General features: G+C 40.4%; 2 protein-coding genes across 2 annotated transcripts in view; both read left to right on the top strand.

The window, feature by feature from the left end:
* The window catches only part of LOC140236837 (FGGY carbohydrate kinase domain-containing protein-like), a 52,752-nt gene extending 50,900 nt beyond the window's left edge, over positions 1 to 1,852 (top strand). Inside the window, exon 13 of the mRNA XM_072316773.1 lies at positions 1,380 to 1,852. The gene's annotated coding sequence lies outside the window, so the exon portion shown is untranslated. The remainder of the gene's footprint in view (positions 1 to 1,379) is intronic.
* Positions 1,853 to 27,169: 25,317 nt separating this feature from the next.
* Positions 27,170 to 39,634, top strand: LOC140237228 (glycine dehydrogenase (decarboxylating), mitochondrial-like). The gene is made up of 15 exons (XM_072317171.1): positions 27,170 to 27,698; positions 30,174 to 30,252; positions 30,686 to 30,821; positions 31,078 to 31,242; positions 31,579 to 31,656; positions 33,145 to 33,292; positions 33,555 to 33,751; positions 34,087 to 34,183; positions 34,532 to 34,861; positions 35,028 to 35,258; positions 35,648 to 36,255; positions 36,526 to 36,776; positions 37,014 to 37,214; positions 37,518 to 37,663; positions 38,001 to 39,634. The coding sequence occupies exons 1-15, from the start codon at positions 27,408 to 27,410 to the stop codon at positions 38,145 to 38,147; spliced, it is 3,105 nt and encodes a 1,034-aa protein (XP_072173272.1). The 5' UTR covers positions 27,170 to 27,407; the 3' UTR covers positions 38,148 to 39,634.
* Positions 39,635 to 50,469: the final 10,835 nt, after the last annotated feature.

Raw genomic sequence — 50,469 nt, 5'->3', positions numbered from 1 at the left:
TTCAGGCAAAGTCTGTCATTGCTTTCAGAGTATACATAGGATATGTCTGGGTGCTGAGCAAACCTCACAGGGTTTTTTTTATGTTTTTTTGCTCTATAGACAGCATATTCCATTGCCTTTGTTTTAATCCCAAGCAATCCTGAAGCAATGTCTGATCTGACCTGCTTGACTGCATTACAATTGTGGTAACATTAACTTGGGTCACATGGTTGCAAACACAATTCTTTTGTCTGTTTGTTTGTGTATTTCAGGGGCAGTTTTATTTCAGGATTATGAGAAAAACATTCATTTCCTGTCAAACCTTAAGAATGTTAGGTGACACAGGGTTATAGTTTTACTTTGCCTTGAGTAAATGTAGAACAAAATAAAGTAAGCAGAACTGAAACATTCTAGTTGATGTCTGTCTGGGTGGTTTTTTTTTTCTTTCTTTTGTCTCTGGGTGAGTTTATCATCTTTCCCTTGTTTGAAACATCTTTTAATACACAATATCAAAATGCTTTTACATTTCTTGAGTTGTAGTATATTATCTCTATCGCGAGTCAAGAGGACAGCTCCATTGCGCTGTTAGACCCAAGGAACAGAAATCATGTATTTGGTGTGGGTAGGTCTGATCTCAGTATTAACACATTTCAAACAACTTTGCATTTATCATTCCTTCAGAAATGCATTCCTGTAACAATACATTTCAGCTCGCACTTCATTGGCATTGGAGAAAGGAATATCCTAACCTCTTCATCAAAACAGATTTGCATTTATCATAATCTCCCTGAAATCATTAATTCTACACGAGAAGTGAGTTGGTAAACGCACCCTTTGTCTTTCCTCACACGGTGTCTTCTTTTGTGTGTGTGTGTGTAGAAAAGTTACCGTCATTGCTGGCAAGCACCTTTGTTACATCTGTACCTCAATAGGTGCGGTCAGACTGGCAAAAGATCGAGAAGTTTAAGATCACGATCTTTAAGATCTCGAAGTTTTGCCAGTGTGACCGCAAACTTATCGCGAAACTTCCCACTCCAACTAGGGATGTTTCCCCCACCCCCGTCAAACTTCTTGATCTGTTTGCGGACGGTGTCTCCAAAGCGCGAGGCCATTGTCATGAACAGATGTGCATTGTTATGTCACAATCACTAGCCATCGGACGGCGCACTCTTTCTTCTTTCTTGCGTGTGCATACCAATGGCCCAAACTTCGCGATCTTCAACTTCTCGATTTTTTGCCAGTCTGACTGCACCTAATCTGTTTATTAATCTCCAATTGTAAAAAATCTTTTTTTTTCATAGTTGGCAAGAGCTGTGTCTTGTAGTGATAAGGGCCTATGTACCTATATACTTCACAAATTTGTTTCTATTCTCTCTTGTGCTATTTTTTTCTCCTCACAGGCTATTCAAGGAAGACAAATCATTGCTGATCACACCATCTGAGAAAGGATCTATGGCAAGTGAGGATACCAAGATATGTACAAATCATGTGCGAATTTATGCATTCATCGGCGCAGCATTGTGGGCATCAGCAACAGACCGATTCGGTTTGGGTTCTGTCTTTTATGGTAATTTCTACCTGTTGGGTTTCACAAATGCCTAACAAAAGATAACTTATGCACTGACATAGCAACGCACCTAGCTCATTGCATAACCCATTGAAAGTGCTTTTGTTCTTCTTTGGAAGCCCCTCCCCCAGTTATAGTCGCAGTAAGTTACAGTGCTCTGAAGTTGGATTCATCTATACTGTCAATATCAGTGAATCGCAACGTATAATAGGATATGACGCTTATCACACCCTTTGTGCCACTCAATGAGATCAGCAGCCGCCTCTTGCGTGACGCACTGCCAACGAGAATATAATAGAAAGATATGTGTTATGATATATGATTTTTGTTGTTGCTCAGTGAACTTCTGACCTGCTCCCCCCCCCCCCTCTATCTCTTGCGTGATGATAGAAATGGTTTAATAGAAATTGAAGAAATGTTTTTTTCTTTTGTGTGATGCTGTTCTATGTGGTTAACCACATACGTAGGTGAAGGAAAAGGAAGTGTAAAAAGGAAATCCACAACCCCTCCCCTGCCCCAAACAACAATAACAACTGGATTTCATTGCAACTGATTAATGAATTACCCTAAATCGACATAAATAAGCACTGAATTGATCAGTGTTTTAGAAGTAGCCATGATAAAAAAAAAAATCATTGAACTGGATTTCATCGTAAGTGAAGAATATTTGTATCTGTTACCAGTATACTGTTGCATATTGGCTTTTGAAACGTGTATAATTATTATGCACTGCTATACAAATGATGCACAGGATAGAGTGTGTTAGTGGAGGCGTAGCGCACTCGAGGGTATTTACAATTGTGAAACATGCACGAGGCGAAGCCGAGTGCATGTTGCACTACATTGTAAATACCCGAGAGTGAGCTGCATCCACTAACGCCACAAAATAATCCTGTGCATCATTTGATTTATAAAATGGGTCAAAAACTAACAGCATTTTTCACGTACCTTTGTGGGTCAACCAGTCAGCTACATGTAGCACTCGCTCGAGAGAGTCGAGTCAAGCACGTCGCACTCGGAAATCCCGCACATGTACGTATAAGAGTACTGTATACGTACGCCACATGTGCACACAAGAAAGGCCGGCTGGCAGCCCGAACTAGAAGTTGTTTACAGGATTGACAGCGCGTATAGTAGCGCGCGACGCACTTGTAACAACTGATTGAGTGCGCACTGGTACTGCAGTGCAATGGTACTAAAGTAATCAAAGCCCATGTGACTCATTTCAGCACTTCCTATTGGCTACGTTCTTGAACCCATTTTATAAATTTTATTAGCTCACCTGAGCCAAAGGCTCAAGTGAGCTATTGCGATCGCCCTTCGTCCGGCGTCCGTCGTGTGTCGTGCGTAAACTTTTTACATTTTCATCTTCTTCTTGAAAACCCCAAGACCGATTTTCATCAAACTTGGCAGGTAGCATCTCTAGGGGGTTAGGAACTCAATTTGTTAAAATGGGCACCATGCCCCACCCAGGGGGCTCCCAGGGGGCCCAAACCCCCAAAAATTAAGGAACCTGTAAAAATCTTCTTCTCTAGAACCAGAAGTGATAGAGCTAAGTTAATACTATGAGCTAGTACATTGATGACTGTAGTTTTAAGTTTGTTCATGGCAGAATCAGGGGTGCCCCCCTTGGGACCCAGGGGAGGGGGGTGGGGAGGAGTCCTAATGGGGCCTAAATTGTACATTTTCATCTTCTTCTTGAGAACCCCATGACCCATTTTCACCAAACTTGGCAGGTAGCATCCCTTGGGGGTTAGGAACTCAATTTGTTAAAATGGGCACCATGCCCCACCCAGGGGGCCCCCAGTAGGGCCCCAAACCCCCCAAAATTAAAGGTCCAGTTTACCTTTGGGAGCAGTGATTTCAAAAATGTTCAAGATATCACATTTGATGCATATGTGTAGGTCTGCTGTATCATAAAACATCCTACCATATTAAATATTTGCAATGAAACCTAAAATATAAGGAGATATCAGAGTTTTTCTTCATAAACCGTAACTGTATACGGTTTAGTCTGGAAACATCTTTATTATAACTATTGTTCACATTTTGTGTATTTAACAACACTTAACATCGATTATACGGATTCAACTTTTGACAGTGGTCGTTTCTATCCCTAACTCACATTTTAGAACTATTTTAAAGCACTAATGATGGGTTTTTGTTTCATCTGCAAATGGTAAATTATGCCTTTAAGGAATCTGTAAAAATCTTCTTCTCTAGAACCAGAAGTGATAGAGCTAAGTTAATACTATGAGTTAGTACATTAATGACTGTAGTTTCAAGTTTGTTCATGGCAGAATCAGGGGTGCCCCCCTTAGGACCCAGGGGAGGGGGGTGGGGAGGGGTCCTAATGGGGCGTAAATTGTACATTTTCATCTTCCTTTTGAGAACCCCATGACCCATTTTCACCAAACTTGGCAGGTAGCATCCCAGGGGGTTAGGATCTCAATTTGTTAAAATGGGCACCGTGTCCCACCCAGGGGGCCCCAGGGGGCCCAAACCCCCCAAAATTAAGGAATCTTTAAAAATCTTCTCTAGAATCAGAAGTTATAGAGCTAAGATAATACTATGAGTGAGTACATTAATGACTGTAGTTTCAAGGTTGCTCATAGCAGATCCAGGGGTGCCCCTCTTGGGGGTGGGGTGGGGGGGGGGGGTGGGAAGGTCCAAATGGGATCTGAATTGTACATTTTCATCTTCTTCCTGAAAACCTCAAGATTGATTTTCGTCAAACTTGGCAGGTAGCATCCCTAGGGGGTCAGGATCTCAATTTATCAAAATGGGCACCATGCCCCACCAGAGGGCCCCAGGGGCCCCCAATCCCCCCAAATTAAAAGGAATCTTTAAAAATTTGGGCCCTTATTGTACACTTTCATCTTCTACTTGAGAATGCCTGGTCAAATGTTGGTAGAGCTGTGAATAATTTAGATTAGTGACTGCGTGAAAGGTGAACTTGCGATACTCAGGTGAGCGCTAGACCCGCGGGTCTCTTGTTAGAGTCTGTTATTAGAATTTAGTTTATCCGTATGCACTGAAATACTAGTGATAAAATTTGACCATTCCATTATGTAGTAGTAATACATAAGATTAGCATTAGGTATTATCCAGCCTATTATACAGTCTTTGTCATGCAAATGCGATTTTTTGTTTTAAGTTTCTTCATATAATTCATCAAATTTTTTTGAAATGTAAAAACATTGCTGTATTGTTGCAGTGGAAATGACTAAACAAACAGATGCAAAGACAGGCAATATATGACATCTTAACTGCTAATAGTCTCTTCATCCAGCGTTTCCAACACCGAAACTTTAAAAATTCATAACTTTTGCATTGATTGTCCGATTCTCCTCAAACTTTCACTGATATGTTATACTAATGTTGCTGCTTTCACTCAATCCACATTTCTCTTCGGGTTTGGGTTTCCTCTAATTGATTTATCAAGCAAATTGTTTATTGAGTGAGTGCCAAATCAGTGTCAGTACAGTGTAGGCTCTGAAAATGTATTTAGTAGACCCGTTCACACACAAGAGAAAAAGTGCGATTTAAAAATCGATTTTCTTATCGCGATCAAAATTTCGAAATTTTTTCCAGTGTGGACAGAAAAATCTCACTAATTACCGCGATCCTTATCGCGATCCAACTCGCACTATTAGTGCGATTTTTCAGAATAATCGCGATTATTTTGCCAAGCGTCGTGTGTGTGAGCGCGATCGAGATTCGGAAATCGGTATTTTTAATCCCATCGTTCGTAGCGCGTGCGAAACTCTATTGGGACTGCGGGGTCAGTCTTCGGTCATTCACGTTTCGCGCATGCGCAGTTTGGCCACTGATCGTTCTTTCCTTGCTGCGAAGTGCGATTTTTCCCTGTGTATGAACGGTCGAAAAAAAAAATCGAAATTTGGATCGCGATTGAAATTTTGATTTTCGTTGTTTGTGAACGGGCCTATTGAGAGCTATCCCTACTTGTCCAAAAGCTTGCAGATGGTATTTGTCCAAGGTGGCAACATCTAATGTGTTTCAACTGGATTTCACAAACTGAAATATATTTAGCCTACAGTTGTTAGTAGGTGGAAGCAAACTAATTTGCTGTAACCAAGTCCTGACAGTAAAAAAAAAAAAAAAAATTATATGTTTATCATTGTAGTAAGATTCTATGGGCATTTATTTTCATTATATGTCTGCCAATTATTTGTGGTATTTTACATATGTTTGTTTGGTTGTTATTAATGGATATGAAGGAATGACATGAAAATCCTAATGTATGCAATCATGTATAGATTTGAGTATACATGTAGGCCTACTATCAAATCCACCTACTTCATATGAAATGAAAAATGTTAACTTGTCATCTCATCTTTGCTTCATGTGTATAATATGATTGATTTGTTTCAACTCTTAACACCAATATTTGTTAATCTATTGTGTATCATATGTAGACATCAGTCTGTCAACACAAAAGCTTTCCAAACCAAAGGATATCAATCTATTGTAGTGTTACAGCAAGTATCAGTGCAGTATCATATTTGCTATCAAGTTTGGTCGTGCATACCATGAGTTTGATATTGTGTGAGAATAAAAATTCAACATTTTGTGGAATTTGACAGTTTGCACAGTCTATTTTTGATATGTCTATGGTATTTTTGTAAAATGTGGAGTATAGAAAAATGAAACCAAACCAAATAGAATGCAGAACATGATGTGTTTCCAACATATTCATCATTAAGTAGGGCATACAGGCTGCCAACCTCTAAAGTTAATAATAAATATTTCTACCATAGAGCAATGCATTGGTTTACATGCCGAGTTTAACAGTGATAAGACTTTTTAAACGTGAACAGAGAACCACTGCTATCATATGACAGAATACTAATGTACTTACATAATTGGTAGATCTGGGCACCATTTCATGAAAGTTGTCAGCCCTGACAAGATATCAGTCTCCAACAATCACCATAGTAACAGTCAGTGACCAGAGCTTCTCAGCTAATCAAAACCAAGGATTTTACTATAATTGTCAGGGACTGACATCTTGTTAGCGCTGACAACTTTCATGAAATGGTGCCCAGAACACATTTGTCATGTAATGTGAAGTCATAACTAACAGTGTTTGAACTTTTTAAGGCTGATTCATCTGCCCTTGTAACCCAGTACAGAAGAAATTGCATTCTTATGATGATTCAATGGGACTTGTGCATTTGTTAAAGAAATTACAATCTTTATAAAAATGGATAATTATTTGATCAACTCTTTCAGAGCTTTGTAATGAAAAAAAAAATGTTGTAATGCCAGAAATCATGCAATAAATCAGACATTTTTACACTTCCTACCTCAATGGTGCGTATTGATGTCAATATTTGTTTGTTTATATGTTGCAATGCAATGCTAATCATTCAAATCTGTTTTTCCTTTTTTTGCTGTAGGCCTTACTGGCAAATTTCCATATAGTTCTTTACTAGGTTCCTTTCTGTGGCAGAGTTATATGGGGGGTAACGGTGGGTATTGCTGTATCCAGGAATTTTGACCTTCGCCTTGGGGTATATGTCAACAGCCGTAATTACTCTGTACATAAAATTCATGACAGGATGTCATTAAAGGGAAATTTCATCCTGTAATATGTTGAGTTGTATGTAAACAAATAAAACAGAGCAGTAGATCAGTGAAAATTTGGGTAAAAATCAGACACACGTGCACAAAAAAGTTATGAACTGTAAAAGTCAAGCTTGTAAGACAAAAGTAATAACTGTGTGATCAATGTGTGATCTAGGTGTTAAGCTCCTCTCCATCATGGTTTGCAGACACACAAAAAAAAATGACACTATTTTTCATGGGTCTCTGGAGAAAAAGCTAAATTCTTTGACCAGTTTTTGGTATAAGAATCATACATATTTACTTGGCTTCCTCAGCAGATAAGTTTTGCAGTGCGTGTGTGCCCAAATATTTTAGAAAATTAATGTGAGTGAAATTTTGTCTACGAAACAAATGGAGATATGCTCAACACCTAGATCACACAAAGTTGCCACTTTGTTTTACTCTCTAGTGCTTTATAGATCAAAACTGTTTTTATGTGTCTGTTTTTTTTTTCTGTAAATTTTCACTGATTTTTATCTGTGAGTTTTCTGTTCTTCATATAAAGCACCATAATATTTGGATCGAATTTCCTTTAAACTCCTTCAGTCCTATGGGAAACATATCTATATAATTTATAATTTCAATAAGATTTCAGTAACGTCCTGGGAGAATCGATGGGGTGCAAGTATTGTATAGTGTATGATAGTTGTGGCAGAGTATGTGTGCTGTGCCCTCTTTAATATTTCTTCTTACTTATGATTTTGTTTACCTCCTTGACCCCTGACACGTCACAATGACATTATCACATAAAAGGTTGCTCCTATTGTCTTTGTTATACATGTACACTATTATAGTTGTTCTTATTGAAAATCTTCTGAATTATACATATTTTGATCTCACATTATTTTGTTCATAGTTTTGTATATGTGATAGTTACAAAAGGTCATAGGTTAATATGTCTATTTCAAAACCAAATCTGAATGTTACCATTGTACTCATTACTTGATACATAAATTTTTGATAAACACAATCAGCAGAGAACGCATTTTGATGGGACCCAAATTGAATATCTGGTGTAACATGTCTTTCTGTAATAATATGTCAAAATTAAATAACATTTAACCTATGTGTTCCTGTTATGGAAGCCACTGGCTCAATGAAATCATGACTGTGTTGTGAAGAGTTCCGAGTTGGATCGAATATTCTCAACCAGCATCCTAGTCCCTTTCTACCTCACCCTCCCCATTTCGCGATATTAATGGAGGTTCGTATACTTCACGGAAGAGACCTCAGCAGTAATAGCTGGGGCAAGTAAACTGGAACCTCCGCAAATACCTCTTTCCATTCATTCACACGTTCCAATCGTTCGGGCGTTTCACCCCGAAGAAACGAGATACACCAAAACACGATGAAAAACAAGATTGAGAAACTCTAATCCTACCACCAAATAATAGGAGACGAGCTCATAGATAATAATCAGAGAACGCAAAGTACGCCTCTGCCACGCTCACTTGACGCGTCTGCACAGATGCAAAGAAAGTACTAGTATGCCAAATTTCCGAACTTGCTCCAACATCAGGAAAGAAAAGAACGACAAAAATAACAGGAACTGTTCCCGGGTACCTCTGTGTTGGGGGGGGGGGGGGTGGGAGGGGGAGGGGGAGGGGGATCGGGGGCGTGTGTCACAGATAAATGCCTGACGTTTATCGAACCATGGAGCTACTAGTAGCTCCATGATCGAACAGTTACTGTTGCTCACTGAAGTCCTACTCAACGACCCCCTTTTTCGTGACCCCGAAACGAAGTTTTGAGCCCCTTTGTCTTGACCCTCTAAACTTTGTTATGAGGATCGCACCAACTTGAACTTACTTTCTGAAAGCAAGGAGGAGCAGGGCGGGCTACGGACAAAGTAATGCCTGACGTTAGGAACACTTGCCAACATCGAACCACGTGGCTGTTGCTCGCTGAAATTTCATCTGAGTGTCCCCTTTCATCACGACTTCCGAAACTTAGTTTTGAGCCCCTGTAACGGCACATTTTGCTAAATTACCAAAATGTGCAGTTACCAAAATGTGTCGTCACTCTGTTACGGCACATTTTGGTAACTGCACATTTTGGTAATTTACCAAAATGTGCCGATAGTGCACCTCTGACGGGATCAACTGTTACCAAAATGTGCAGTTTAAAGTGGATTTGCTTGCACATTTTGGACAATCTGCACATTTGGGTAACTGAACTAAAAACAGTAGCAAACAGTAGCAAAACTGCAGTAAAGACAGGCAAGACACTTATTTAGCTGAAGGCTCGAGTGAGCTATTGCGATTACTTTTCGTGCGGGTATGCTGTGTGACCTGCGTGCCAGGTGCGTGGGACGTGGGGCTGACGACTCGGTTAAGGAATTCCTCTGAAGGAATTCCTCTGAAGGAATGGCAGAAGTACCACAGAATGTCATTAATTTGGCCGCATACGGGGATTGCGATATACCTGCGTGGGAGTTGCCTGCGAGGTGCTGCTGCTAAGGGCCTCCTACTGGCGTTCTGCGTGTACCTCTGCGGGCAATTTCCACGACTCACCCGGAAAAAGTTTTGGTCATGCTGTAAACGTAGCTGCGGGTAAATCGGACTTGCGTGCGCACCTTCGAGCAAATAGGCCTACGGGCGAGATACGCGCTAGGTACTGTCAGGTGCGGACCAACTGCGGAAAGCTCCGGGTAGCAAATTTGCTTCCCCGCAAGTCAGACTTCCCCAGACGGTATGACAAGGCCTTGAGCATGTTCAAAATGTTCCGAGTGAGTCCTGGGGTTACACGCAGAATACCAGTAGGAGACCCTTACCAGCAGCACCTTGCAGACAACTCCAACGCGGGTACTTCGCAGTACCCGTAAGTCGCTCATAACAGAAAATGGATCGGTTCCAAATTCTCAAAGGTCAAACGGAATACACGCAAATAGAAGGTAAGTAGCACGCGTCTAGCAAATAAGACACAAGTGCGAAACGCGTAAACATTCTTGTCCGCCGGCAGAAAATTTTCATGCGTGCTGAAAAATCCCTACTCGCAACAAGCCCGCGTAGCTTGCCCGGAAAGGTGTGACACGGCAGGCCATGTCATATCTTTCCGGGCAAGCCTTGCGTGCGACTTGCGAAGAACAATTTTTACTACGTGGCTGTCCCCGCAGATGACCTGCACATAACAGTACCTAGCACGTATCTCACTCGTAGTCGCCCGGAGGTGCGCACGCTAATCCTTTTTACCCGTAACCATGTTTAGGCCTTGTCACACCTTTCCGGGCAAGCTACGCGGGCTTGTTGCGTGTGAGGATTTTCCAGCATACCGGACAATTTCTGAGGGCTGCCAAGGATTTGGGCGAGTTGTGCATGTGTCTTACTTGCTGGATGCGTGCTACTTATGTCCTTCTTGCGAGTATTCTGTGTGACCTGCGTGCCAGACGCGTGGGGGCTGACAACTCAGAAATTCATCTGAAGGAATGACAGAAGTCCAACAGAAATGACAGAATGTCATTATCTAGGCCGCGCTGGCCGCATACGGGGACTGCGAAGTACCTGCGTGGGAGTTGCCTGCGAGGTGCTGCTCTAAACTTGGCTGCGGGTAAACCGGACTTGCGTGCGCAGCTCCGGGCAACTACGGGCGAGATAATTTTCCTGCGTGCTGGAAAAACCTTACTCGCAACAAGCCCGCGTAGCTTGCCCGGAAAGGTGTGACACGGCCTTCAGGCTACCGAACTCATTTGTGCCGTCAATGTCCTACACATTTTGGTAAATTTACCAAAATGTGCAATTTACCAAAATGTGCCCTAACAGCCCCTTTTTCTTGACCTTCAAATATTAGTTTTGAGGGTCGCACTTTAATTGCTTTCTGAACTATATTTGGTTCGCACTTCATATACGGCAATGCCTATCAAGAATCTGGCAAACTCGGTGTCTCACTGCAGAAACAAATACATGACCGTTGTACGAAGTTTTTCCTTCGAATCATATCATTTTCAGATGAGAATAATGTCATCTTTTTAACTAGGTGCATTTATGCAATACTTAGCATTCCTTCGGGAGTTATAATTCCCTCGACAGATTGGTTTTTCGCGAAGCCCTGAGGGAAAATCACACACAGACAAGACAATTAGTGTCTTTAAAGATCTTGTCATAAGGTATCATGTTTTATTGTATGGAGTGTAGTATAATTTATTGCAACATTGCAGCCCTAATATGATATCTTATACTGATTGGGCCGTACACTGCATTGCAGCGCACATTAAAAATTATTGTACCGGCAATGGCGAATGACCTGGAAGTAAGGCGAAGTAAAAACGAGTAATAGTGATAATAAATGTTAATCGTCCCTCCCCCTTCCTTTTTTTAAGGTCACCTGCTTTTTTAAATGTTCAAAAAAAAAAAAAAACGAAACAAATTGCTATCTTGTTCCAAAAAAGTTTTAATAATGATTTTTTTTTTTAAGGAAAAGATTTCATTTATGAATTTAGAAAGATCGCGTTAGCATATTCTAGTCTCCAGCATTAACTCTTCGAAGAAGAAGAAGGAGGAGGAGGAGGAAGAGAAGGAGGAAAAGGAGAAGTAGAAGAAGAAGAAGAAGGATTGCAGGTATAGAAAGGAAAGGGAGACTATTTATGAAGATAAGACATCGAGGAGGTTTTACTTCACGAATGATAGCAAAATGATACCTAAGTGTGTCCATACCGGGAATTCGAAAAATGAAACCTTTGTTGTACATTCTGTGACATACAATGAAAAGAACCAATCTTTGTTTCATTGCACAAGCTCGAATTCAAGTTTAAATCACGATGCGATGGCAGTCTATATCCTGTATTAAAGCATCTGTCTATAAAATTATAGCAGGCATGTTTTGCTGCAATTCGTTCATATGGAAAAATGATGCTCAAATTGAGCAGAATGATTCACATTTATAGACAACCTTCAGATGTATTAACCGCTTTGTTATAGTGAGTATAGGGTGAACGGCATGCGAAGTCTATCCAGTACATGCTATCTAGTTTCCATGATGGGACTTAGAACTTTAACATAATGTTACCCTGGTCGTGTTTCACTATGTCGTATTGGCATGATGAAGTGAATTACGAAAACGGAATTAATCGAGAAAATGCAAGCAGTTTATATTTCTTGCCATTTCCGCATTTCATATGAGATGTTTATCATGACGATAAGCGCATCCTTCTCAACATATCATTTCGACACACATCAGTTGGTTCTGAAAGCGAGTTTGACTTTAGGGCACGGAGCGTAGGATCCTGGTGGATCATTCTGAGTAGCAGGGCCCAAAACTAATAACGTTTGAATATGACATATCAAAATCAAAGGGATAACAACACACTGATCCACTGTAATATTCTGGGAACGCCGCGGAAATACACGACTGCGCTCTTCGCAGGAAATCCTTGGTGAGCTCGAATGTATCTCCGTCGTCCTTGGCGTTGTAACCAGGTCCATGCCCAAGGCCATGTGAGCTGTGTAATTTAGCCACGCCCATTTTGCACACGGCACTTGGACTAGTCTATGAACCATACGGGGTGACACGCAACAACAAAAATGTAATAATTTTCATCTGTCTCATCAATATCTTTGACAAGCACTGTCAATCAGCTGTTACCAACTCGTTGCCATGGTAATGGTATTTTGCGTTGCAGTTGGGAAAATGAAACTGGGGCTAAAAGCTACCAAGCCGGCACCATCGAAATCAGGTCAAACGCACTTGCACTGACACTTCTTATTCAGATCCACAGTCTGCATGAAAAACACATAAGGCGCGGTCAGACTTGCAAAAGTCGAGAAGTTTAAATGTATTGTTTACCACTGGGAGCAGTGATTTAAACAATGTTCGAGTTATTCCACTGATGCATATGTGTAGGCCAGTTGTATCAAAAAAAAAATCATGACCCTATTTCATTTCGGATCAACGAACCTTCGGAATAACGAACCCTATTTCATTTTCGGATTAACGAACCTTCGGAATAACGCCACACATGTTCGGATTAACGAACCCTTTTTCATTTTCGGATTAACGAACCTTCGGAATAACGAACAGCACCCGATTTAGCCCATTCAGCCACCTTTGCAAAATACGACTGTTCTTCAGGGTCCCACATTTACAATACAAAACAATACCTTGTATCCACAAAACATGAAAAAAACGAAAATATTCACAGTAACAGTGAGAAATTCTGCCATAATAAGAGATAAATAAATAAAAAGAGCAAGGGGAAAAGGATAGAAAATTAACCACAAAAAAAAAAAGAAGCGTGACAAAAAAAGAAGAAAAATGGGATGCGACTTCGGTACACCATTTGTGTGTGTGTGTGTATGTGTGTGTGTGTGTGTGTGTGCGTATGTGTGTGTTTGTGTGTGTGTGTGTTTGTAAAATTACAATGCCCTATTTAGAAAATAGATATGTGAAAAGACATGACTTCGGCGAAGAGAGAAATAGCAAATGTAAAAAGAAGGAAAGGAAAGACAAAAAAAAAAACTCAACAGCAAGATTCTAAATTATTATGTGGACTGTTCGGGCATGAGGTAAAACTAAATGGGCAATGATAAAGTTTCCACACGTTTCTTTATAGCCGTAACAGTAGCAGTCACACATACTATTTACTGCGGTGGTGCCATATTGTCATCAACACGTGTTTCTCTTTTAATTTTTACTATGCAAACTTTGTGAAAAAGCATTTGGTCGATTATGTAACTCGGCCATTTCATCCAATGTGCATAAGTGCCTATACTATATAGATGCTATCGCATCTTACATTAAATCTTACATCAGGTTGTCCGTTGTACTTGCTTGCGACTATCACTGCTTCGAAAATCCTAAAGATCAGGAAAATATAGAGGAAATCACTAGCAATTCTGAAAATGAAAGGGGCCTTTTTTTAATCTCTCCACACCATCTTCCGCATAAATAATCATCTAAGCTTATATCACTGCGATTTGAACTCTACGCCGATGCCGATATCGCGTTGTGGAATCCATGGGAGTATTAACATAGTAAACCAGATGGAGCTGTAATGTCCAAATATCATTTCTGACGGTCTATGTCGCAACGAACCATCCCTGCACACATTGTACTACATGCATGTACTACATACTGTTTACTCTATGTGGGTAATAATAGGCTTTCGGTGACGATACTAAACGGCTGCAGTATTGATCGCACTCACATCCTACTAGTATATTGGGAAGAGTGGACTTACACGACAATCCGGATTTTACCAGTTCTTGACTGTTGTGCGGCTATTGTCAAATTCGTCGTCAGAATTTAGCAACGTGGATTTAAACCGACCCAGTTATTTTGCTCTTTGTCATAAGGAAAGAGACCATGTATGGTTGTAATGGAACGTGATATTCCCATGCAACTACAGTTGAACCTCTATTATCCGGCCTCCCTTTATCCGGATCTCTCTATTATCCGGACGCAATCTCGCCGTGATTTTTTAATCTTTTTTTAATAATTACGGGAGGAAAGGGGGATTCCCAACGGATACATTTCTTAATAATTATTTAGGTAAATCATCCCAAGAATTTATAAAAGAAAATGATTTCATTCTTGCAAACACGAACCTCTATTTTGGGGTCTGTTACTGTGTGTAACAATGAAAAGGTTGCAGTATACACATGACTACATGTGGTACTACAATGGGCTACATCAGTACAGTGTACATGTGTATGTATATGTAGACTCTACATAAAGCATTGAGTCTCCCGTATCCGGCCAAATCCCTTATCCGGACGAGCCCCGGTCCCGACTTGTCCGGATACGAGAGGTTCAACTGTATTTGGGTCCGTTCCAGCACCTCTCGGCCGTCCTGTCATGGTCAGGGAGAGTTTAGGCCTATATCTGAGTACACCCTAATCATTGTACAGGTCATTATGTCATATTGTAAAGCAATGTATACTATATACCTGTATGATGTAGAAATACTGCATGTAATACTGTATAGAGAATAGGACTACTGCAGAGGGAGAGTGAGCGTGTGTGTGTGTGTGTGTGTGTGTGTGTGTGTGTGTGTGTGTGTTGTAAGTGTCTGTGTAAGTTTGTATGTGAATGATCGTGTTCCTACATATTCATTTATTTTATTTATTTATTAAGTCTTCTTTATAAGCAGGGTAGTCCCATTCAGTGCCACAATTAGATACCATCAGATATTCAGTGCCACAATTACGTACCATCAGATTAACCTTAACAGTTACGACTGTTCACGTAGGCCACCTATTAACTAATTGTAGCACTATTACCAATCTACAGTTTTATTAACGTGGTTGGTTACAGTGAAACAGAGAACAAACCCTCCTTTGGGTGCACTTTCCGGAAAAAAAAAAAGACAAATAATGGTAATCATGTAATCAAAACTCACTGCTATAATCGAAAGACAGTCAGCAACAAACAAACGGGCATCAAGACAGACTAGACCCTTTCTCATATCCATATCCCATGATAATTAAATTGCAACAACGTTATTGATTCGAAGATTCGAGATGCTTTTTGTTTTCAGTGCTTGGTTCCTGATGAGAGAAATGGCTATGTTATGCGAGTGAATTGTGTAGAAAAATATGCAGTAAAATGTTTGCTACCAGCAGTGAGCATCAAAGAAAACAAAATCTGGGTTGCATTCGTATAGGCCTACATTATTAATTGTTTCACAGGTGTGGTTATATTCCTTGCCGGAAAGAACTAAAAGGTTTTCCTTTGCAATATGTACTCGTTTTAAAAAAATAATTAAAAAATGAAATAGATGGATAGATAGCTAAATACATACATACATACATACATACATAGGCCTACATACTTGTATACATATATACATACATACATACAGTATTCATATGCCTATATACATTAAAAAAAAAAAATGCCTGTCATTGATCATCATGTAACCCCTGCATTGTCTCATTTGTTAAACATGTCGTCTTCAAAACTATTGAGAGAAAGCAAAAAAAAAAAAAAACTTTATTACATTGCTGGATGGGGGGGGGGGACTGGATGGCGCCGCTACAAATGTGTATGTAATTAGGTTTAAGTGTGAAGCATATATATATAGTGTGTGTGTGTGTGTGTGTGCGTGTGTGTGTGTGTGTGTGTGTGTGTGTGTGTGTGTGTGTGTGTGTGTGTGTGTGTGTGTGTGTGTGTGTGTAAAACTTTGCATGCATTGATAGTTGCTATGCCTGGTAAGTCTCACGTAAGCCTCGGGCAAACTTTCTGGTTTTCAGGAAAAGCCTTGTGTTGAAAATATACACAACATTTGAATATTTCAGTGAACTGGTGTATTGACCTGCAAGTTCTTCACTCAACATCCCAATGTACATTTACAACCAAATATAACTCGATCCCACTAGTTGAAGACGAGGTTTTGACACTTACTTTGAGGCAGCTTTTTTTCATGTGTTTATAATGTCGTGTCTGATTTGTAGCAAACGAGCAGTTAATTATCATATCGTTTTTGATAGCAGATTGCAATTGGGTGAAAAGTAACCTTCAAGTCTGTACAGTTCCCTACATCCGATGCTATAGGGTATTATACCATCTGACAACATTCCCCCATTCTTCTCTTCAGGGAGGTGTCACACCTCCATGTTCTCTTCTTCGAGACGTATTGGATGCGGCAACCCGGAAACTCGGTGGTGGACCCGTGTTCCCATCAGCGCAGTTTGATGGCAACCTAAAGAGGTGTGTCGAGGGTGTGCTGGGGGTCAGGGCAAGGAGAAGAGCTCTGATTGGTCGATCTAGAATCTGATGACAGAGGCCCAGGAAGGCTTCGCTTCTTGACTCACTTCCCGTGCTTCAAACCCATTGGACCAGTCCACTCGCGGAGAGGGGAGATCAAATCTTTACAAAGGAGCGCCGTCTAGATTATCTCTTCTCTCCCATTTGACAATGGTGAATAATGACGGGGAATGACGATTGAAAGAAGAACAAAAGCAAGTTAAAGGAAGGAAGGAAAACTAAAACATCAGACGAAGATTTTTAATTTGCTGCACATTGCAAATTTTCAGTCAGCGCAGGGAGGTGGGAAGTCACACCCCTGTTCAGACAGTCAGAGTGTAGGCCTATACATGTATTTATGTATATTTTGGGATGAAATGGAATACAGTAGTATAACAACACATGAAACCTTCAATTATTCTCTACATTTGTCAATATAAACAGTATATGTTCAGTGTTATCCCCTTAATAATGTTAAATATCCCTCTCCGCGAAATGCGATCAAATGACAACATGATCTGTAACTTAATCGCTATATTTAGATATTTTTGTTAATGAATGCTAATTGCAGTAGTTGGAAAGCGCAGATGATTGCTGTATGAACACGGATTCAAATGGGATTTGTGGTACGGCGGTAAGAATAGATAAACATTACTCTTTATCAATTTCGTGCTGCTTTCATGCCAAAGTTTGATGACCTTTCGGCGGGTCAGAAGTACATTCATGCTGTTTTGTCAAATGTTACATTCCAAGCATGGTGAAAATAGGGAAGAAAGATTCATTAACGCAATTAGGGCTATGAAGATCAGATTAAAGTTCATGCTACGTCCTCAGAAATCTAGTCAGCAATCAGCGTTAAGTGTCTCTATGAATCACACATCGTAAAACAGGAGGCTACACGGCTTCTACCAACTTCTAGCAATTTTGTGGGTGAGCTTTCATCCACTCCAGCCCTGTGGACTTTCTCGAGCCAAAACAATCGCACCGCGTTTCTCTTTGTTGTCTACTTGTCTTCCGATTGTTCAACCATGGACCTATTACACATGGACTATACCATGAATAGAAACGGATGTCTTTCTATGATCCCTGCAATCGTGCATCGCACTGACAAAAGAACCGTTTCCCTCATTGCAGTCTTATTTGGCTGAGGTGCCTTTTCAGACTCAACTGCCTTTGTATAAACACCAATGCGAAAGGGAGCAGCAAACCGAAACATGACAGTTTTCCTGTCACAAAACTGAAAATTACTGAAGTGGACACTTGTGGACAAGCATGTAACATGGCTTAATGATAGGACATGCATGTCATCTATGGTTACTGTCCATGTTTACTCTGGAACAATGTGCGAAAAATTGGAAAAATTAGATTACGAATCACAACCAACCTGCCAAAATAATTGCTTTCTCTTGTAAAGTATGTGCATTTCGCAAATGAAATTACTTGAGCGATAATTTCCCAATGTACACTATAACTGCACATGCATGTTTCTTGATTTAAGAGAATTACTATCTTCTGCGCATGTACTTTTTAGATTTCTGAAAGCGTCGTCTTCATTATTTTTATCCAGGCTGGTTGTAGGCGGTGATGATAAGATCAAAGCAGGAAAGCATGTTTAAAATGCTTTTGTGCCACTTTTGACAGAAACAGGTGCATGAATTAATTAACGAGCAATGAAAGTCCATGTGTATAGCAGGTCCATGGTTCAACTGAAGATCGGTCAGACCGACCGGCAAAAAATCGAAAAGTTTGGCGGGTGGCGATGGTTCTTGGATTGGGAAGTTTCGCGAGGAGTTTCGCAGGAAGTTTACGGTAACACTGGCAAAACTTCGAGATCTCGAACTTCTCAATCTTTTGCCAGTCTGACCGCGCCTGTTTGAGTCCCTGTTCTTTCTCAGTGTATCATAATTAATTGTGTTGTACTTGGTACTTGGTAGAAACATCCTTCAAAATACTCCTTAGGCGCGGTCAGACTGGCAAAAGATCGAGAAGTTTAAGATTGCGATCTTTACGATCCCGAAGTTTTGCCAGTGTGACCCCAAACTTCCCGCGAAACTTTTAATTCCCTCGAAACTTCTCACAAAACTTCCTACATCAACTAGGGATTTTTCCCCCACCCCCTCCAAACTTCTCGATCTTTTGCCAGTGTGACCGCGGGTGTGACAGGGCCTTTAGAAGCAAATTTACATTCATTGGATGCTGCTTTCGTGGGCCAAGCCTCAGATATGCTGCAAATTGTTAGGACAACCATTGAACTAAAGGTATGCAGAAAGTAATTAGTAACATGGTTTATGAACGAGGCAATAAGACATTCTCATCATGAAAAAAGAGGAAGAAGAAGAAGTGGAAATACGTTAACTAGTGTATTGTATATACTGCCGAGATGACGGCCTGTAGCTCTCACGTAATGTTGAAACAGTGTAAATACTGTTGGTCACGCAATCAGGGTGTTGCTGTGTAAAAAGGCACGCAAACACGAATGAACGCCATCACAAAATAGACGGAACATAGGCCAACAGCATAATGACGTTGGGCTATAATTAGCATCAGTTCTTTAGTCTGACCTGACGGTGGTGGGCGTGGTCACGGGTATTATCGAGACAAAATCGATCATCACTCGTCCCCTGCGTGGAGTCCGTTCAATCAAGGGAGGTAAAACGAATTTGAGCGCCAACCTCTCCTGCTGTTATGATCGCATGTGACTTCCGTTATTTCTTCGAGAAGGAGAAGAACAAGAGGAAAACACAAACAAAGATATTACATCAGGAATGTCTGCTAGAAGAGATCCTTATCGTCTCGAAATGTAGTGTGAAAGTTAATGCTTAGAGGGATGCTTGATAAAACGGGAATTCATTCCAGCGAAATGCTGGGTTGACTAAAATGCTCACCACTGATCTCTCCTCTCTCTCTCTCTCTCTCTCTCTCTCTCTCTCTCTCTCTATATATATATATATATATATATATATATATATATATATATATATGTATATATATATAGGGCCTATATATTGTGAGATATGAGAAAGATATATATATATATATATATATATATATATATACATACATACATATTATTTTCTATGACAGACACTTCAAGGACCACTGCATGACATTGTATTCCGCTTCAAAAGAGAAAGCTTAGCGGTGATCAAAATCAATGGAGAAAACTCTCCTGGACTTCTCGTTCAATGTCGTCGAAAGAGGACAGCAACTCGCCTCTTATGCAGCATTGTTGGCCCTACCCCTGATTCGCTGGACCATGGAGATAGTATGTCAAGCCCTGAATATCATCATATAATAGAGAATCCCTTGAATTCGCTTGAATAAGTTGTTGCCTCCAAAATGGCGCGAATCCCATGATTGAATTTCCTTTCTTATATGATATAATGGTCGTTCAATTTGGCTCGTCCACCCCTTTTCGTTGTCTTAATAATATAGTGAGCTTCCTCGCTGGCGTGTCGTTAGGACTAACGCCCAGGCAAGTCTTTTCGTCATTTCAGTAATCCCTGCAAACTTGAGCTAGTTGCAAAGTTCAGGGACAATCTCAAGTGCCGCATTGTGCCTCAGCCCGGAATTAAATACGGTGACACACTAGGTGTAATCTCCTTCAATTGACAATCTAGCTGCTAGACGTCTGTGGTAATTAGCGAACAAAGCCACAGCAAAAACCCTGATTCACTGAACCATGTTCTATCGCAAAGCGTATCTCGGTTTCATTGGCGATTGTTTTCCTGCACAGTGCGATTTCACCTATGTTAAAAGTTATAAAGTAGCCCCCCCCCCCCTTCTTCTTGTAAAGTACAGTCCACCTTTTGGTGCATTACGTACCGTTTGGCTGGTCAGTGTAGAGCAGATATGGTGCATCCAAACAAAATAAAGAAATAATAAAAGTAATGATCATACATATACTCATTCTCTGAGTATATATCTTTGTACAGAGTATTAACAGATGTGTGTGTGTGTGTGTGTGTGTGTGTGTGTGATAAATGATGATAACGGTTGTTGCAGTATAGGTCAGATTTTGCGATGATCTTTCGACATTAATGTCACCATTTACTATAGTGAGTGCAGTGGTTGAAAAATAAAAATAAAGTTACGAGTTATCACATTGATGCAAATATAGTTCAACTTCAATTCTATAAAAAAATCCTACCTTATAAAAAATCGCAATAAGCCACAAACATAAGGAGATATCACTAATTTTCTAAACCATAACTTTAGACGGATTATTCTAGAAACGATTTTGATAAAACTATCGTTCACATTTTGTATATTCAATAATACTTAACTTTGATTATACTGATAAAGATTTTTTCATTGATTGATTCTATTCCTAACTCACATTTTAGAACTATTTTGAAGCAGTAAAGCTATTTTTTCAGCTGCAAATGGTAAACAGAGGCTTTGATATTTTCTTCGTACATGTCATTTAGGTAGCTTTATTTGTCTGTGCAAATATCAGATGGAATGATAAAGAAATCCATATCTTTGTACAGATATACATGTCGAAAGCTCGATATCTAACGAAATCTGGCCCCCTTGGAAATCCTTTTCCATCATTCATCACGCCTGTGATATATGTACCAAAGATGACAAAAGCCAACGTTACATGACCACAAGGTACATACATGGCATAATAAATCCTACATGCTGCGCCTACATGTAATAAATCCATACGTACATACATACGGTACAGTGATAGACAGACAGACAGAAAGGATAGATACATAAATAATGAATATATAGATAGATTTCCAGAGCGGTCAGCCTTTCCGATTTCCACTGAAATGAAAACCTGCCAACCGTAAATACCAGTTAGTACTACCAGGGAGGTGAGTCCTCTCACCTCCCTGGTACTACTTGTTGGTTTCATCCACATTGTACCAGATGCCGTACTGAGGAATTTACACACGTTCCAACATTTTTCGGATGTACTTTTTTTTTCTGCTTGCACGACCGCTCTTTAAATGTTAGATGTTTTCTTTTCTTTTCTGTCATCTATTTCAGATATTCTCTTTTCCTATATCAAGAAATAGAATAAATGTCAAGGGAAATTGAAGTTAAATACAAACCACATTCTACTAGGATGTAGAAGAGAAACAAGAAGGTTTTTTTCGCATATGACCAATCGTTTCACAGTCGTGCCCGTGATTATGTTTTCATGAAACCATAATATTGAAAACATCGCCACACTATATTTGTTTGGATTATGTAACGACACACGCATTGTCATCATACAACAACACAAAACGATTGTATCTCACGTGATATATGTATCGGGCATTTTCTACGAATGCGAGTCACAAGACGTGTGCGATGTCGTCATCCGCCGTACGGACACGCCGGTGTTATGACGGAAGACGATCGGGAGAAATTCGTTTGTGACGTCATCTCGAATGCACTCTCCCTTTACCGTGCACCGGCTGCCGAAAATGTACCGAAGATAGTGCGTGTGTCGACTTGGCATTGAACCAGAGGATAGTCTCGCCACCAGACACTCTGAGGCATGTTCTTCAAGTTCAGTGGAAACACGTTTTTTTTTTTTGTGTGTGTTTTTGTTTTTTGAATAACTTATGGAAATGGTGTAAGGTAAGAGTCGGTCTATATTTTCTGCAAACATGAAGAGATCGCATGTTGGTGCGTGGTGTCATGTCTAAACTTACATGGTGTATGAATTATACAAAATACAAATTGAATAATACACACATATGAATAATTGTGTGTGCGTGTGTGTGTGTGTGTGTGTGTGTGTGTGTGTGTGTGTGTGTGTGTGTGTGCGTATGTATGCCCGCATGGAGAAGTAAATTATGTTTTTCATTTATTTTTTTTTTTTGTTTTATATAAGGTCAATATCTTCACAAGTTCTGAAATCGACATGTTGAAGTGATTTGGTGATGCATGATGACATTAATATACTAGTCACATGCACCGGTCATGCAGGCATAGGAGAAGTTAAAGATACAGTTTACCTTTGGGAGCAGTGATTTTTTTTAATTTTTTAGTTATCACATTTGATGCATATGTGTAGGTAAGTTGTATCACAAAACATCCTATCATGTACAATCTTTTAAATAAAACCTAAAATATAGGGAGATATCAATGTGTTTCTTATTAAACCATAACTGCAGGTGGTTTAGTCCAGAAACAAATTTATCATAAATATTGTTCACATTTGTATATTTAACAATACTTGACATTGATTATCCTGATAAAATTTTTTACAGTGGTTGTTTCTATGCCTAACTCACACTTCAGAACTATTTTGAAACACTAAATCTTGGTTTTTGTTTCATCTGCAAATGGCAAATAATGCCTTTAACATGTACCTCTAATTTCTACCTGTTTGATGGGTCTATCATAATTATGCCTCACCATACCCCGCCTATTCTACTATAAATATACAGTAGTTCTACCTTCAGCGCTTGTTATGACTGTTTACATTTCTGTGTATCAGTACATACAATAATACAATCCAGTGGGGGTTTTCTATCTCTCTCTCTCTCACTACTTTAGATTTCGTTCATGAAAGCATTTTTTAACAGACTGAAAGTACCTCCATGGTATGACATGTGTTTGCTTGTCTTTTTCTCTCTTGTCATGTTGCAGCTCATTCTCTTCTCTAGTATAAATGTCACTCTTTTTACACGGACCAAGGCCCGAACAGCAACAATACGAGGTGAAAGTATCGATCCGTCACTATTTGGTTTCCGGTGGGCTATCGGCATGCACCGTCCTTATCAACAAAGATCTTGGGATGCGTGTAGGCGTAGACTACACAACGAAGGGGAGCGTGTCTGTGCGTTGGCGCAAAGCCAATTTTATTTACATAATGGATCACGAGGACCCGTCATAACAAAAAGACAACACTCATGGGGACACGTAACCTCGTGTTTATTCATGACCAAGGCAGGGCGATTCGTTTCGCAACCTCATGTTTATTCAAGAGGCGGTGACGATGGTCCGAGCTTTTCGGCAATGACCCTGGTCGATTCTGTTTTGCTTTGGTACCTCTCGTGCGTTTCGTAGATTTCAGGTTTGTAAACAGAAAATACTAGTACTCGCTGCTATTACAGTATTAAATGTCCTGTTTCCTTCGGATTTTTTTTTTTTTTTTTTTTTGGGGGGGGGAGGGGGTTGTTTACCTTACCTGAAATCATCAGTCAATATAATTATTGTGCATAAACCAAACATTGCAGCGAAAGGGGCATTTTTTTTAATGTTCGTCGCACCATTTAGATTTGTAGAATGAGTGAAACTCAAGGTCAAGAAATATTTGCAACGATTCTATTTCTCATGGCATTTGGGACTTACGATATAGCATTTTTAGAACCTTCATTCAATTATTATCCCTGTACATCCTGACGGCTTCGGCTCCTTGAAATATCCGTGTTTCGATTCTCACACATATAATCAGGAAGGTGACCCCCTGCACATATTCACCTATAGGTGGGAAAGTCCACAGTGGCACAGTTTTATCCATGTATTGTGATATTTCAGCATCCAGTGCATGATTCTATGTAAGAATCCATAGATGCGTCGATCACTTCAAAATTATATGCCTAAATATATATACCAATTATTATAGTTGCATATAAGATTGATGAAAAAAAAACACACACACAAACAAACAAAGACTTGGTAGCCTCGCAACTAGGTGAGAGAAAGGAGAGTATAAAGTGCTATTAACAAACGCACCAATGCTTCACAATGTCAACATAATGCTAACAGCAGCCAGCGAGCTTGAACTTGGATCGCGAGGCGTATAAACTAGTAATCTACGCTGGCTGATAGGGTTCAGAATTAAATGGGTCAGCTATCGCGGCAGGCAGGGTGCTTCCGCAGCGCACTACCTCTCTCTCTCCCCCCATATTCTCATTAGTTTGGATAACGTACTAATGGTGGTGGAATATGAATATCTCGCACAAAGATCGTGACTGCCGATGTCATGGTCTTCCAACCATCCGGTTCTCGAGGGCGTGCCCATCGATCAGTGTTTAGTTTCTGAGACTATCAATACGCACGCTACGATCATATTCTGCTTTATGTCACATACTACAATGGGGGTACATTATTATTGCGTCGTTAAATTTGAGTGCTATAGATTCAACATAATTGTGCTACGACGAATTCATGGGTGTCAGTTTTTCATTTCAAAACATGAAAGCAGATTGTTAACACATATGTTACAGGTAAATGACTGTAATTGTGTATACCTTCACGTACCACAACAATATAACAATATGATTCCCTTATATACAATAGGCCTACACACACGCCCAATCAGACTGTCATCTACTCTGATCTGACTGCTATTTTAAACTGCACGTTATGATTATATTTTTCTTCAAGAAACGTACTGATGCTCTTGAAACTTTACATTGCTCAGCCGACAAAGGGTTTAAAAACGAGAAGCGTGGATATTTTCACAGCATTGCCCACCGTTGTCGAAACTTGGATATCGTGCAAAGAGAATAATTCATCTATTGACAGACACAACATCGGTCGTCTTATAAGAGTTCGCAGTAATTTGTACTATATTAACATTCTCTAATTACTCTCGTCCTTATATCCATTATTTATTGTTACATATATATATACCTCGCTACTGTGCATATTTCCCATGCGTCCTTCGTCGACGTGGCGCTAGTTAGTTTCCAGTCTGCAATGACAGACTAAGCAATGCGGACGCCCATGGTTTGGGAACCGCCTGAAACCGGTTCCCGCGCGAACTTACTCTCGGATTAGCTGAAGTTCGCTGAGCTCAACTCTTGACATGATGTTGGATGGCTTCGATGCTGAAACGACTTGTGTCAGCGAATGAACACGAAAAATCCCGGAAATTATTAGGATTCACGAAAATTATGCTAGGTTAATTTTGTTCGACCTTACAAAACATATGCTGAAGAGAAACCCTCTATAAATTGCTCATTAGATAATCAGATATGATCATGTCATATTATGACATGATCATATCTGATTATCAAGATTTTCACAATTCACACCTCGTGTTATGATGGCATCAAACGTTGATTTTCCCCCAAACACAATGAATATAACCATTATATGAAATGTAAAACGTGAAATTCTTTAACGCCATAGATAGCAATTAAACTCATCAGATGCAAAACATTTGATTTGCAGCACTATTCATTTACAATTCTTAGTTCCTTGCAATCCTAAGAGTAATGCGAAGAGTTCTATATCCTGTAGAAATTAGGAAGTTGTGTTGCACACATCGTTGTGGTCATATAAGTGGTATGCACGAGCCATAATTCTGCGCCGAGTAACAATATGTGCTATATCGAAAACTATGTTCTATCGCAAAAATGAGTAAATTGTATATTTGATATTAATCGTTTTTCTGACAGATTTAACGAATTCGAATTACAGCTGCGGGGAAATGGGGAACCCGAAATGGATCAGAATGTATAACCATGGAGCTCATTGGATGGTCATGAACGAAGCGAACGTACGGTTGTTGAATATGTCTACAACTGATCGGCAAGTGTCGGTTTTTAATTGCTGATTGAAAGAATTTGATCGTGTGAATGATTCATGTAACTGCACGGGTAAATATTAATGACTAGGTGGATTAACAATTATATCATAGGCCTACATAATATCACGGGGACATCCCTGTATCAAGTTTGGCGGTAACCAATTCTGTGATACATCCGTTTCCCGTATTGTGTATACATATTATTGTGATTTAGGTGGACGACAAATTTCTGTTACAGAGAGAAGATTCAATGACCATTACGAAGGTTACTTTTCTTTTAGCATACCACAAAGCACTACAAAATCGATAAAGGTAGTTGTTAAATTTACTGGACTTGTTCCAGCATTTTCTGGCGGGGCCAAAATTTTGACTACGCAGGAACAATTGGAGAGCGCGAGCTGGTCAGATTCTGCTCCGAACTCGGGTAGCGCAGTGGTGTGCAAGGGCACGGCGACTCCGCTGAGAATCCTGCAGGCTAGCTGAGAACATTGCAGTGTATGTGATCGCTAATCATTTATGACAAGCTGACTCATGCATAGCGTGGGGGTGTGACAGGAATGCCGCGCGCCATTGGCTGACGCAACAGACGAGCCCCTCTAGCTAGCTCTACGCTGAGGCGGAGCATTGACACTAATTTGCATACTACAACAAACGTCTCTGAATAACTCGCTTCGAACCGGTTCCAAGCAGATTCTTAAGTCTCGTGGATGCGTCTACATACACATGGGATCGATGGCAACGAAATCGCAACATCAACCTGCTACTAGCCGCGGAGGGTATAAATATCGAGGATGCTCGCTGAAGCTTTAGAAAAGCAGAAAACCGGTGACATGCTGGCCCTCCGTGAGAATAGGTAGCACTAGTGCAACGGCTTTCATAGCCAAAAAATTACTGAGTGACTGATTTTCCATCTTCAAGTCGAACTCTCTTACTCTGTGTGTGATTTGTATTTCGCCTCCTCCAGGCGTGCCGTTATACCGCGGTTTCATTTAGACCTTTGGTCATCAGTTTCAGAACCGGACAGGTTTTAAAGTGATAAATCAACTCATCGCCAAAATGATGCGAATTGCGAGATTGCCCGCCATTGCCGCTCGCAGGAGCAGCCAGAAATGGGCCAAGGGAGCTATTGGATCCCGACAAGCCCCACTTGCCATGCTGGGCAAGGCCCCGGCAACTTCGGCGATTATGACGGATCAGTGCAGAAATCAGCACACCGCAACACCATCTTGTCTGGAGAATACTCGCGTTTTGGACAGAATCTACCACAAGCATGACAACTTCGCAGACAAACATCTGGGACCGCGGGAGGAAGACATCCAAGAAATGCTACAAGTGGTCGGTGTTGATGTAAGTGGAAGAAGTGATGTTAGAAACTTGCGCTTTATTTTCTCCTGTTTTAATTTCTTAAAATTTTTTTTCATGTAATAATATTGTACTATTACATATTGTTTGCAGCTTATCGACCGAATAATTCGGCGCTGGTTCAGTTTCGTAGTTTTACCTTTCAAGTTCCAATTTTTTTTTCGAAGAGTTCCCCACTACATTTGCCATCAATTACGAGCGGATTGGCGAATATTCAAGATTTTGTCCAGTCGTTTCTAGTCAATCATGAAGACCAAATTTGATAGTCATGTAACCACATCATTACAAATATAGATTTATTAATTCACGAACATTTGACGAATGAGGGAATTCGTCGTCCGGGATAAGTTAAATTTACATTTGTATTCCTGAAGGAAGTTTTCAAGTTTGACATAAGACGTTTGTGAATTTTTTATTCACAATGATGCACACACCAAAAAAAAAAAAAAAAAAAAAAAAACCTTATCTGTGCCATTAAACTTGAAGATCTACTTTCGAGAATATGGAATTCTCCCTTTGTGTGTAAGACAAGCAGGTCAAAAAGTCATCTCTTGAAGTAATGTATTTTATGTTTGAATTTCTTGTATGTATGTTATTTTGTAATGCGCAGTAGAGTATATTATTATAGTAGCTGCGCAATATAAATGTCCTTTATTATCATTATTATTATCAATACGCACAATGGGATCACAACCTCTTAGCTGCTCTCTACAGCTCTCGCTCGGATAGGTTAAACTAGATTAAACTCTGTCCCGATTCCTAGTGTTGATATAGAAGCGTATGGAGATATATCTTCATTATCTTGATACTGAATAAGAACCATGGAATGCGCGACTGAAGAATTGTAGTACAGAATACTGATTTGCAGAAATATTTTCCCCATACTCCTTTATATACTGTGATTTTTTTTTTTTTTTTGCACGTTTGCACTGCATTGATACGTCGAGACGGAAAGACTAGCGGCCTCATTGTTTACATCAATTGATCTACACATGGGGCACTCTCTACCGAGTGGTCCGAAGCTTGTTACTCACTAGGAGTGCCATTCGTCCGCGTGCTAACAACGTGCGCCAATGTGACGAACCATGTGCACTGGGGCGTTGAGGCCTTGTTAAATATTCATGAGTGACCGGTTTGGACTGGAGGTCCGCCCCTCGCGTTCTGCCGTTGAGCTATCCCGCCAGCGAGGAACTATTCATTGTGCCACACTCACTCAAAAGCGCGGGCAACATTTTGGGTTTTTTTCTTCTTCTAACCCGTATTGAATGAAATTGTTCATGCTCTTGAGTATGTGTCATAGACCTCGGATGATGTAAGATATCGCCTGTCAAAATTTCGTGTAATTCTAATATTGGGATTCACACACATACACACAATATTGTCACAACTTCCGAGTAGAATGCGTTGCTAGCTTGTCGACCTTGCGACACAAGACCCGATTAAATGAATCCCGTGTAATTAAGAGCCCAGGAAGTGGAGGAAAGTTAACACTGTATAAACATTTGCTTGATATGAATTAGCTAATACATACTTTTCCCGGATTGTCGACTACACAAATACTTCGGTAGCATTATGTTCCTTGACCTGCGCTGCGGAGATGCAATATTCTGGTAGGAGTCAAAATATGGGTGCAACTTGCATGTCTTCCCTGACAAAGTCATCCCCGAAGAAGAGGTCAGATAATTCACGCCCTTCCCACTCTCCAAGTTAAAGAGCATTGCTTGACCTTATGTCATAAAAAGAAAAAGTGAAAACAATAAGTTGCCGTCTCTGACATACTTCGACGGTTACCCCGCCTGACCTTTTGAGCATGCCCTCAGTGAGTGGGGATCACTCTTTGTTATTGTTTACATTCTGCCTCACGCGCCCCTTTTCCCACGCGTACAAGGGGCGACGTCCTTCTCACCGTGAGTGACCAAACGCGCACTCTGATTGGCTAGAACGTTTCTCACGGGCTGGCGATTCAGGGCTATTGTCCTTTGTTTCGTCACAATTACCTCTGGTAGGAGCGCGTTATTTGGGTGGGGTACTTGTATGCATTTTTGGATCTGGAGCTTCCTGTAAAAGGGACCTCAGTAATACGCTGGAATTAATGACCTTGCTAAGAAGCTTAGTGGATTTGAGCAAGTGGGCATGAGTGGCTTCGTTTCCCTCCAATTTCAACCGTTTTTCCCGCCAAATGCTGGTCAGGGATCTTGTATAATATTATGTTTGTGTGCTTGTGTTGCATGAAATATCAAGGAATAGAATTATGCCACAATAAAGTGAATTTTAAAGCTGTTTTTCTGAGTAACAATAAAAAAGAGTGACATGGATTCCCTTTAATGTGTTGCCTTAATTTGATCCAAGTATAGGGTTTTATGCCTGATCTGACATGACCATGTCACAGAATGGAAGCTGCGTAGTTGTTGACATGTTTCTCATATTTAAGTGAATGTCCTCAAATTATCTTCTCTGCAGAGCATGGCTGAAATGATTGACAGCACTGTCCCCACAGACATCAAACTGAACAAGGAAATGGACCTCGATCCAGCTCAGTGTGAGTATATAGGCTTGTTATGGCATACATACATCTGGATCTCCTTTCAAAAAGAAATTGACTGTTATTGAAACACAGCATTCAAATTTACATTTTGATAAAATCTGCAGTATCTATAACAAAGATGTATACTAGATATATATGATCCATACATGAACTCAAGTGTTAAGTATTTAATTATTAGAAGGCAAAAAAAAAAATGCTCTGTGATAATTGATTAGTCAACTGAAAAGAAAAAAAAAAACTTTTTTTCATAGAAATGATAATCTATTAAATTCAGAGAAAGGCCTCCTTGCAATAAAAGGACCTTGGGCGTATATACTAAATCTTCCATGCTGTTCTTAGTCCTGAACATCATTTTTCATGTTTGCAAAGTCTGAAGAGGGAATGAGACATTTTACCTTGATATCCTTGCCTCTGATAATTCCCACAGGTGAAACAGAGATGCTGAATAAGTTGAAGGACATGGCATCCATGAACAAAGTATGGAGGAGCTACATCGGGCTGGGCTACCATAACTGCCATATTCCCACAGTCATTGTCCGCAACATACTAGAAAACCCTGGCTGGTGAGTACAATCCCTTGAATATCTATTTCTAGGTGGGTTTGCTTCTGGTCTTGTTTCAAACTCTGTGTATGTGTAGCATTTTGTGACAATGAAATTAAGAATTTGAGTTCTTTGGAGTGCAATAATTGGGGAAGAGGAAGATTAGAAATAGAGGAAATAAGTTTGTATTCTTATGAAATATGTGTTTCAGTGGTGTGGACTACACAATTTCAGGAAGTAGATATAAACTTATTGTTCATTACCTTCTCTTTGACAGGGTGACACAGTACACTCCCTACCAAGCAGAAATCTCTCAGGGTCGCATGACAAGCCTCCTCAACTACCAGACCATGGTGGCAGACCTCACTGGTCTGGACATTGCCAACTCATCTTTACTGGACGAAGGCACAGCAGCAGCCGAGGCCATGGGCATGTGCTTTAGGTAAGTCCCCTCCCCCCCCCCCCCCCCAATTTTTTTTTTCTTACTTTGAATGAAAATTGATGTCTGAATTTGGATGGATCTTCCAATAGTCAAGGACTCTAAACAGACTGAAAAATTTGCTTGTTTTAGGAAATGCTGAAGATAAGGTGATTCAATGATTCATTCGATAATGATTCATTCATTCATGATTCATCATGTGACTGCAAAATTTATTCCATTGGAAGAGGGAATCTTTAGTTATTGGCATTTTCTGAGATAAAGGTGATGCAGCTTAGATTTTGTGAGAGAAGCAAGTTGTTAATGATTTTCTTTCCTTGTGTGTTTCCTGTTTTGTAGGCATACCAAGAGGAAGGTGTTCTATGTGGATGAGAAATGCCACCCACACACTATCAAGCTTGTCCAAACCCGTGCAGAGTGAGTATTGTTTGTGCTGTGAATAATGCTTGCTGTATTACTCATTTTCATTTAGAGCACTGCGTGTATTAATTTAAATTGCACTGTTCTTCACCATGCTTAATTAATGAATCTGCACTATAGTAATGTCATGATACACATTTAAAGGCTTGTGGGCTGTAATTTTTACTCAAGAGCAGCGAGGGAGTTCATGGTTTCAATAACCATATCTGCCTGACCAAATATTTCCCATTTTCCGAGGGTTGCATTTCATTCATCTGGATTTTGTCTGAAGGAAAACATTTTCCTTTCAGTCTTACGTGTGAATAATCTTGCTGTGGAAAGAAGCACCAATTAAGACGTTATGATTTGTTCTTTGAACTTTAGTCCATATTCATCACCTTGTTTTTACTTCTCATTACCTGATCTTTGCTTTTATTAATCAGATATTTTGCCTCTCTGTCGAAGCATTTATTATTTTTTTCTCTGGCAGATTCATTGCAAAGTTAAGGACGGCTGCTCCAGTCAGTGGATTTATACCTCTATAAATATGAATTTCCCTCTATGTATCCTCCTTTTCAGGACCTTTTGGACATTATTAAGTTTTATATACATGTTTTAATTTGTGTCATGGTGGATCATCTGTGGGTTATACTAGTATTGATACTTCTTCAAAAGCATTCCTTGACATACTGTTCCCCTCTTTTTCCCTTTTTTTTTTTTTTTTTGGTATGAGCCCATCTTAACCCTCATCCCATTGGTATACCCAACCAACTCAAGCTTGAGGACTAATTCTTCTTTTTCTTGCTGCATGATGTATGCACTCCAGTCCCTTTGCAGCAATTCACGAGCCTTCCACATGAGATCATCGAGTTTGCCTGCCATGGAACACTTCCCTATGAAGCTCTGTCACCAATTTAATCCATTCCTTTGGCCACAAAGAGATTAAAGTAACCTGTAACATCAAAGTCCCGAACAATGCGGTGGCCTGTTCTTAAAGTGGTGAACTTGACAACTGTGATTGCCTTGCCCACCACCATAAATACTACCATGGCCACTTGCTGATGACTGCATGGTAGGGTGGGGACTCAGAAGACTCGGCCTGACCACCGACATCGGCCTTCACACTACCAGAGACTCAAGACTCCAACCTAGCTGGGGAGGTACATGCAGTAGTGGTTAAAGGATGGAGCGTGATAGAGCGAGTTCGGATCCTGGAGGAGGGGAAATGTACCAATCCAATCGTGGGCTCCTGAAAAGGGACTGGTGACAGCCACCACCCAGGGGGCGTTGTACCCGCAAGTTTAAAGGCCTTAAAAGTCTAAAAGAAAGGTAATGATTGTGACAAGGTGACGTATGTAAGCACACATGTAACCCAACTCAATTCCTCATCCCCCCATTCACATCACTGAAGTGTCACATTTTTCCTCCCACTAACAGAAAGCATTCACCCATTGCCGGCACCGTTACTCAACCTTCCTCCCTCTTATCTTTCATGTTTTCCTGCAGGCCCATTGGGGTTGAGGTCAGAGTCCTGCCATACACCGAGATGGACTTCAGCAAGAAGGATGTTGCCGGTGTCTTGTTCCAGTACCCCAACACAGATGGCACCATCAATGACTACACCACCCTTGTGAGGAATGCCAAAGCCAACAAGGTGTGTAATTTGATTGTCTGCAGCAGAAATTAAAAAAAGAAAATCAAATTGAAGCATACATTTAAATATGTGTTCAAACAAACAAACACACAAAAAAAAACCCTAAGGGTATAGCTTTTTAACTAAATTAGTAAAGTCTTGATAAGACAGGTGGATAGGAAAGAGTTTTGAACCGTATTGATTCAAAGAGATGTCAGAGTTGCTGTCCCTCATGTTCATTTGTGCTAAAGAGAGGTAATGGTTTATGTTATCCACAACCCAGACATTGACAGTTTGTGCCACTGACCTCATGGCCTTGGTCCTCCTCACCCCACCGGGAGAATTTGGGGTGGACATCGCTCTTGGCAACAGCCAGCGCTTTGGCACAGCTCCGGGATATGGTGGACCCCACGCGGCCTTCTTTGCTGTGAAAGACCACCTCAAGAGGCTCATGCCAGGGCGCATCATTGGTGTCACAAAGTAAGTTCGATGTCCTTTGTCTTTGTATGCATAAACTCTTTGTGGTGGAGGGTGGGTGGGGGTGGGTGGGGATGGGGGGAGGTGGTAAGGGGTCACATCAATAACTTAGGTTGTCATTATTTTATAACACAGCAGCTGTGTCATTTTAAAGATGATATGATGCTACATTATGTATAATCGCATAATACTTTTGAATAACTCTTCTGACTGGCCACCAGTTCTACTGTGTTGAAGCAAGTGTATTCGTAAAGTAGATTTCCTTGATTGCTAAGTATGATTAGACAATGGGATTTGATTGTAAGCAATCTTGTTTTCATGAATTTTCTGCAACACAGGGACTCATCTGGAAACCCAGCACTGCGGCTGTCGCTTCAAACTCGTGAGCAGCACATCAGGAGAGAGAAGGCCACTAGCAATATTTGCACTGCACAGGTAAGACTTCTGTGGCAATGTCCGCCCATGATGAAAACAAAATTAATAAAAAAAAACAACATATAGATAAGGAGATTACAGTTTTGGGAAGTCTTGTGGGAGGGGGTAAAAGGGCTGCATAGTGTTAGACACTCATTTAGTTCCTGTAGCCTGCTTTGTCCCTTTCTAATCCTTATGGTTTTGGCAAGTTTGCAGTAACTTTTGCTTGGTTCATGCCCAGAAAGGTGTGGACACTTACACATAGCATATTTATGATCAAGACCTTTCTTCAAAAAGGATTCACTTGAGTGCATCACAGATCTGACCATTGCTAACAATATGCTGTTATGTTGATGTTTTTCCATTTAGGCCTTGCTGGCTAACATGTCTGCCATGTATGCAGTCTACCATGGACCCAAGGGGCTACGTCACATTGCCAGGCGGATCCACCTGGCCACGGTCATCCTGGCTCAAGGGATCAAGAACCGGGGACTGGAGCTGGTCAATCAGGACCAGTTCTTTGACACACTGAAGGTCCAGTGCAACGGCCAACGCGTGGGCATCCTGCAGAGGGCGGCCGAGAAGGAGATCAACTTCCGGGTCTTTGACGATGGATGCATCGGCATCGCTCTGGACGAGACTGTGGAAGAGAAGGACCTAAACGACCTCCTGTGGGTCATGGGAAGCAGCCAGACTGCAGTAAGTTGATTCTCTAATTAATAAGCTGTCCTGTTTCTAGAAGAGTCTTTTTTTTTCCAGATAGGAATGTTCTGCTTATACATATTTGTTGTAAGTGTTCCTGCCCAGTTAATGATTGATGATCAAAGATTCTGATGGATTTGTCTCTATGCTTCCTCCAATGTAGGCTGATGTTGCCAAAGAGATTGCTCAGGAACCACCCTCCACTGGTGTGATTGATGGGCAATTTTCAAGGCGATCAGAGATCCTCTCACATCCGGTATTCAACACCTACCAGTCGGAGACTTCTATTGTCCGCTACATGAAGGAGCTAGAGAACAAGGATCTCTCTCTGGTTCACTCTATGATTCCACTTGGCTCCTGCACCATGAAACTCAACAGTACTTCAGAGCTCATTGTGAGTATTCATGTTGGCTGGGACTCTAAATCTTATTCTTTCTTTTTTTGAGTGGGTTAAATATATGATAATTAGCCATCAGCTGTTTGGTGTTTTTCATTGTGGAAGAAAATTGTTGATGCCCAAAAGTGAGGTTAACTGTATATTGAAATATAGAAGAACATGTTGAGACAAACTTGTCATATGTCAACCCTTCTAACAGCTTGGCTTCTTATTAGTGGTATAGCAGCATCTGGAACTCCACCTCTTCATCTGTTAATCTTAAACATGGCTTGTGAATGAAGAGCTCCTTGGGTATAGATATTGATCTTTTAATTCAAGTGAATTTCTTTTTTAAGTGTAAGAAAAAAATTGATGCTGACCATGTCTCAAAAACATTCATTTTTCAGCCCGTCACTTGGCCGGAGTTCAGCTCCCTCCACCCCTTCGCCCCCATTGACCAGGCCAAAGGGTACCAGCAGATGTTTGACCACCTGGAGAGAGACCTGTGCGAGATCACTGGCTACGACAAGTTCTCCTTCCAGCCCAACAGTGGTGCCCAGGGCGAGTATGCAGGCCTGATGGCCATCCGGGCCTACCAGCAGAGCCGGGACCAAGGTCATCGGAAGATTTGCCTGATTCCGACCTCTGCACACGGCACCAATCCTGCTAGTGCGCACATGGCTGGCATGGATGTCAAGCCAGTCAAGGTGAACAACTCTGGCAGCATCGATCTGCTCGACCTCAAGAACCAGGCCGACAAGCATCGTGACAACCTTGCTGCCATCATGGTGACCTACCCATCCACCAACGGTATCTTTGAGGAGGGCATCAGCGAGCTCTGCGACCTGATTCACGAATACGGTGGCCAGGTGTACCTCGACGGTGCCAACATGAATGCCCAGGTGGGCCTGTGCCGACCTGGCGACTATGGCTCAGATGTATCCCATCTCAACCTACACAAGACATTCTGCATCCCACACGGTGGTGGTGGACCTGGCATGGGACCCATTGGAGTGTAAGTTGTGACAATGAATTTTTTTTTCTTTTTTATCGTTAATTTTCTTTGGCAATAAAGATTTGAAGACTAGAAGCATCACTCCGCTGTTACACCCATTTGTGCCAACAAGTTCATCTACATCAAGTTGTTTTGGCCTAAGGAAGAAACATTAAGAATTTAAATCAAATGATAATCCTTCACAATTGAATATTTCTTGTGCTGCATTTGCTCTGCCTGTTGAAAGAATTAAAATATAATGATCTGTTTCTGCTCCTGTTCTCCTTCCAGTAAGGCACACCTGGCTCCCTTCCTCCCATCTCACTCCGTCGTGGACATGCCCGGAGCCACCCAGCAGGCCTTTGGCTCCGTCAGCGCTGCGCCATGGGGATCTAGCTCCATCCTACCCATCTCTTATGCCTACATCAAGATGATGGGTGCCAGTGGTCTGCGAAAGGCATCCGAGGTGGCCATCCTGAATGCTAACTACATGATGAAGAGACTGGAGAATGCCTACCCCATTCTCTATCGTGGAACACATGGTAAGCGTCCATTGTCTGCAGTTATTTATGTATTGCCCCTTGTGTTTTTTGTTTGTTGGTCCAGCATAATAAAGTGGCTCGCATAAAGTCTTACTAAGTAGAGTTGATCCATTTATCAAATCTCACAGTGAAGATGGACTGGATTTAGTTAATTGTGAAGTTGTGTACAATGTTACTGTCAAAATCCAATTCTCTAATAAAACATACTCATTCCACTTTTTTGACCTCTTTGAACAGGCTTTGTGGCCCACGAGTTCATCCTGGACACACGGGTCTTCAAGAGTGACGGTATCGAAGCGATGGACATCTCCAAGCGGCTGCAGGACTTTGGCTTCCACGCTCCCACGGTGTCGTGGCCGGTCACAAATACGCTGATGGTTGAACCAACGGAGAGCGAGGACAAAGCTGAGCTGGACAGATACTGTGATGCCCTGCTTTGTAAGTACTGTTTGCCAAAAACCTGTTGACTCTGTAATTAGGAAAACAAGTAGCCCTTAATCTTCATGGTATAAAGAACTGAACTAAATCCAATTCCTGCAAAATTCTGACACCAGGTATAATAAGGCACTATGTTATGAACTTTCACATTTTTCTCGGCTGTTGTGTGACGGAATGAGGCCAGTAATATCAAAGAGCAAAATCTAGGAAGTATACAAAGAATGCTTTGATATTTGTGGCCCTGCATCTAGTTGTGGAAGAATACATCCTAATTGATGGCCTTTGTTTCTGCATTCCCCGCAGACATCCGTGACGAGATTCAGGACATCCAAGATGGTCGCATCGAGGCCAAGGATAGCCCCATCAAGCACGCCCCTCACACTGCAGCTGTTGTCATGTCCTCAAAGTGGGACCGTGCCTACTCACGGGAACAGGCAGCCTTTGCACTGGTGAGTTTTATCATGGAAAAGAAGAAGATGGGGAGATGAGAAGAATAGACTGTTGATCTAATTTGCCTTGTCTCATGTCTTCATATTCTTATGCACCTCCGGTTTAATTCCCCTGAAGTTATTCTTAAAGCATTGCCCACCAAAAAGAAAAAAAAAAATCAAAAGTGGAAATCCCATCAACAATTTGTATGGTGATAAAGTGAATGACTATATTGAATTCAAATGCTGAAATTGCAGAGATTAGTGAAAGTAAGATTGCCTTGAAATGCCTGCCATCCTCTACATAAACATGCAAGATTTAGCATTCACGATTGTCTCTCGTTTTCTCTATCTGCAGCCCTTTGTCCGGCCAGAGACCAAATTCTGGCCCACAGTCGGGAGGGTCAACGATGTGTACGGCGACCAAAATCTCAAGTGCAGCTGTCCACCAGTTGAGGCCTACTCATCTGACTCTGATGCTGAACCTCTCTACCAGCAGGCGTGAGAATCGTGCCTTGGCAACTTCTTTCTTTGAAGGACTTTCAAATATGCAACAGTATTCTCTGAGGTTGTAGCTGGAAGATGTGGTGCAGAGTGAACTTTTTGCGAAATGACTCTTGGAACATCGTGGGAATCCTCACATTGGACAGAATAATCTTTGAAAGGACAAGCCGTTTTCTGCCAACCAGGATTGCCAAGCGATCCCAGAGATCAGTTCTCAGAGTAATTCTATGCTGGAGTGATGCCAGATTTGCAGTAACCTAGGTTAAATGCCATGACAGAAAGCAAAAGCATGCTGTAGTTGACGAAGAACTGTTTCATACAATATTCTCACCATGAAGCAAAATCATTACAATCTTCTCTTTTTTTTTTTTTTTGCTTTTTTTTTTTGTTTATTCCAGTGCAATGTTAGTTGACAAAAAATTGATACATCTTATAATGTGAATTTGTACTGTGGTTGCCAAATGATAGCAAACTCTAATTATTTTGTGATTTTTTTTTTTCTGCATGAGGTGTGTCTGCAAGAGATGGAGACTTCAGTGAAACTATTTGAGTTTTTCATTTTGGTAAAGCCACAGTTGATACCACTTCTATTCATGACTGTGGCTTCATTGTAAGCATGTGTTTCTGTGAATGTCTTGTGTTGTATGCTGTCATGGATTGTGTAAGTTCAAACAAACAAAAAAGAAATTGGCATGTAAAATGACAATTTCAGAATTGCCACCATTTGTCTCAGAATGTTATCAATCGATGTGTGAGGTGTGGTATGCTGTTAGTGAGGTTAATTTTATCATTCCAGATGCGATTTTTCTTGAGCAGTTCAAACTACATGTATTTCTCTTGTTTTAAAAGAGCAATGTTACTTTTGGTAATTTGTTTACCATCTATATTGAACTGCAACAGACAAACCAGAGGTTAAAGGCATCAAATAAGGTGTTGAAGGATATTGGGTAGCCATTGCAACATCACCAACAGAAGTGTTTGTCTGTTTCTTGTTTGGAATATTTTAGAAGGATTTTAAGTTCCAATGTATTCAACTGCAGTTTTTTTTTTTATTTGTTGTGTATTGGCAACAGACTTAACAATTAAGGAGCAAAAAAGAAGATTATTTTTATATTTTTATACAAGTTAATGTACTTTGAGTGTTATTGGGTGTGGAAGTAATTTTGTTTGGGTTCTTTTATAGAGAGAAATCTTGTGGTAACAAGCTGGTTATTATTCTATTTATTTCTATATTTATGTGTAGTTAATCAGCTTTGTTAAAGATGTGTGCTCAAATAGTTTTTTTTTTTAAGTTCTGTGTCATGAACTGTGTCATGAAAGTTATTTGTGAATTTGTTCACTTGTGTAATATAAATGTGAAGGTAAGTATACATATGTAAATTCGACAAACTTGTAATATACACGCCAAAAAGATATTTATGTACATAATTGGATTCAAGACTTGCTTGTCTTGCTTTGTAAAGTATGAAGTTTAATAAAAAAAAAATGAATCCTTAAAACATTTTGCTGCAGTGTTCTTTATTTGAGGGAGTGTTTAGATTTAGCATTACGATCACAATTTGAATCAAATATATAAAGGGACTGTACAGTACTGGTTGAGGTGATTATTCAGCTTAATTAAAGATTTACGATATACAAACCACTCTATGAAATCTTAAAGAGCATACAATTCTAAGGGGAATCAAAAGTTTACTTGATGAAAATCGGTTTTGAAATAACCGAGATATCTAAAAGCAACGTAAAACAAAGAGATCCTAATAAAAGTCGTGGCCTGTCAATTTTATTAGGATTACTTTTTTTTTTTGCATATCTTAGCCATTTCAAGGCCAATTTTAATCAAAGAAATGTTGAATCCTTATTGAAATTACATGCTCCCTCATACACACAAGAGGTTTCTCATTATCACAAAAAAAAAGGAAGAAAAAATGTTATAAACCTTGAATCCTCACCTCAACCAGTACTGTAGAGTCCCTTTAACAGAAGTGAGAAAAATGACTCGAAAAATATGATTGGTGGTGCAACAAACCTGTACATTGAAGAGGGATCACACATAGCTGTACAGTCTCTATGCAGAATCCCTGATGCAGGGTGCAATGACGTCACAATCACACTGTGGCATCCTACAGTGACAAGCAGCGCACGATGATTTCACTAAAATGCTTTGATACATCATATACTGTACAGTACTACAGTGTTTTGAAAAAGTCAAACAAGTTTTATGTACCAAATTACAACCATGAAGTGTCAAACATTCCAACATACGGGAATACATGTACATGTACATGTAGTTGAAAATATAATGTACTGTTGTACATTATAGTCACGTCTAGCTCTTTCAACCAATCATTAGAGGATCAGTTACAACAACAATCATGTACAACCATGTATTTCAATTGTATTCCGAAACCGGAACGTCCCAGATCTTTTGAATGATAGGTACATGTACCTACACTTTTACAAATGCATTCTCTTAATTGAACTGCTTCAAAGATATGTTTTGGTAAGGACTTATCCTTGGTGTAGACAAACCATGGGCGTAAATCCCGGGGGGGGGGGGGGGATGGGGGGATATATCCCCCCCCCCCCCCTGAAATGGAGGAGGGGGGGGGGGGGATGGCCTGTACGATCATCCCCCCCCCCCCCCTGAATTTTGAGGGGAAAAATGGAGGAAGCAGAAATGTGATTGTATCAATTTTGGCATATTGCATGACGTTTGTACGCCGGCCTTCAGACAGGTAACAGAGCTGAACAGTATTCTATCTTGTAGGAAAATGTATAATTTTCTCAAGCGCTCGCTCGCGAAGAAAGTAACATCGACATACACTGTAAGGTATAAGGCTCAGGCGTTGACAACGTCAAATAGTATAGGTCTACATGTAAACATGCTATGACGCGAGTAACTGGGGACCATCTGCAAAATATGTACGAAAACATACAAACAAACAATTTATCGCCATAATTGAATCCCCTCCATTTCCTGAATCATTCCTGAGAAACGACAGGGACTGATGACTCAGTCAGGATACATCTATGGGCATACCAAGGGAAAATCAGGAACGTCGAATCTATGGGGGGGGGGGGGGGGTAAAGGGGCATTAGCCCCGCCCCAAAGGAAGTGTTTAGACAGACAAATCATTTATCCCCAAGCAATTCCCGAGATGAGGACAAATCTCGAACTTTCTTAATGGAAAATTGTCCAAATATCGCCAGAACTATGCACCAGATCGTTGTATTGCAATCATGAACATGCAAAAGGTCCGCTATACATGATAAGGGATAAACTTTGTACACTGTCGACATAGACGTATATTCCCTAATTTATCAAAGAGTGTGCAGCAGATCTTTCACTTAACAAAAGCAACCTAATATGTACAGAGGTGTCGATTGGGGGGGGGGGTGGTTCTCAAATAAAAGTGGGACAAACAAAAGCGAAAAATTAGCTACAAACGGCAGTTTTTGGAGTGTAAAATTTTAAATTTTAAAGCTCGCTCGCTCGCATTAACTTAACCGCTATGCCATTCTCCTGATGTTGCTGCCACTGATTGACAGCAGGTGCACCCGGTGCGCCCCCCTTAATTTCCAAAGCGAAATATAGCTACAATATAGCTACAAACGACAGATTTAAGGACTGGAAAATGTCAAAATTTTCAAGCTCACTCGCTTCGCTCGCTAGCATTTAATCAGTATGCCATTCTCCCGATGTTGCTGCCAGTAATTGCCGGCAGTTGCGCCCGGTGTGCCCCCTTAATTTCCAAAGCGAAAAAATACAGCCACAAACGGCAGTCTTTATACTGTAAAATGTCAAAATTTTCAAGCTCGCTCGCTCCGCTCGCTCGCATTTAACCGCTATGCCATTCTCCTGATGTTGCTGCCAGTAATTGCCGGCAGTTGCACTCGGTGTGCCCCCTAAATTTCCAAAGCGAAAAAGTATAGCTACAAACGGCAGTTTTTAGACTGTAAAATGTCAAAATTTTCAAGTTCGCTGGCTCCGCTCGTTCGCATTTAATCGCTATGCCATTCTCCTGATGTTGCTGCCAGTGATTGTGAGCAGGTGCGCCCCCCTTAATTTCCTAAGCGAAAAATATAGCTACAAACGGCAGTTTGGGGACTGTAAAATGTCAAATTTTTGAAGCTCGCTCGCTTCGCTCGCTCGCATTTAATTATTATTCCATTCTCCTGATGTTGCTGCCAGTAATTGCCAGCAGTTTTCGCCCGGTGCGCCCCTTAATTTCCAAAGCGAAAAATATAGCTACAAACGTCAGTTTTTGGACTGTCAAATGTCAAAATTTTGAAGCAAGCTCGCTTCGCTCGCTCGCATTTAATCATTATGCCATTCTCCTGATGTTGCTGCCAGTAATTGCCAACAGTTTTTACCCGGTGCGCCCCCTTAATTTCCAAAGCGAAAAAATACAGCCACAAACGACAGTTTTTGGGACTGGAAAATGTCAAATTTTCAAGCTCATTCGCTTCGCTCGCTCGCATTTAATCATTATGCCATTCTCCTGATGTTGCTGCCAGTAATTGCCAGCAGTTTTCGCCCGGTGCGCCCCCCCCCCCCTTAATTTCCAAAGCGAAAGAAATACTAGTACAGCCACAAAGGACATGTGGGACTGTAAAATATCAAAATTTTCAAGCTCACTCGCTTCGCTCGCTCGCATTTAATCGTTATGCCATTCTGATGTTGCTGCCCGATTGCCGGCAGTTGCGCCCGGTGTGTCCCCATAATTTCCAAAGCGAAAAAATACAGCCACAAACGGCAGTCTTTGGACTGTAAAATGTCAAAATTTTCAAGCTCGCTCGCCCCGCTCGCTCGCATTTAACTGCTATGCCATTCTCCTGATGTTGCTGCCAGTAATTGCCAGCAGTTGCGCCTGATGCGGCCCCCCTTAATTTCCAAAGCGAAAAAGTATAGCTACAAACGGCAGTTTTTAGACTGTAAAATGTTAAAATTTTCATGCTCGCGTGATCTTTTTCTGTCCTATTAAAAGGGATGGTATATACATTGTAGTATTGGTGGAGCTGAGGGTTGGGCTTCTCACTTTTTGTGAGATACCAAGAAAACACTTATGAAATACATATAGTACATAGCATGCCATTCTAAGAGGAATTCAAAGTTTATTAATCTGATGAAAATCGGTTATGGAGGTGGCTGAGACATCCAAAACAAAGTAAAGAAAAACGATCCTAATAAAAGGTGGGTCCCACCTTTATTAGGATCCCTCTGTTTTGGATGTCTCGGCCATTTCAAAACCAATTTTCATCATATAAAAGTTGAATTCCTCTTAGAATTACATGCTCTTTCACATTTCAGAAGAGGTTTCTCATTATATCCCCAAGAAATGTTAGAAACTTGAAGTTATAGGTCTCAACCAAAACTAAACGAGTTTGTGAAACTCCTGTTCCTCGATGGCATTACCCCCTTACCAATAATTTTAGAGTTCATTCCAGTTCAGTAAGGGCAGCACGTAGAATTATCTTCAGAGATTGTCCAATTTTTATCTAACCTTTTTTGGCGTTTTGTTTTTTTTGTGTGTTGTTTTTCTTAATCTCTCTGAGCTAGTTCAATCGAAGTGTGGTTTTACGCTGGGGAAACTTCCCAATTTAAAGGCGTGTGCGTGTGTGCTGAACATTTGTACCAGAAAGTATTTTTGTAATACACATCGTGGCATGTACTTGCACGTATAAACAGTCTACTCTCGTTATAACGAAGTCCTCGGGACCGGCATTTTTTTCGCTATATCGAAATATCGTTATAACCGAACAAATAAACAATAAAAACAGGGAGCAGATAATGTTGGGGCCTGAAATTTTACTTTGTTGTAACCGGAATTTCGTTATAACCGTCGTCATAACGGGAATGTACCGTTTACAGTAGTACAGTATACTGTACACTGTTAACATTATGTGAACTCCAGCTTGATAGCTTGGGCGTATAAAAAAAAATAGTTATGCATAATTATGTTTAACTTGCTCATCGATAAATTACGATAATTTTAAACGTACTGGACCAAAACCAATACACGGGGAAAATATCGGATAAGTCAGACAAAGTAACTGAATTTCACCGATTTTGTTGGACACTGTCTGAAAACTTGACATTATTGTCTCCATGGCTTGACAATAAGATAACACTTCCCTGATCCACATGTACATGTACAATTTGGCCCTTTGAGTTGCGTATAATGGTTCCATGACATTTGCCCCTGTCACAATCTGCTCCCACGAACTATCTGCACGCTAAGCCAAACTAAGCCCAAAACCCTACAACCCTAACTCTAACCCTAATGAGACCGAAGCAATTGTTGCAGGGTATACTATGCCGTGTCACCGCTTCTGACCGCGTGTAATAGCCAAACATTCTCGATTGCTCTGTGGAACAGCCCTGATTTTGATTTTGGGAACATTGAAGAACTTGGTAGTGTAATCCCATTAATGGTGTTTCTTTCGGGAAATATCACTAATTAATAATTTCTTCACCTGCTTTGGAGCGCTTTTGTGGGTGGTACATGTATATTGACATAGTTTTGGTTGTGGTCCTATTAATAGGCAGATAGGTGGGTCCCACCTTTCATTAGGACCACTTTGTTATCTCGGCCACTTCAAGACCGATTTTCATCAAATAAACTTTGAATTTCTCTTCGAATTATATGCTCTTGCATGTTTCTAAGTAGTTTCTCATTATCTCACAAAAAATGAAACCCCTTTCTCAACCAAAACTACATTGTATATAACCAATATGCATTCAATTTTCACCCTTTCCAATTTGCAATGTTTCTATTTAAAACGAGGTTGGGTAAGCCCTCTTGTAAAATAAAACCTTATATTCCTAGAGTCTAACTACAGTTCAAATTCAAATTCAGATTCAAATTTATTTCACAGTTTGTGTTAGTTAACACAAACTTTTCAATGGAGTGGCATGAATGTCTTTTGTAAAAGAAATTTAACTGGAAAACTGAGCGCAAACCTATTCCAAAATTGACAAACTTTACAGGGTTCAACGCGGACTCAAGCGCACTTTTGAGTTCCTGGTTCTAAATCTGGCAGGTTCCAGCTTGGTGTGTGCTTAATGGCTATTGATTCTGATAATCATTATTCTTTAAAAAACTCATGTAACGCAGTTCCATCTGGTTTTAAACGAGATGGTACACATTGATATTATCAAAAAGTGTTTTCCTAGTCTCGATTTTGCGCACGTCGATAACTTATCTGTGTACCGTTGCACTTGAAAGAAATCAGAAGAGATAAAGTTGATTGTTATACTCAAGAAACAAACTGAGTTATGATCAGCCACCACGGGGCTTACAAAGGCAATGTTCCGCGTTGTAGTCAAAGTCTGTCGTTTCATCAAACATACTGTGTAAGCACAATATCTCTTTGTGGAGGTAAAATGGATTGCCGCAGAGAAGATAAGGGGTAAACTGATTCTGATAATTCAAAACCATCTGTCTACAACTATTATATACAATTTGATTTATATGACAGCTTTACAACCTTGTATAATGAATACAATGTACTGTATTTGCCATTAAAAAACATACTACCGAACGCCCAGCTACGTGAACAGACGCACAATAAGTCGAAAGTATAAAAAAGAATTGAAATTAGCAGGAATCCTTAAAATCTTCAGTATTTATTTTTCATAATAGTCCGTCATATAGCTTTTTTTTTCGATTTAAAGAATTATTTAAAGGTGTTATATGTACACGTATTTTCTTTTATCACATCAGTTGGTTGGTTTGGCATAAGTATAACGATCGAGTTTTCTATAATCAGGCTTTTGAATGCGACACACATTGATTTAATACAACATTACTTCTTGACCGTTCTTGGCATGGCAGGAGATGATATAGAGGCAACCGAGGGGTGGACCCCTGAGGTAACAAATCGACACTAGTTATAATGAATTACATGTATAAAGATATGCATATGAATATATCTCTTCTTTATAACAAACACCTGGTAAAGAGCAGATTGATCCGTCTGCTCATTTCAAATATATTTTACAATTCCTGGAAAGCAGATTGTATACGTATGATTGATGTGTCTGGCATTTTTGTGTATTTATTTTGTTTGTTTGTTTGTTTTTTGCCAAATGGAATAAATCGATCTATTGCACTAAAAGCGCTACTATACAGACAACAGCCTAGTACCTCCTTGCCTCGACTTGGCGAAACAGACAGGGCTGTTTGCGCACAGGGCAAACCGGCTCAAAATGTCGCCCGGAGTGTTTGGATTGGGCAAATAGGGGGTGTGCCGTGGGTCTGGTTTCTCGCTTGGCACCTATCCAGGCGCTGCTAGCAACCTGTCCGCGATGAATATTAGATTATGCAAATCAAAATCATAAGCACCGCCCATCATACATACAAAGTAGTTATGCACCTCTCTGGACCAAGATTTTATGATAACATCTGCGATACGTGTTGCCCCGGCCGCAAGGATGGTAGAGGCTGTTCTCATAGGTGGTTTAATTGTGTCATATCCGTACTTTGAAAAGCTGCATGGATGATAGTTAGACGCGTGAAAGTGTTGTTTGTTTGTTGTTTGTTTGTTTTTTCTTGTTGATTTAGTTTCTTTGGATGTGAACTATTGGTAAACCGACTTTCCTTCTGAGCCAGTAAGTGCAAGATCTCCGTCAAGAACCTCGCCTCCCATTTTCTTCACTAGATCAATTAAATTTCAGTTGCAATTACCACATGCTGAAAAGATACCAGAAGTTAATTCACCTACACAATATTACACATCACGTTTACAGGCAAAACAGAAGAAAGAGACAAAAAAAAAAAAAAATACATACATAATAATAGCACCTCCCACGTATACGAACACAATTATTATCAACTCCCATCTCTCACGTATAAAATTAGGCCTATCCATGGTGGGGAAAATGGCACGAACTCTCTCTATCAAAACATGGCCGGCGGAACCGGGGGGGGGGGGGGGGGTGGCCGTGGGGGCTCGGGCCCCCACATTTTTTGTGCACCATACAAAGGAATACATAAGGTGTCATCACTTTGGGCCCCCACTTTTTTAACCCGGAAGTGATTGCGGTAAGGTTAAGATGAGTTGAAGACTTTTTTTTTTCTTTTGTTTTGTTTTGTTTTGTTTTTTGTTTTTTGTTTTTTTTTTTTGCTTCTCAGCTGAAGAAACCCGGAAGTGGAAGGGGAGAGATGAGCTGAGGACCTTTTTTTTTCTTTTTTTTTTTTTGCTTGGTATATTTTGCTTGTTAGCTCATCAAACCCGGAAGTGGGTCCCCACTTTTGAAAACGCTCCGCGGCCCTGTAATAGGTGATTCAATATTCAAATAGTTACGTCTTCCATTGCGAAAGCTCGTTTCGATTTCATTCAAGTTTTGTATAGTTTCTCATCCAATAAGTGTTTGTTACACTTTTCGTCGTTATGTTGCTTGCACAGGGCGTAGAGGGTAATTGTCGTATAACATATTTCTTCTATGTCTTTCTAAAGATATGAGAATACGAATGGCGTTCTGAAAGCGTGCATGCTCTAATTACAGGCACATGTCTAACAATTCAAGATCTATGGTTCGGTGTAATAATGTCAGAGATAAAAATGTCAGAGGTAAAAATGTCAGAGGTAAAAATGTCAGAGGTAAAATGTAAGAGGTAAAAATGTCAGAAGTAAAAATGTCAGAAGTAAAAATGTCAGAGGTAAAAATGTCAGAGGTAAAAATATCAGAAGTTACAAAATGTCAGAGATAAAAATGTCTGAAGTCATTTTACCTCTGACATTTTTACCTGGCACCAGATCTATGACGACACCGAATGACTGCTTCACTGAAGGAATCACATAGCCCAAGAGTACATGGGTAATGATGGATTTTATATCCTGGCAAATCACTATGCAACCTCGGCCTTTGGCCTCGACCTACCCGCTTTTGCCCTCCCATTATATCAACATATTGGTTACAAAACCGATGCTATTTTGATACGGATGAGGTGCTCGCGAGAGGGACAACTGTATTGACACGTGTGAGAGAAAGAAGAAGCCGCGTCACGCTGGCAAAAGGTGGGGATTAAAGGAAACCAAAACCCAAGGAGAAACTTTAAAAATTCATAACTTGCATCGATTGTCCGATTTTCCTCAAACTTTCACTGATGTGTTCTTCTAATATTGCAGCTTTAACTCAATCCACATTTTTCTTTGGGTTTTGGTTTCCTCTAAAGATCGCGATCGGGATCTTTTGCCAGTGTGACCTCGCGGGGGGGGGGGGGAGGGAAGGAGAGACTCGAAGCCGCGTTGGGCGACATGTACGCAAGCGCATCACGTGTCTATTGGCATGGTCTTAATATTTTTTTCCCCTGTCAAATCGCATTGGAAGGTTTGGTTCGCACAGTTTGTATCATTTCCAGCTGCAATAGCTGGTCTTCCATGGAGTCCATTTGGATGTAAGGCGGGACGCGTACCGGGACACCCTGCTCTTTGCGATGAATAAATGAAACCGGATCTTTTACGTATACTCTCTCACAAACGGGACTTCCATTTTATGTCCCATCCGTGGGAAAGAGAACGTTGTATTTTGCCTCTAGAGGGAACGGTGTGATTACACCATGGACCTAGGTCCATGATTACACCAGGGAGGTGAGTCTCACCTCCCTGATTACACACAGCATTGCTCATTGATCAGTGGGACCCGGGAATCGAACCCGTGAGGCAGACACGCTACCGACTGAGCTAACTCATCTATTCCAGACACGCCCGTAGAACTTGTTTAATACTCTGCTACCTTACAGAATACGTATTCTGATCTCTTTCGTGAAATGATATGGCTTATTATGTCAACCGCTCGACATAATATGTTCCATGTTTGAACCATAGCGACATTGCGAATAAATCCATGAAAGAAGGTACAATATTAAACTCGATGTAAAGTGGGGTTCAGATTCCATGGCAGGAAATAAACTTGAAGGGTTTCCAAGATGGTGACTAAGGTCTAGTAATGATAAATGCTGGACCATTGTATTTGTAAAGACAAAATCAAACCTCTTCGTCTACATGAAACAATCCAAATCAGTTTCTGCATCATCCTCTATCCATGCATATGTTTGTCAATCATGTTAATCAACCGCTCATTATTGAAGCACGCCTCTCTGTTTTAGCGTTCATCTGCCAATCTTTCACAGTCTATACTACAAACCTAAGCTTCTAAGCTACAACACCTTTGTTATTCTTATTGTCTATTCTTCCATCTCTCTCTTACACACACACACACACACACACACACACACACACACACACACACATATATATATATATATATATATATATATATATATATATATATATATATATACATAATATAGATATAATGATACTTGTAGTCCGCGTGTTGGTACCAGTACAGAAAAGATGACTAAGTAGAGTGGTAATGCATTTCAGTCCAACAGTGCTATTTACTCAGACCAAATTTTCGACGAATACAATCGTCTTCCTCAGGGTCGACAATGACAATTCATTTATATAATGACAATTCATTTATATATATATGTATGTATGTATGTTGTGCACATACAATTGCATATATACGACTTTAGAACATGAAACTTATGCATACAATTTGCTTGCTTTCCCATGTATTCGGATTGATTTGATTTCTGGAATTTATAAAACAAGCTCTCATTTTTTTTTCTATATAAACCATTTACATTGTCACCCAGGTATAACAAATCACCTTCATCCATCACTGACATACTCTCGATCGCGTTTATTTTATAAAGTGACATTTAAATGTCACTTTTTTGTTTGGTTGTTTTCCCTGCCCAAACACATAATATTATATTCATGTATGTCGAAAGGTTCGAGAGAACTGAATGTTTATTCTGTTCACCATCAATTATTCAGCGCGGACATAAGATGGCCCTTTAAAAGAACTGACTCAAACCAGTTTGGAACCATCCGGAGGGCTCCTCAGCACTAGAGTTCATGAACACAATGTCGTTTGCGTTGCTGAACTGTGCAAGAGCGATGACGACAGCTGAACAAAAAACAAACAAACAAACAAACAAACAAACAAACAAACAAACAAACAAACAAACAAACAAAGGGGGGGGGGAGCAATGATGGTTTGATTTGTGGGTGTGATGACAAGAATCAATCGCTCGACATTTCCTGTAAAGCGTCTTTTCACAAACAGATTATATTCTATGCGATTTCTTATGTATACATTCTATGAGATCACTAAGGAGGTATATCTCCTTGGTGAGATTTACTGTGTCCACGTACACCGAACTATTATCCCTGAGCCTAGCTCGCGTACCCTAAATTGTTTTTGTTTTGTTAACGTCCGACCACACCATGGCACACCCCCG

Source organism: Diadema setosum, chromosome 13 (genome assembly GCF_964275005.1).
Source record: "Diadema setosum chromosome 13, eeDiaSeto1, whole genome shotgun sequence".
In the NCBI taxonomy this organism is placed as follows: Eukaryota; Metazoa; Echinodermata; class Echinoidea; order Diadematoida; family Diadematidae; genus Diadema; species Diadema setosum.
The sequence above is the reverse complement of the archived record's forward strand: the minus strand, read 5'-3'. Positions and strand labels throughout refer to the sequence as shown.

Bases quoted from the DNA above. Each gene is read 5' to 3' on its own strand.
- LOC140237228 (XM_072317171.1), top strand. From the start codon at position 27,408: ATGATGCGAATTGCGAGATTGCCCGCCATTGCCGCTCGCAGGAGCAGC. The intron at 36,256-36,525 runs GTAAGTTGTGAC...TTCTCCTTCCAG, and splicing joins GGCATGGGACCCATTGGAGT to TAAGGCACACCTGGCTCCCT. The intron at 37,215-37,517 runs GTAAGTACTGTT...CATTCCCCGCAG, and splicing joins ATACTGTGATGCCCTGCTTT to ACATCCGTGACGAGATTCAG.